Source organism: Salmo salar, chromosome ssa19, assembly GCF_905237065.1.
Source record: "Salmo salar chromosome ssa19, Ssal_v3.1, whole genome shotgun sequence".
Lineage (NCBI taxonomy): Eukaryota > Metazoa > Chordata > Actinopteri > Salmoniformes > Salmonidae > Salmo > Salmo salar.
The window spans coordinates 41,887,121-41,948,787 of NC_059460.1; the positions used below are offsets into that span (position 1 = coordinate 41,887,121).

Consider the following 61,667-nt stretch of genomic DNA (forward strand, 5'->3'; position numbering starts at 1 on the left):
CGACGATCCACAGTTCGGAGCTTCCGGCGAAGATCCACGGTCTGGTTCCTCCGGCGACACAAAAGCGGAGGGATCAGCGGGCGGAGTGGGGGCTACGCCCCGAACCGGAGCCGCCATCATGAGTAGATGCCCACCCGGACCCTCCCCTATAGGTTCAGGTTTGCGGCCGGGAGTCCGCACCTTTGGGGGGTACTGTCACACCCTGACCTGAGAGAGACGTTTTTCTCTGTTTGGTTAGGTCAGGGTGTGACATGGGGTGGGCATTCTATGTGTCATATTTCTATGTTGTTGTTTCTTCTATCGTTGTCTCTGATTGGGAATCATACTTAGGTAGCCCTTTTTCCCTCTTTCAGTGTGGGATCTTGTTTTTGTACAGCTCAGTTAGCCTGCAGAACGTGACGTTCCTTTTTCTTTGTTTGTTGTTTTGATTTCGTGTTCTGAGTTACAATAAAAATAGAAATCTGAACACGTACCACGCTGCACCTTGGTCTCCTCATTTTGACGATCGTCACAGCTAAACCGTGTACGCAACCAATAAACTGAGAGAGAGCATGGGGGGAGGAGAGTCACAGAGATGATGGAGGGAGGGGGGAGGAGGGTCACAGAGAGGATGGAGGGAGGGGGGAGGAGGGTCACAGAGAGGATGGAGGGAGGGTCAAAGAGAGGATAGAGAGAGGGGGGAGGAGGGTCACAGAGAAGGGGGAGGGAGGAGGGAGGGGGGTCACAGAGCGGATAGAGGGAGGGGGGTCACAAAGAGGAGGTGGGAGGGGGGTCACAGAGAGGATGGAGGGAGGGGGTCACAGAATGAAAAAGAATAGAAGGGTAGACTAGGAGAGAGAGTGTTTCCAGGGGTTACCAAGACAACCGTCAGTCCCTAGCAACAGTTTGCCTTGTTTAGGAACAGAACAGGAACATACAGAGTGCATCCCAAATTAAACCCTACTTACTCCCTATGGGTCCCAGTCAAAAGTAGTGCAATTTGGGATGGGTGCAATTTGGGGTGCAATTTGGGATACAACCAAAGACTTGGAACACAAGGATTCTGTAAAGCTCTAAGTTTGATGATGTCTGGTTCACAAAGCAGCACAGTACGCTCTCTACTTTACCCCCAGAACAGGACAGAGAGTGTGTGAATAGAGAGAGAGAGATCACCTACAGAGAAATTAACGTGGAGAAGAGTCCCCTAAGCAAGCTGGTCCTGGGGCTCTGTTCACAAACACAAACAGACCCCACAGAGCCCCAGGACAGCAACACAATAAGACCCAACCAAATCATGAGAAAACCAAAATATAATTACTTGACACAAAAAACTGAGCAAACTACAATGCTATTTGGCCCTAAAAAGAGAGTACACAGTGGCAAAATACCTGACCACTGTGACTGACCCAAACTTAAGGAAAGCTCTGACTATGTACAGACTCAGTGAGCATAGCCTTGCTATTGAGAAAGGCAGCCATAGGCAGACCTGGCTCTCAAGAGAAGACAGACTATGTGCACACTGCCCACAAAATGAGGTGGAAACTGAGCTGCACTTCCTAACCTCCTGCCAAATGTATGACCATATTAGAGACACATATTTCCCTCAGATTACACAGATCCACAAAGAATTCAAAAACCAATCCAATGTTGATAAACTCCCATATCTACTGGGTGAAATACCAGTGTGACATCACAGCAGCAAGATTTGTGACCTGTTGCCACAAGAAAAGGGCAACCAGTGAAGAACGAACACCATTGTAAATACAACCCATATTTATGTTTATTTATTTTCCCTTTTGTACTTTAACTATTTGCACATCATTACAACACTGTATATAGACATAATATGACATTTGAAATGTCTTTATTCTTTTGAAACTTTTGTGAGTGTAATGTTTACTGTTAATTTTTTATTGTAGATTTCACTTTTGTTTATTATCTATTTCACTTGCTTTGGCAATGTAAATATATGTTTCCCATGCCAATAAAGCCCTTAAATTGAAATTGAGAGAGAGAGAGAGAGACCGAGAGATGCTTGGCACATCCCTATACAGTTCATTACCAATACCCTATGGGACCTATTCCCTATACAGTTCATTACCAATACCCTATGGGTCCTATTCCCTATATAGTTCATTACCAATACCCTATGGGTCCTATTCCCTATATAGTTCATTACCAATACCCTATGGGTCCTATTCCCTATATAGTTCATTACCAATACCCTATGGGTCCTATTCCCTATACAGTTCATTACCAATAAATACCCTATGGGTCCTATTCCCTATATAGTTCATTACCAACACCCTATGGGTCCTATTCCCTATATAGTTCATTACCAATAAATACCCTATGGGTCCTATTCCCTATATAGTTCATTACCAATAAATACCCTATGGGTCCTATTCCCTATATAGTTCATTACCAATAAATACCCTATGGGTCCTATTCCCTATATAGTTCATTACCAACACCCTATGGGTCCTATTCCCTATATAGTTCATTACCAATACCCTATGGGACCTGGTCAAAAGAAGTGCACTACATAGGGAATAGGGTGCTATTTGTTTCACAACCACTGCACTGGACTGGCAGCGCCATGTCATTGCAGTTACTGTACAGTACCATGGAGAAAAGACTAGGTCTTGGTACATTTTAGTCATTTATCAGACGCTCTTATCCAGAGCGACTTACAGTAGTGAATGCATACATTTCATATATTCTTTATTTTTTTTTTTTTTTTTTCGTACTGGTCCCCCGTGGGAATCGAACCCACAACCCTGGCGTTGCAAACACCATGCTCTACCAACTGAGCCACACCCCCACACCCCGTACAGACATGCACGCACACACAGATACACATACAGTCGTGGCCAAAAGTTTTGAGAATGACACAAATATTAATTTCCACAAAGTTTGCTGCTTCAGTGCCTTTAGATATTTTTGTCAGATGTTACTATGGAATACTGAAGTATAATTACAAGCATTTCATAAGTGTCAAAGGCTTTTATTGACAATTACATGAAGTTGATGCAAAGAGTCAGTATTTGTAGTGTTGCCCCTTCTTTTTCAAGACCTCTGCAATCTGCCCCGGCATGCTGTCAATTAACTTCTGGGCCACATCCTGACTGATGGCAGCCCATTCTTGCATAATCAATGCTTGGAGTTTGTCCGAATTTGTGGGTTTTTGTTTGTCTACCCGCCACTTGAGGATTGACCACAAGTTCTCAATGGGATTAAGGTCTGGGGAGTTTCCTGGCCATGGACCCAAAATATCGATGTTCTGTTCCCTGAGCAACTTAGTTATCACTTTTGCCTTATGCCAATGTGCTCCATCATGCTGGAAAAGGCATTGTTCGTCACCAAACTGTTCCTGGATGGTTGGGAGAAGTTGCTCTCGGAGGATGTGTTGGTACCATTTATTCATAGCTGTGTTCTTAGGCAAAATTGTGAGTGAGCCCACTCCCTTGGCTGAGAAGCAACCCCACACATGAATGGTCTCAGGATGCTTTACTGTTGGCATGACACAGGACTGATGGTAGCGCTCACCTTGTCTTCTCTGGACAAGCTTTTTTCCAGATGCCCAAAACAATCGGAAAGGGGATTCATCAGAGAAAATGACTTTACCCTAGTCCTCAGCAGTCCAATCCCTGTACCTTTTGCAGAATATCAGTCTGTCCCTGATGTTTTTCCTGGAGAGAAGTGGCTTCTTTGCTGCCCTTCTTGACACCAAGCCATCCTCCAAAAGTCTTCGCCTCACTGTGCGTGCAGATGCACTCACACCAGCCGGCTGCCATTCCTGAGCAAGCTCTGTACTGGTGGTGCTCTGATCCTGCAGCTGAATCAACTTTAGGAGACGGTCCTGGCGCTTGCTGAACTTTCTTGGGCACCCTGAAGCCTTCTTCACAACAATTGAACCGCTCTCCTTGAAGTTCTTGATGATCCGATAAATGGTTGATTTAGGTGCAATATTACTGGCAGCAATATCCTTGCCTGTGAAGCCCTTTTTGTGCAAAGCAATGATGACGGAACGTGTTTCCTTGCAGGTAACCATGGTTGACAGAGGAAGAACAATGATTCCAAGCACTACCCTCCTTTTGAAGCTTCCAGTCTGTTATTCGGACTCAATCAGCATGACATAGTGATCTCCAGCCTTGTCCTCGTCAACACTCACACCTGTGTTAACGAGAGAATCACTGACATGATGTCAGCTGGTCCTTTTGTGGCAGGGCTGAAATGCAGTGGAAATGGGTTTTTTTGGTATTCAGTTCATTTGCATGGCAAAGAGGGACTTTGCAATTCATCTGATCACTCTTCATAACATTCTGGAGTATATGCAAATTGCCATCATACAAACTGAGGCAGCAGGCTTTGTGAAAATTAATATTTGTGTAATTCTCAAAACTTTTGGCCATGACTGTACACACACACACACACACACACACACACACACACACACACACACACACACACACACACACACACACACACACACACACACATACAGTGGGTATCATAAGTATTCACCCCCGTGGATTTCTTCACATTTTATTGTGTTACAAAGTGGTATTAAAATGTATCTAATTGTCAACGATCTACACAAAATAATTCAAACATTTCTTAAAAAGTCATGAATATTGAAAAACGAATATACCTTGATTAGATAAGTATCCCCCCCGAGCCAATACATTTTAGAAACACCTTTAGCATTGATTACAGCTGTGATTCTTTCTGGGTAAATTTCTAAGAGCTTTCCACACCTGGATTGTGCAACATTTACCCATTATTATTTTCAAAGTTCTTCAAAATCTGTCAAGGTGTCAGGGGTCATGGCTACAGAAATTGTCAAGTCTTGCCACAGATTTTCAACCAGATTTAAGTCAAAACTGTAACTTGGCCACTCAGAAACTTTCACTGTCTTCTTGGTAAACAACTCCAGTGTAGATGTGGCGTTGTGTTGTAGGTTATTGTCCTGCTGAAAGGTGAATTTGTCTCCCAGTGTCTGGTGGAAAGCAGACTAAAGCTAGTTTTCCTCTAGCATTTTGCCTGTGCTTAGCTCCATTGCATTTCTTCTTATCCTGAAAAACTCCCCAGTCTTTGCCAAAGTCAAGCATACCCATACCATGATTCAGCCACCACCATGCTTGAAAATAAGGACGCAGTTACTCAATGATGTGTTGTGTTAGATTTACCCCAAACATAAGGCTTTGTATTTAGGACAAAAAGTGAATTCCTTTGTTGTGTTTTCTTGCAGTATAACTTTAGTTCCTTATTGCATATGGGATGCATGTTTTGGAATATTGGTATTCTGTATATTTGTATTCTTCTTTTCACTCTGTCATTAAGGTCATTATTGTGTAGTCACTACAATGTTGTTGATCCATCCTCAGTTTTCCCCTATCACAGCCAATGAACTCTGTAGCGGTTTTAAAATCACCAACGGCCTCATGGTCACGTCTCTGAGCAGTTTCCTTCCTGTCCTGCAGCTCAGTTCAGAGGGACGATTGTATCTTGGATGTGTCTGGGTGGTTTAATACATCATCCACAGCAATAATTATTAACTTGACAATGCTTAAAGAGATATTCAATGTCTAATGTGTAATTGTCACCCATCTACCAATCACTGTCCTTCTTTATGAGGCTGTCGAGAAAGCTCCCTGGTCTTTGTAGTTGAATCTGGGCTTGAAATTGAAATACTTGACTGAGGGACCTTCCAGATGTTGTATGTATGGGGGACAGAGGAAGAGGTAGTCATTCAAAAATCATATGAATCCCTATTATTTCCCACCGAATGAGTCCATGTAACTTATTATGTGATTTGTTAATCCACATTTTACTCCTGAACTAATTTAGGCCTGTCTAAACAAAGGGGGTGAATACTTATTCAATGAATGTAAACATCTGTAGAGATTTCACTTTGGCATTATGGAGTATTTTGTGTAGATCAATGTCAAAAAATAAATCACAACTATATCCATTTAAATCCTACTTTGTAACACCACAAAATATGAACACAGACACACACACACACACACACACACACACACACACACACACACACACACACACACACAGGCTTGGTACAGACAGGATACACTACTAGTCATGATGCTATGTCTGACCTATCAGAGTCAGATGCCTTATAGTTAAAGCAGGAAGTTACTCATTCCCCCTGTACTCAGTGGAGGTAGACTAGTGGTTAGAGTGTAGGGACGGCAGGCAGACTAGTGGTTAGAGTGTAGGGACGGCAGGTAGCCTAGTGGTTAGAGTGTAGGGACGGCAGGTAGCCTAGTGGTTAGAGTGTAGAGGTGGCAGGTAGACTAGTGGTTAGAGTGTAGAGGTGGCAGGTAGCCTAGTGGTTAGAGTGTAGGGACGGCAGGTAGACTAGTGGTTAGAGTGTAGAGGTGGCAGGTAGCCTAGTGGTTAGAGTGTAGGGACGGCAGGTAGACTAGTGGTTAGAGTGTAGAGGCGGCAGGTAGCCTAGTGGTTAGAGTGTAGAGGTGGCAGGTAGACTAGTGGTTAGAGTGTAGAGGTGGCAGGTAGCCTAGTGGTTAGAGTGTAGGGACGGCAGGTAGACTAGTGGTTAGAGTGTAGGGACGGCAGGTAGCCAAGTGGTTAGAGTGTAGAGGTGGCAGGTAGCCTAGTGCTTAGAGTGTAGAGACGGCAGGTAGCCTAGTGGTTAGAGTGTAGGGACGGCAGGTAGACTAGTGGTTAGAGTGTAGGGACGGCAGGTAGGCAAGTGGTTAGAGTGTAGGGCGGCAGGTAGCCTAGTGGTTAGAGCGTTGGACTAGTAATCGAAAGGTTGCAAGATCGAATCCCCGAGCTGACAAGGTAAAAATCTGCCATTCTTCTCCTGAACAAAGCACTGATCCTAGGCTGTCATTGTAAATAAGAATTTGTTCTTTAACTGACTTGCCTAGTTAAATAAATAAAGAAACTGTACTCAGTGGAGGTTATCATTGTATTGGTTCCTATCTACACTGGTACTTGTGTATGCTGCTTTGTATTTTACCCACAACTTCTCTTCAGCATTTATTTTAAGCATAATTTCCATTCAGGGCTTTCATTATCCTGATGAGTATGTGTGCTTATTGCCTCCTCTGACCCGAACAAATGTTTTAGTGAACTCCTTTAGTGAGAAAACAAATGTTTTAGTGAACTCCTTTAGTGAGAAAACAAATGTTTTAGTGAACTCCTTTAGTAAGAAAACAAATGTTTTAGTGAACTCCTTTAGTGAGAAAACAAATGTTTTAGTGAACTCCTTTAGTGAGAAAACAAATGTTTTAGTGAACTCCTTTAGTAAGAAAACAAATGTTTTAGTGAACTCCTTTAGTGAGAAAACAAATGTTTTAGTGAACTCCTTTAGTGAGAAAACAAATGTTTTAGTGAACTCCTTTAGTAAGAAAACAAATGTTTTAGTGAACTCCTTTAGTGAGAAAACAAATGTTTTAGTGAACTCCTTTAGTGAGAAAACAAATGTTTTAGTGAACTCCTTTAGTAAGAAAACAAATGTTTTAGTGAACTCCTTTAGTAAGAAAACAAATGTTTTAGTGAACTCCTTTAGTGAGAAAACAAATGTTTTAGTGAACTCCTTTAGTAAGAAAACAAATGTTTTAGTGAACTCCTTTAGTGAGAAAACAAATGTTTTAGTGAACTCCTTTAGTAAGAAAACAAATGTTTTAGTGAACTCCTTTAGTGAGAAAACAAATGTTTTAGTGAACTCCTTTAGTAAGAAAACAAATGTTTTAGTGAACTCCTTTAGTAAGAAAACAAATGTTTTAGTGAACTCCTTTAGTGAGAAAACAAATGTTTTAGTGAACTCCTTTAGTAAGAAAACAAATGTTTTAGTGAACTCCTTTAGTAAGAAAACAAATGTTTTAGTGAACTCCTTTAGTGAGAAAACAAATGTTTTAGTGAACTCCTTTAGTGAGAAAACAAATGTTTTAGTGAACTCCTTTAGTAAGAAAACAAGGCATATGAGACAGCCCCTGATTGGTTGATAGTTTGGTTGGTTGATAAGTAATAATAATGATAATAATTAATTTAATTCATAAAGTGCATTTCTAACAGCCAAGGCACTAAAATAACAACAATAATAATAATAATAATAATAATAATAGTTTTACCATTTTGCCACCACTAGATGGCAGGTATGTTTCCAAGATGCAGGGAAGGTTGCTTGATTGGTAGACGTCTTTACACTTTGACTTCATCGTGATCCAATCACAGTCAACCTTCACATTGAGACGGGATAACAATATAATTTATCAATATAAGTACGCTAGTGTAATTACAATGTAGGTACACACTATTGTTACATGGTACTACAGCCGACCTGTTAGCAGCTTGCACAATATCATCAATTTAAATAATTTCACAAAGGACATTATATGATAATCTTTTTAAGTTAGCTAACACTTAAACCGACAAACTTTTTTTTTTAAACTCCAGCTCACCAGGGTTGTGTTCAATTCCAGTAAATTCAGGAATTAAACTGAAATTCCAATTCTCTTCAATGAGGAACATTTGGAAATTGAATTTGGTTTACTTTCTGAATTGACAGGAATTTAAATGTAATGGAGGCCAATCCTGCAGCTCACAGCTCTCACTTACCCCTCTACCTTGAACAGCCAGTCAGAATGTTATGAGTCCCTAGGCTAGGGTTTACACTCCTCCCTCAGTAAAACTCAATGGTTACCAAGTTACACAGAACAATGTGAACCACAACTTCATTTTTTCTTTTTTTTAACCTTTCAGTCAATTCCAAGTCTGACTGGCTGTAAAGGTTTTAGGTTATAAGCTGCAGTATTGATGAAAGAAAGTACTTTCTGTTCACGTGTATTTTCTTATAAAATAATAGGCCTAGTCTCCACAGACTTGCATCCGAGTTGAGACTATTATTTGGCCTAGTCTCCACAGACTTGCATCCTAGTTGAGACTATTATTTGGCCTAGTATCCACAGACTTGCATCCTAGTTGAGACTAATATTTGGCCTAGTCTCCACAGACTTGCATCCTAGTTGAGACTATTATTTGGCCTAGTCTCCACAGACTTGCATCCTAGTTGAGACTATTATTTGGCCTAGTCTCCACAGACTTGCATCTGAGTTGAGACTATTTTTTGGCCTAGTCTCCACAGACTTGCATCCTAGTTGAGACTATTATTTGGCCTAGTCTCCACAGACTTGCATCCTAGTTGAGACTAATATTTGGCCTAGTCTCCACAGACTTGCATCTGAGTTGAGACTATTATTTGGCCTAGTCTCCACAGACTTGCATCCTAGTTGAGACTAATATTTGGCCTAGTCTCCACAGACTTGCATCCTAGTTGAGACTATTATTTGGCCTAGTCTCCACAGACTTGCATCCTAGTTGAGACTAATATTTGGCCTAGTCTCCACAGACTTGCATCTGAGTTGAGACTATTATTTGGCCTAGTCTCCACAGACTTGCATCCTAGTTGAGACTATTATTTGGCCTAGTCTCCACAGACTTTCATCCTAGTTGAGACTAATATTTGGCCTAGTCTCCACAGACTTGCATCCTAGTTGAGACTAATATTTGGCCTAGTCTATCTAGCATAGTATAATGATTTCTACACTTCTACTAGGCCTTTGTATCATAATATCTAGTACAGCCTAAGCTACCTCTTGAGGTAGGATGGACACTAACTATCTGCCTATAGTTCTCACATGTCCCAACAAATGTATTAAATCGGCAGATATTGTAGCCTAACAATGTGGGGGCAACGTAACTTTTTTCTCACGAATCAGACTATTAAACTATTCATGTCAAGAAATGCCTTAGCCGATGATATAATCCTGTATCAGCATGACATTACACAAGTGTCCTAACAGCAATGACCGGGGTTAACTGGTCTGTTTAAGACATGTGTATATAAGAGTGGTTGCCATGATACGAATAGGCCCTATTCACTGGGCTGTTTAGAGTGTCCCTTCTCTCTCTCTCTCTCTCTCCAACAGCAGGCGCACGCCAATCCTCTCTGAGCAGTGCACCAGATCAGTTCTATAACAACCGTATAGGCCACAGGATGTTGATGCTTTGGCTATGGTTTTATAACAATAACGGGGGATGTATCGGATATGATAACATTAAAATACATTTTGTTCAGCTGAAAACGAGTTGATTGACACGATAAGCAGTAAGCCACTAGACCTAGACATATTGCTTAAATCAATGGCTTAAAGGCCTAACAGCATTAGTTCGTGCACTAGCCTTGGCCACTAGTCCTACTCCTTAGTAGGCTAATGCGTTGGTATTTGTCAGCGGGTGCTGTGCAACGAGAGCTCTCTGACAACCCTGATTAACACACATTCTAATAAGAAGCTTATCTAGTTAGCACCCAAAATGACTCAAAAGTAGCATATACAAGTAACCTTGTGAAACCTAAGCTTTCAATGACATCTGAGCCATCAAGTCATTCTTGACTTTTGACTTGTTGATTGGGCAGAACCGATTGCCATTGGTTACAGTTGTCATCATAGCTACAGACCTTCATTCAAGTACTGGATACAGGAGGATATGTCTACCATTTGGATACATAGCGGACTAGAAACTGAATTTGCCTAATTTGATTTGTATTGGGTTTATTGATCGCTAAACTGCCAGGGTAATGTCTACACTAATGTAATAAGTCAAATGATCAGTGAATGTAGATTGAAAACATTTTTTAATTCATACAAATGGCATAAAAATGTCAGGGTAGAAGGAAACATTTGAGTTGATACAAACATCCCCCCCTCTCCCTCATAATAAATACGGTAGGCCTACAAATCTGATCCACATCCACAACATTTCTTCTTTCATTTTCCACACAGTGCAAAAAAACAGGTGCATCTTCTGAGAGGTGCACCCAACAACAACAACAACAACAAACGCGCAAAGTAACCCTGTCGTTGCCGTTGACAGCTATTGTTCTTGGACACAAAGGAAGAGGCTCCTTGGATCGCAGGCGGCTCATGCCAACCAACGAATAAAGGCGCCTCAATTAAAAACAAAAGCACGTGCAAAAGAAGAGAACACAGGATTTCGACAGTGTCAACATGAAAGGCTATTCAATTCATACATCATTACAATTATTAGACTCGTAAAAAACAACATTCCCATGTGTGTGGAAACAGTGTTCGCCGTGCGTAATGGTGAGCAGTGTCAGCGGATAGGCTACTAAGAATCCATATATTTTGTGTAGGCTACAGTGTGCAATGTTCGTAGCTTGCCTTATCACATCATATTAAAGTCTTATAATATGAGAAGCATTCGTCAGCAGCTTTTTAGGTGCGGAAGGGTAGATAGTTTGTCCACTTTCCCAAAAGCAGCGGCGCTTTCCACTCCTTTCAGCCATTCTTTGCATTTCCTCACCACCGTCTCATCCACATCGCCGTCTTCTTCTTCATATTCCACGTCATCGTATTTATACTGATCATTTAGTAAAGATATTTTGACTATGGTTGTAATGTCCTCTGCGTGTTCCAGATTGGCGACGGGAATGGTCGAGCTTTTGGAACCACCTTGAGTCCGTTTGGATGGAAAGACTCGCCTGTGCCGAAAGTCTACGGACACACAACCCTTCTGCTGTTTGGCTAGCATTTGTTTTTCTAAGCTGCGCTTCTGAATAACGAGAATGGCCTCCGGTGTGAGGCTCAGAGAGAATTGAATCTTCCTTTCTTCTCCTGTCTCGTCCTTTCCTATGGAACTCCGAGAGGACTGCTTGCCCCTGTCCCGGTGCGTGGTGGATTCCACAGAATTGTACAGCGGAACGCTCTCGCACGAGTCTTGAGATTGTTTGGGTAAAGTTAGCCAGGAGCTCTTTAAACCTTCTGTCTCCTGAATCGGGAGTTTAGTTTTCTGTTGTTGGGGTTTTCGCCCCAAATTCCTCAGATTGGCCGCAGTCCAAGACTTCGAGATCTTTTCCTTCTCCGAGATCTTTTCCTCCGTCTGTTTCTTTTTCCTGAACAGCTCTCTCCCGGGAGAAGAGATTCGTTGATGGAGATTTATCGGCGGAAAAGGCATTATTGGGATTTAAAAGTGATCCGACCACAAAAGCAACGTCTTCTATTAAACAGAATAATAACTTTAAACTCTAAGACTGTAAATAAATATACTGTATTCCAATTGCATTATCCGATCAAGTAAAAATGAGGTATCTTGAATGCCGTAATGTGCAACAGCGCTATAATCCGTTTGGTAATTCAACTGGTGTGAATGTGCGGTTTGTCTGGTATTTATAAGGCTCGTCGGTGGGAGGCGTGTCCACGGTAAGAGCGGAGGAGCCGAAGCACGCGGCTAAACAAAGGCAACAACCGAATAAAAACAAGCGTGGCTTCTGCGGTGGCCTTTAGGATAGTGATGTCATTCATTCCATGTATTACTTTACATGTAACCGTGTTCTTGTTGAATGTAAAAATAACAAATACAAACTGACCAATAACATGATAGTGTTACTATTCAGGGGACTGTTATTACAGGGCTGAGGTCAATTCCAATTTACATTTCAGTAGAATGTTCACGTTTCCATTCAGTTCATCCACTGAAATTAAAATTTAAACCAAATAAATTAGATGAAAGATATAAAGAACACACACACAATATTGTTATAGCTATTTATAATTTCCCAGTGACAAATGTCCATTTACTCATGTAACCGAGTATGTCTGGTATAGATCCATCTGCCGTTTCTCTGTTCGGGAACCATTTCTAGGTCGAAACCTGATTGTCAATCGTCTAGGGATATATTAACGAATTAAGGATGAAGTGCATTGACTGTTTCGACATCAATAGTATTGAATGATTCCATTTTATTCAGAGGTATAATATTGTTTTCAGAGGCTCAAAGCGTAATCTCTCGAAGGGTGTGCTGCAATACGTTCTGTCAGAGTCTTACTTAAACCCCTGGACATATGGACATATTACCTCAATGACTTCAACTAACCTGTACCCCTGCACACTCCTTTGCACCCCAGTATCTCTACTTGCACATTCATCTTCTGCACATCTATCACTCCAGGGTTTAATTGCTATATTGTAATTATTTCACCACTACGGCATATTTATTGCCTTACCTCCCTTATCTTACCTCATTTGCACACACTGTATATATATACTTTTTTTTCTATTGTGTTATTGTTGACTGTATGTTTGTTTATTCCATGTGTAACTCTGTGTTGTTGTTTGTGTCGCTTTATCTTGGCCAGGTCGCAGTTGTAAATGAGAACTTGTTCTCAACTAGCCTACCTGGTTAAATAAAGGTTAAATAAACATTGACTCGGTAACTAACCCCTGTAAATAGCCTCGTTATTGTTATTTTATTGTCTTACTAAAAACATATTTGTTTAGTTTATTTAGTAAATATTTTCTTAACTCGTATTTTTCTTAAAACTGCATTGTTGGTTAAGGGCTGGTAAGTAAACATTTCACTGTAAGTCTACACCTGTTGTATTCGGCACTTGACAAATAACGTTTGATTTGATAGGGACCATTTTTGGTATGTAACCATTGATTCTTGACTAATATAAGTTATAAATGGCTCACGAGCATAGTTCAACTGTCATACCCCATCAGAACCCAAACAAAACATGATTAAAACTATCATTTTGATATCATGGATGGTCAGACCATGCATCCGTTGCTCTGTCTATGAATTTGAGACTGGTTACATTTCTCCATCCCTCAGCTTTTTATTCAGAACAGTGGCGGGGATTAGGATTGTTATTGTTTCAACAGCTGATTGGCCCTTTAAGTGTATGCCATTGGCTTCTCACATATATTGATCCGTAATAGCCAGTCCTACACACTGTTTTGTTTTCCATTTTGTGTGAATCATTTCTCAATTTTAAAGGTACATTGTTTGGCTATTTCTAGTAATATGTGACAGAACCGACTTTGAGCGAGAGGAGCAGTAGAGATTCAGAACACAAGCCATGATCACAATACAAGACAACTAGTCATGATTTGCCTAGTTAAATAAAAACAAATACAATACAAATAATCAATTTGCACAGAAATGTTTTTAACTGTCACAATGCCATTGTTGGATATATCACTAACCACATACAGCAGGTAAAAATCTGATGATCGTATGGGTTTAAACGTGGAAAGACAGTCTGGCTGTGGTGATGGGGTGACAAACCTGATTACTGTATTGAGTTGAGGTTTTTCTTTCTTGTCCTCCTAGTCAACTTATTCTTCTACTTCATGCACATTCACTCTCAAAGAAGCTAAACAAAACAAACAACTGTCCTTCCTCTATCCAAAAGAAAGGAAATGGTATAAACCAACGGGATATCTCACCAGATCAAGGGGTTTGGTTCAAGGGCTTTTGTTGTTGTTTGTTCTCAAAGTCATCATAATTGAATGGACAAAAACACTCACATTCACAACAACACACAAATTGGTCCTCCATCCAAAGAAAGGACATATGAATAGAGATGTAGGTTTCCTCCCTCTCCCAGATGACTCTGATAGTCACAGTGAGCCTAAAGCTTAGCTGAACCCCTGCCAAGCCAAGTCCCTGTAACTGAGTCCCAAATGGCGCCCTATTCCCTATATAGTGCACTACTTTACACCAGGGCCCATAGAGTATCCCATCGGGTTCTGGTCAAAAGTAGTGCACTATATAAGGAATAGGGTGCCATTTGGGATGCATACTGGAACTAGTGCTACTAAAAGGGGATTTATTTTTATATTAAAAGGCTGATCCATGATCACACTACTAATGAAACGTTGTAATAGAATTCCATAAGCCTGGGTATGTGCTGGGTAAACACCATAGGCATCGATCACGTACTCCCAAGATAAAATATGGTTCTACATAGAAAAATAAAAGCTTCTATACTCAGATAGATATCATCCCTAAAGAACCTATATTAAACTATGAACCTTTATGGTTCCTTATAGAACCCCAAGCAAACATTTGTTCCGAGTATATAAAGAAAGCACCTTGAGGGGGATGTTTAAAAACCTGTGTTGAGTAGAGCTACGTAAGAAGCGAACAGGATATGTCTAAGAGTACCACACGAATAACACAAAGATTGATGACACATCTTAAAGGTTTGTTGTTGTTTTTCTTAAAGAGCAATGAAGCATCTTTCCTTACCCAGAGATTTCTCTCTTTATTGTGGGTTAAGGCCACTCATTGTATTGGGCCATGGGTCTAATCCAGGAAAAGTGCCCTCCTCCCCTTTGATAATATTACCTCTGACAGGAGAGGCGTGGAGGTAGACGGACCAGGGTGTCCTGTGACACTTGTCTGAAATCCCACTGTCTCATTACCATAATGGACCATGTGATCATGGATGCTCCCGTTGGGAATACGGAGAGCGGAGGGGTACTTCCTAGCTCCTGGGGTTGTCATAGCAACCACATCCTCCTTTCAGAATCCCATCCAGAAGGCTCCAGCTTATACCGAAGTTGTTTAGATTTAGAATTAACCACAATGCTCACATGACAACAGCATTGGTCCCAAATCTGTTTCTGCCGTCTTGCCAAATATGCTTATTGTGACAATGACCATAGACGATTGTGAAGACAGCACAAACAGCTAGATATGGGACCAGGATAATATAAAAAGCTATGCGGTAGTATAGTAGGTTAATAGGTTAAGATTACATAGAGCAGAAGGACGGAGTGAATGAGCCAGAAGGTCTCAACTGCATCTGGCTGACAATTAAGAGAAACAAAGAGAGCTCATTTACAGGCAATTAGCTTTGAGCTGAAGGGGTAAGAGGGGAGATGTATGTCACACATGTTGATCTGGGTCTTCTTCAGTAGGCATCAAACGGAAGAAAACGTACTGAAATGGAGAGGGATTTGTCCAATAAGAAATGTAGTCCCCCCCCCCAGTTGCAAAGCATTTTGAAACATTTTGCTAGGGTTTACACTAATGAACACAACCCAGTGGTACAGTAGCTCCTTTCCCTTTGTTGTCCTTGGCTGAGAAAAGCCAAGAGAGGGATCTGGGTTTAATGTGGTGTGATCGTCTGTCTGTCTGTCTGTCGCCCCAGGCAGGGCACGCTGGGATACTGTAGTTAACCATTAAGAATTTAGTAACATAACACAATTTGAGTTTATCAGCCACATTACTTACACGTCACTGACTTGGACACATGGGGTGAGGAGAACCAATGTGTTTCAAGGAATCACTCACATACGCATGGTCGCACACACACACACACACACACACACGTGTGTCTTTTGCATTTTAGGAAATGAAAAATACACACGCACACTATAAAAACGTATAAGCATGACACCAACATTTAAAGGAAAACTATCTTTTGGTATTTGTTTCATTAGTCCATTGTTGACATAGTCCTAAAATGTTTTGCTTGTCAGCAATCAAGTTTTGAAGATATGTAACTTTTAAAGGACAGAAATAATCAGCGTATGATGCTGCGTTTTACATATCTTCAAAACTTGATTGCTGACAAGCAAAACATTTTAGGACTACGTCAACAATGGACTAATGAAACAAATACCAAAAGATAGTTTTTGGAAGGAATTTTCCTTTAAGGGCGAACTAAGTTGGAGCGCAGTTTCAAAATGAAAACATTTGTTGATTTTATTCATCAAAAATAGACAGTCATATTCCATTCTTCTGAAGACGGAAACTTATGTTAAAATATCAGCAAATCGTATTGTCATGAGACAAAATACAAAGTAGAAAAAGGTAAGGCATGAGTTGTATTTTCAGTTTTACAAGCATCATATTGTAAATGTCTATAGGTCTTTCCCTGCTCTGAACGAAACAAGATATAAAATTGGTCTACTTCCAGGGTAGGGGTCAATTCGAATTGAAGGCAGTCAATTCAGGAAGTAAACTTAACTTTCAATTCAAAAATTAGAAAAAAAGGGCATATTTTAATGACTTCTCAAACTGAAAAGTAAAAGCTATTTATTTTGAGAGTTGTAAAATGTTTTCATTTTAAATTCAAAATCACTTCCTGAATTGACTGCCTTCAATTCCACTTGACCCCAATCCTGTCTTTTTGTATGATATATATTAGGAAAATTATTAAATATTTGAATTTCAAGCATTCACCTCTCTCTAACCTCAAGCATAAACACACTTAAAACAACAGACCCAATCGGGGAGTCACAAACAAATAAAAAAGGTTAAATAAGCATCAATCAGGGTCAATTCAGGAAGTAAATAAATCCAATACTGAATTTCAGTCTACTTCCTGAATTGAAATGGAATTGACCCCAACCCTGAAAACCATAATATGAATAAACATTAGTTTCAGATAACTGCTAACATGATTATACAACTATTGGAAATATTAATGATTCACAGTATCAAAACAGCAATGAAAATGAAAAATACAAATACAAAATATCTATCCGTTGTCTTTGCATATTTGGGACCATTCTTGTGATTTCATAGTATTTGAACCCAGGTCTGGGAGGCCACTGTCCGTTCTCTAACTCAGACAGCTGGTGAAAACCTTTATCACTGCATCTCTGGAGAGAAAGGAGAAGACAGGGGAACAGAAGAGGAGAATAGGTGATACATGACAAATATTTCACAATCAATCCAATATCAATCTTTATGATCAATCCAACACAGTAGGTTATCTCTGTTATCTGATAGAGCAGGTTATATCTGTTGTCTGATACAGTAGGTTCTCTGTTATCAGATATAACCTACTGTATCAGACAACAGAGATAACCTACTGTATTAGACATCTTAATACAGTAGGTTATATCTGCTGTCTGATACAGTATGTTATATCTTAATACAGTAGGTTCTCTTAATACAGTAGGTTATAGCTGTTATCTGATACAGTAGGTTATATCTGTTATCTGATACAGTATGTTATATCTTAATACAGTAGGTTCTCTTAATACAGTAGGTTCTATCTGCTGCCTGATACAGTAGGTTCTATCTGTTGTCTGATACAGTAGGTTCTATCTGTTGTCTGATACAGTAGGTTCTATCTGCTGCCTGATACAGTAGGTTCTATCTGCTGCCTGATACAGTAGGTTCTATCTGCTGCCTGATACAGTAGGTTCTATCTGTTGTCTGATACAGTAGGTTCTATCTGTTGTCTGATACAGTAGGTTCTATCTGTTGTCTGATACAGTAGGTTCTATCTGTTGTCTGATACAGTAGGTTCTATCTGTTGTCTGATACAGTAGGTTATATCTGTTGTCTGATACAGTAGGTTATATCTGTTATCTGATACAGTAGGTTATATCTGTTATCTGATACAGTAGGTGTCACGTCCTGACCAGTAATAGGGGTTATTTGTTATTGTAGTTTGGTCAGGATGTGGCAGAGGGTATTTGTTTTATGTGGTTCGGGGTGGTGGTTTGTTTAGTAGGGTATTTGATTTATGTATTCCGGGAGTTTTTGGGCACTGTTATATGTTAGTGTATTTCTATGTTCTGTCTAGTCTTTTGTATTTCTATGTTTTGTTAATTGGGGTTGGACTCTCAATTGGAGGCAGGTGTTTTCTAGTTGCCTCTGATTGAGAGTCCTAGATATAGGTGTGTGTTTGTTGAGTGCTTTGTGGGAGATTGTTCTGTGTATAGCCTTGTGTTTTCTTTGTGTACGTGTTTATTTTGTTTTTTCCTTCTTTCCATAATAAAAGAAGATGAGTACACATATACCCGCTGCGTATTGGTCCACTTTCTCTGACGATGATTTGTCATTATCAGACGACGAAGACTGTTACAGTAGGTTATATCTGTTGTCTGATACAGTAGGTTATATGTTCTTAATACAGTAGGTTCTCTGTTGTCTGATACAGTAGGTTATATCTGTTGTCTTAGTACAGTAGGTTATATCATACAGTAGGTTATATCTGTTATCTTAATACAGTAGGTTATATCTGTTATCTTAATACAGTATGTTCTCTGTTGTCTGATACAGTAGGTTCTCTTAACAATTTCCCTGAACAAAAACAAAATAATGATGAAAGCAATAGTTATAATTCAGTAATTTATTTATTTTTCCTTCATTCTAGTATTTAGGGGTTTAAAGATGTTTTGTACCCACCACAGGCCTTTTACCTTTTTAATAACAATTCCCGTATATATCTCATCTAGAAAGTTACTACGACAGTATCGCTATTACATTAATCCTTTGTTGTTATTGTTGTTTTGGGCGTGGCTCATGCATATTTAATTATGTTTTGGCGGGAAAGTGATGCCCCTCCCCCCTAACACTCCAGGTATTGGAATGAGGCATCACAACCAGCAATCACCATGGCAACAGCAGAAAACGGTCCCTCCTCCATCTCTCTCTTCCACCTTCCCCCTCATTCTTTCTTTCTCTGTGTCAACTGCTCTCTCTATCCATGTGTTGCTAAGCAGACTTCACTTTCCTACCACCCTCAACAGCTACTGGAGGAGAGGTGAAGCTGAACCAGTTAAGAGGGATTAATCATAACACACACAGAGAGACAGAGAGACAGAGAGACAGAGAGACAGAGAGACAGAGAGACAGAGAGACAGAGAGACAGAGAGACAGAGACAAAGAGAGAAAGAGAGAAGAGAAAGAGAGAAAGCAAGGAGGAACAAGATGGTTGGTGGAAAAGACTGGTGACTCATTGTGATTCTCTGATTTGCAGTGAGCTCACCCCCTTCACACAAAGACACACACACTGCCCCCTACACTCCACCTCCTTCCCATCTTTCCTCTACATTGAAGGCAACACACTGCTATTTTAGCACCCGGCTTCCTAAAACACACCACATAAATAAATGATCATTTACTGAAATGATGAAACACCAGCGCAACAGACTACTTCAGGATACCCCAGATAAACTGCATCTTAAATAGCACCTTATTCCCTAGGATACCCTAAGGGCCCTGGTCAAAAGAAGTGCACTAAATAGGGAATAGGGTGCCGTTTGGGACACAACCATAGTATCCCCAGCTGTAGTTTAGAAAGTGCAGATGCAGCAGGTTTAACCAGGGACTGGGGAGAGCAGCAGGTTTAACCAGGGACTGGGGAGAGCAGCAGGTTTAACCAGGGACTGGGGAGAGCAGCAGGTTTAACCAGGGACTGGGGAGAGCAGCAGGTTTAACCAGGGACTGGGGAGAGCAGCAGGTTTAACCAGGGACTGGGGAGAACATCCCCTGAGAGGGACTATATATATATATATATATATCTATATATAGTATCAACAGAGTAAAAGACATTAGAGGATCAGCTTGGGCTTCATTAGTGGTGGGAGTGACGATGTGGCCAACACAGACCAACACCAAAGTTAGCATGACGGACCACACTGACTGGAGAGGGCAGGTAGTACTGTAGAATTAGGGGTTCATTATTGTAAATAACAATTTTGAATGGTAAATCAAATAAATCATGCATGCATTATGTTGTTCAAAGGGAAACGGCACCATACTATAGTTGGATGTGGATTAACCCTAGCTGTCATTGCAAATAGGAATTTGTTCTTAACTGCCTCACTTGGTTAAATCAAGGTAATATAAAATAAATAAGGTGAACATTAGAAGGGAATAATATAAAACATTCCATCATCTAAATATTACTCAGCCCGCGTGATAACAAATGAAAACAACACAGAGCACCAATCTAAATGAAAACAACACAGAGCACCAATCTAAATGAAAACAACACAGAGCACCAATCTAAATGAAAACAACACAGAGCACCAATCTAAATGAAAACAACACAGAGCACCAATCTAAATGAAAACAACACAGAGCACCAATTAAATGAAAACAACACAGAGCACCAATCTAAATGAAAACAACACAGAGCACCAATTAAATGAAAACAACAGCGAACACCAGTCTAAATGAAAACAACACCGAGCACCAGTCTAAATGAAAACAACACAGAGCACCAATCTAAATGAAAACGACACAGAGCACCAATCTAAATGAAAACAACACAGAGCACCAATCTAAATGAAAACAACACAGAGCACCAATCTAAATGAAAACAACACAGAGCACCAATCTAAATGAAAACAACACAGAGCACCAATCTAAATGAAAACAACACAGAGCACCAATTAAATGAAAACAACAGCGAACACCAGTCTAAATGAAAACAACAGCGAACACCAGTCTAAATGAAAACAACACAGAGCACCAATCTAAATGAAAACAACACAGAGCACCAGTCTAAATGAAAACAACACAGAGCACCAGTCTAAATGAAAACAACACAGAGCACCAGTCTAAATGAAAACAACACAGAGCACCAGTCTAAATGAAAACAACACAGAGCACCAATCTAAATGAAAACAACACAGAGCACCAATCTAAATGAAAACAACACAGAGCACCAATCTAAATGAAAACACAGAGCACCAGTCTAAATGAAAACACAGAGCACCAATCTAAATGAAAACAACACAGAGCACCAATCTAAATGAAAACAACACAGAGCACCAATCTAAATGAAAACAACACAGAGCACCAATCTAAATGAAAACAACACAGAGCACCAATTAAATGAAAACAACAGCGAACACCAGTCTAAATGAAAACAACACAGAGCACCAATTAAATGAAAACAACAGCGAACACCAGTCTAAATGAAAACAACACAGAGCACCAATTAAATGAAAACAACAGCGAACACCAGTCTAAATGAAAACAGAGATTTAAACCAAGAGGATTGGGGGACAGAATGATTTGCTGGCAGAAACCAGAAACCTGTGAGTCTCTAAGAACTGAGTTTATCAATAAAAGAATGGAAATACAGAACACAAGCCCTGAAGCGTTCTGACACGGGTCCCAACACAGCAACAACGAGCCTCCCTGTGGGCTATACGTAAAACAATCATCTATTAATTCTATCAATTCATTTCTACGCATACAGTGCGATTTACAGTTACACTTCCTCTGGTCTATACAGTACTGTACAGATTCAATATGATAGGAGGGAGGCTAACGTTCTTTGTCTCCCCTCCCCGCCACAGAAACGTGCTTGTGTGTGTCTGTGTAGTGTGAGAGAGGAGGACGGGGGTGAAAGGTGAAAAGATGCTCAAACCTTCCACTAAAAGAGAGAAACCTCTAGCTCAGGCTAAACAAGCCTTTATTCCTAAGGAGGTGTAAGGGCAGACACCAGGGCATTATGTGTAAATCTAATAGGTGGGTGGGGGAGGGGGAAGAGACTCAATTTGTCTGTGTTTAATTCTCTCCTTTACCAAGACAGAAATCACCACTAAAGTCAACTCTCAGGGGTTCAAGCAGAGTTTAGCGCTGATAATAATATGAAGGCTAGTAAAATAAAAAATAAAAACATATATTAGCATGTTTTCAAAAATCTATTTTCTAAAAGGATAATATTTTCACGTTAATATAAAACATTGGTAGAGCTGGAGCGGGAAACAACAAGCTGCCATCTGCGTGGAGAGCTCTGTGTGGTGAGGGCTTTGTCCCAAATGGCACCATGTTCCCTACATTAGTGCATTACTTTCCCATAGGCCTCTGGTCTAAAGTAGTACACTATGTAGGAAATAGGGAGCCCTTTAGGATGCATCCCTGGAGGGGATTAGCACCATATGGTGGAACCAAACAGCAGGGTGTGTAGAAGTAAATATAAACATGCTTTTTTTTTTATCAGGGATTCAGGGAGTGTTTGTGTTTAGCTCAGCAAAGCATTGTACCATTTGTAGATGGACGGCTGCTGCTCTCAAATTTAAAGTCAGTGTGTGTGTGTGTCTGTGTCTCTGGGATTGTCATTATCCCTTCACTTTGTCCACAAGGTTTGTGTGAACTAAACAACATATCTACTGGATCACCAAGGAACAGGTTATGACAGAGCCTCACATCACACAACCAATCAGTGATATCAGACTGAGAAATAAAGGGGAAGGTGGCAGCACTGACCGTTAAGTTGTTCTGTGCAGTAAAACTAGAAACAACACTGTAATCAGCAGATCTCATATTGTTGTTAGCTATATACCAAAGTACACAATATAAGTAACAGCTTTCCCCCTTGGGGTGATGGTAGGGGTCAACCCACTGGGTTCCACACATCACACCAGATGAGGGGAAGTTAGTGAGACACAGTCTTCTAACCAGGGTCCACTAAAGGTCATGGAACATAATCATCTTACCTGGCAAATGGAATGTAAGAGATGCTGTACCTGAAAGAGAGACAAAAAAACGAGATATTACACAGGTATATATTATAATACACAGGTATATATTATAATACACAGGTATATATTGTAATACACAGGTCTACTACACAGGTATATATTATAATACACAGGTCTACTACACAGGTATATATTATAATACACAGGTATATATTATAATACACAGGTATACTACACAGGTATATATTATAATACACATGTCTATATTATAATACACATGTATCCTACACAGGTATATATTATAATACACATGTATATATTATAATACACATGTATATATTATAATACACGTATACTACACAGGTATATATTATAATACACAGGTATATATTATAATACACAGGTATACTACACAGGTATAGATTATAATACACAGGTATAGAGTATAATACACAGGTATACTACACAGGTATAGATTATACTATACAGGTACACTACCATTCAAAAGTTTGGGGTCACTTACAAATGTCCTTGTTTATGAAAGAAGAGCACTTTTTTTGTCCATTAAAATAACATCAAATTTATCAGAAATACAGTGTAGACATTGTTAATGTTGTAAATGACTATTGTAGCTGGAAACGGCTGATTTTGAATGGAATATCTACACAGAGGCCCATTATCAGCAACCATCACTCCTATATTCCAATGGCACATTGTGTTAGCTAATCCAAGTTGATAATTTTAAAAGGCTAATTGATCATTAGAAAACCCTTTTGCAATTATGTTAGCACAGCTGAAAACTGTTGTTCTGTTTAAAGAAGCAATAAAACTGGCCTTCTTTAGACTAGTTGAGTATCTGGAGCATCATTATTTGTGGGTTCAATTACAGGCTCAAAATGGCCAGAAACAAAGACCTTTCTTCTGAAACTCGTCAGTTTATTCTTGTTCTGAGAAATGAAGGGTATTCCATGCGAGAAATTTTCAAGAAACTGAAGATCTTGTACAACGCTGTGTACTACTCCCTTCACAAAACAGCACAAACTGGCTCTAACCAGAATAGAAAGAGGAGTGGGAGGCCCCGGTGCACAACTGAGCAAGAGGACAAGTTTGAGAAACAGACGCCTCACAAGTCCTCAACTGGTAGCTTCATTAAATAGTACCTGCAAAACACCAGTCTCAACGTCAACAGTGAAGAGACGACTCCAGGATGCTGGCCTTCTATAGTATAGTATCAGGTAGTCTATATTATAATATACAGGTATAGTATCAGGTAGCCTATATTATAATATACAGGTACAGTGCCTTGCAAAAGTATTCACCCCCTTGACATTTTTCCTATTTTGTTGCATTACAACCTGCAATTTAAATACATTTTTATTTGGATCTCATGTAATGGACATACACAAAATAGTCCAAATTGGTGAAGTGAAATGAAAAATGTACTTGTTTCAAAAAATTCAAAAAAATTCAAAACAGAAAAGTGGTGCGTGCATAAGTATTCACCCCCTTTGCTATGAAGCCCCTAAATAAGATCTGGTGCAACCAATTACCTTCAGAAGTAAAAAAATTGTTAAATAACGTCCACCTATTTGCAATCTAAGTTCCACATGATCTCAGTATATATACACCTGTTATGAAAGGCCCCAGAGTCTGCAACACCACCAAGCAAGCGTCACCATGAAGACCAAGGAGCTTTCCAAACAGGTCATGGACAAAGTTGTGGAGAAGTACAGATCAGGGTTAGGTTATAAAAAATATCAGAAACTTTGAACATCCCACGGAGCACCATTAAATCCTTTATTAAAAAATGGAAAGAATATGGCACCACAACAAACCTGCCAAGAGAGGGCTGCCCACCAAAACTCATGGACCAGGCAAGGAGGGCATTAATCAGAGAGGCAACAAAGAGACCAAAGATAACCCTGAAGGAGCTGCAAAGCTCCACAGCAGAGATTGGAGTATCTGTCCATAGGACCACCCGGTCTGAAAAGAACTAGCCTCACTCAGGCTATCTACCTGGAGGTGTGATCGGTATTTTTAAAGATCATATTGGAAAGTATGACCAAAGGAATATAATCATCAGACCCAATATTAATGGACTCTTTCCCATGACATAAAATGAAGAGGTGGGGTCAATATGGAAACAATAGACTAACTCATCATGAAAGACCAGTTTGTCTTCCAGCTATATGAATAATAAACACAACTACAAACCTTCATCAATGTGGCTTAAGTCTTTTTTTTCCTCCAATATTAGCACAAAGATAAATACAAGTAGACAGAGATAATGACAGTCACTGCCTGCACTGAGACTATCAGAGTAATTACACCATTTTGATAGAGCACATTATTGTCCTTAAAGAGATAGTTTGAGATTTGTCCAATTAAGCCTTGTTTTTTTTCTACTTACCCAGAGTCAGATGAACTCACGGATACCATTTGCTTGTCTCTGTTTGAAGGAAGTTGAAGGTAGTTTCTGGAGCAATTGCTAACTAGCGTTAGCGCACTAATTGGAAGTCTACAGGAGTAGCGAGCATGCTAGATGCTCCTGTAGGCTAGACTTCCGGTCATTGCGCTAAACGCTAGTTCATCTGACACTGGGTAAGTAGGGGAAAAAAGGGCTTAAATTGCCAAAATCTCGAACTATCCCTTTAATAAATGATGCCTGGCCATAACAAGAGGATTACATCCTGGTTATTAAGACAAGCTGAAACTTAATGGAGTGGCCTGGGAGTGAGGGTTGAGGATTTTAAATAAATAATAATCATCATCATCATCAGGGAATTACTTTTAAGAGGCTCAACTATAATCTCTTTTGTGACGTCATGGTCAGGTTGTATACTAGTTGTAATATGACGTTTTGTTAACGTGGGCTGTTCACTGAGGGGGTGGATACTAAACTCAGCAAAAAAAGAAATGTCCTTTCACTGTCAACTGTGTTAATTTTCAGCAAACTTAACATGTGTAAATATTTGTATGAACATAACAAGATTCAACAACTGAGACATAAACTGAACAAGTTCCACAGACATGTGACTAACAGAAATGGAATAATGTGTCCCTGAACAAAGGGGGGGTCAAAATCAAAAGTAACAGTCAGTATTTGGTGTGGCCACCAACTACATTAAGTACTGCAGTGCATCTCCTCCTCATGGACTGCACCAGATTTGCCAGTTCTTGCTGTGAGATGTTACCCCACTCTTCCACCAAGGCACCTGTAAGTTCTCGGACATTTCTGGGGGGAATGGCCCTAGCCCTCACCCTCCGATCCATCAGGTCCCAGATGTGCTCAATGGGATTGAGATCTGGGCTCTTTGCTGGCCATGGCAGAACACTGACATTCCTGTCTTGCAGGAAATCACGCATAGAATGAGCAGTATGGCATTGTTATGCTGGAGGGTCATGTCAGGATGAGCCTGCAGGAAGGGTACCACATGAGGGAGGAGGATGTCTTCCCTGTAACGCACAGCGTTGAGATTGCCTGCAATGACAACAAGCTCAGTCCGATGATGCTGTGACACACTGCCCCAGACCATGACGAACCCTCCACCTCCAAATCGATCCTGCTCCAGAGTACAGGCCTCGGTGTAACGCTCATTCCTTCGACGATAAACGCGAATCCAACCATCACCTCTGGTGAGACAAAACTGTGACTCGTCAGTGAAGAGCACTTTTTTCCAGTCCTGTCTGGTCCAGTGACCGTGAGTTTGTGCCCATAGGCGACGTTGTTGCCGGTGATGTCTGGTGAGGACCTGCCTTACAACAGGCCTACAAGCCCTCAGTCCAGCCTCTCTCAGCCTGTTGCGGACAATCTGAGCACTGATGGAGGGATTGTGCGTTCCTGGTGTAACTCGGGCAGTTGTTGTTGCCATCCTGTACCTGTCCTGCAGGTGTGATATTCGGATGTACCGATCCTGTGCAGGTGTTGTTACACATGGTCTGCCATTTCGAGGACAATCAGCTGTCCGTCCTGTCTCCCTGTAGCGCTGTCTTAGGCGTCTCACAGTACGGACATTGCAATTTATTGCCCTGGCGACATCTTCAGTCCTCATGCCTCCTTGCAGCATGCCTAAGGCACGTTCACGCAGATGAGCAGGGACCCTGGACATCTTTCTTTTGGTGTTTTTCAGAGTCAGTAGAAAGGCCTCTTTAGCGTCCTAAGCTTTCATAACTGTGACCTTAATTGCCTACCGTCGGTAAGCTGTTAGTGTCTTAACGACCGTTCCACAGGTGCATGTTCATTAATTGTTTATGGTTCATTGAACAAGCATGGGAAACAGTGTTTAAACCCTTCACAATGACGATCTGTGAAGTTATTTGGATTTTTACAAATGATCTTTGAAAGACAGGGTCCTGAAAAAGGGGCGTTTCTTTTTTTGCTGAGTTTAGTTGTAATTTTACAGTGCCTTCGGAAAGTACTCAGACCCCTTTACCTTTTCCACATTTTATTACATTACAGTCTTATTCTACAACGGATGAAATAGTTTTTTCCCATCAATCTACACACAATACCGCATAATGATAAAGCAAAACCAGGTTTAGGCCATCGGGTTCTTAGTCACCTCCCTGACAAAGGTCCTTCTCCCCCGATTACTCAGTTTGGCCGGGGGGCCAGCTCTAGGAAGAGTCTTGATGGTTCCAAACTTCTTCCATATAAGAATGATGGAGGCCACTGTGTTCTTGGGGACTTTCAATGCTGCAGAAATGTTTTGGTACCCTTCTCCAGATCTGTGCTTCGACACAATCCTGTCTCGGAACTCTTCGGACAATTCCTTTGACCTCATGGCATGGTTTTGCTCTGACAAAAACCTTATTTAGACAGGTGTGTGCCTTTCCAAATCATGTCCAATTATTTGAATTTACCACAGGTGGACTCCAATCAAGTTGTAGAAACATCAAGGATGATCAATGGAAACAGGATGCACCCGAGCTCAATTTTGAGTCTCATAGCAAATGGTCTGAATAATTATGTAAATTAGGGATTTATGTTTGAAATTTTGTATACATTTGCAAAATGTTGTAAAAACCTGTTTTCACTTTGTCATTATGGGGTATTGTGATGTCATTATGGGGTATTGTGTGTAGATTGATCAGGATTTTTTATTGATTTAATCAATTTCAGAATAAGGCTGTAATTTAACAAAATGTGGAAAAGGGGAAGGGGTCTGAATACTTGTGTTTTGTTAACGTGGGCTGTTCACTGAGGGGGTATGATAGAAAGGGTATCAATACAGAATACGGTATTAGACAACCAACTAACTGAGTCATGAGAACATCCAGATAAATGATTTACCATTGGATAATATATTCTGGTACATTTGGCATCTCATCTGAGAAGTCGGCAGGAATTCCTGTTCCATTCTGACTAATAGGCCTGTTTCAGACAGTCAATGCGTAGCTGTGTTGGTCAATGGACCGAGGGGGGAATGTTACAGGAAATACACTCCCACACACAGACAGGTCTGAGTGCGTATGTGATGTACTATGTGATGTACTATGCCAAGATGTGCGTGTGTGTACGCCTGGTGGTTGCCAAGGTGATGTCTATCAGACTAGGACAGGCACCACACAGTGTGAGAGAGAGGAATGTGACATCTATCAGACTAGGACAGGTACCACAGTGAGAGAGGAAGGTGATATCAGAATAGGACAGGTACCACAGTGAGAGAGGAAGGTGATCTATCAGACTAGGACAGGTACCACAGTGAGAGAGACGATGGTGACATCTATCAGAATAGGACAGGTACCACAGTGAGAGAGGAAGGTGACATCTATCAGACTAGGACAGGTACCACAGTGAGAGAGACGATGGTGACATCTATCAGACTAGGACAGGTACCACAGTGAGAGAGACGATGGTGACATCTATAAGAATAGGACAGGTACCACAGTGAGAGAGGAAGGTGACATCTATCAGAATAGGACAGGTACCACAGTGAGAGAGGAAGGTGACATCTTTCAGAATAGGACAGGTACCACAGTGAGAGCGAGGAAGGTGACATCTTTCAGAATAGGACAGGTACCACAGTGAGAGCGAGGAAGGTGATATCTATCAGACTAGGACAGGTACCACAGTGAGAGAGACGATGGTGACATCTATCAGAATAGGACAGGTACCACAGTGAGAGAGACGATGGTGACATCTATCAGAATAGGACAGGTACCACACAGTGAGAGTGAGGAAGGTGATATCTATCAGAATAGGACAGGTACCACAGTGAAAGAGAGGGTCATATCTATCAGAATAGGACAGGTACCACAGTGAGAGCGAGGAAGGTGACATCTTTCAGAATAGGACAGGTACCACCGTGAGAGAGGAAGGTGATATCTATCAGACTAGGACAGGTACCACAGTGAGAGAGGAAGGTGATATCTATCAGAATAGGACAGGTACCACAGTGAGAGAGGAAGGTGATATCTATCAGAATAGGACAGGTACCACAGTGAGAGAGGAAGGTGATATCTATCAGAATAGGACAGGTACCACAGTGAGAGAGGAAGGTGATATCTATCAGACTAGGACAGGTACCACAGTGAGAGAGGAATGTGACATCTATCAGAATAGGACAGGTACCACAGTGAGAGAGACGATGGTGACATCTATCAGACTAGGACAGGTACCACAGTGAGAGAGGAAGGTGATATCAATCGGACTAGGACAGGTACCACAGTGAGAGAGGAAGGTGACATCTATCAGACTAGGACAGGTACAACAGTGAGAGAGGAAGGTGACATCTATCAGACTAGGACAGGTACCACAGTGAGAGAGACGATGGTGACATCTATCAGAATAGGACAGGTACCACAGTGAGAGAGACGATGGTGACATCTATCAGAATAGGACAGGTACCACACAGTGAGAGTGAGGAAGGTGATATCTATCAGAATAGGACAGGTACCACAGTGAAAGAGAGGGTCATATCTATCAGAATAGGACAGGTACCACAGTGAGAGCGAGGAAGGTGACATCTTTCAGAATAGGACAGGTACCACAGTGAGAGAGGAAGATGTTTATCAGACTAGGACAGGTACCACAGTGAGAGAGGAAGATGTTTATCAGACTAGGACGGGTACCACAGTGAGAGAGGAAGGTGATCTATCAGACTAGGATGGGTACCACAGTGAGAGAGAGGGTCATGTCTATCAGACTAGGACAGGTACCACAGTGAGAGCGAGGAAGGTGACATCTTTCAGAATAGGACAGGTACCACAGTGAGAGAAAGGAAGGTGTTTATCAGACAAGGACAGGTACCACAGTGAGAGAGAGGAAGGTGTTTATCAGACTAGGACAGGTCCCACAGTGAGAGAGAGGGTCATGTCTATCAGACTAGGACAGGTACCACCGTGAGAGAGGAAGGTGATATCTCAGTAGGTTGGAATGACAGCTAGACACACAATCAATATGCAAACATACACGCCTCTATACAAACATTCCAACATCTACATGCAAAAACATCAACAAGTGCTTTTTGCTTCCTGCTTTCCAGCACGTAAATTTCATTGACCTGCAAGTGATCCTGCCAGTCAGGTTGTATCCAGGACAGGCAGGTATAACAGTAAGATAACAGTCAGAGATCCTACCAGCCAGGTTGTATCCAGGACAGGCAGGTACAACCGCAGGATAACAGTCAGAGATCCTACCAGCCAGGTTGTATCCAGGGTCAAACACAGGCTTGGATGAGATCTTTAAAGGTCAGGGCCCTTAGCAAGGCTCACAAAATCCATTAAGACCCAAGGACCTGAACTTTGAACTACTCCCCTCTGGGTGCAGGTTATTTCTGCCCCAGCAGAAATAACAGAACTAGACAATCCTTTATACCAGGTGTGATACGACTCCTAAACAGCTGGGGTTAATGTTCCTATCTACCCAGTAAGGCCAGCAGGCTGGTCTTCTTTCATCGATATATGCTGTATGTAACTGTTAGGATTTTTTTATTGTCCATTTGTTGTCTACTGTATTTTAATGCCATTTTAATCGTGTACATGATACGGCAACAACGAACCAAGTCAGTAAAGTAAAGGCAGGTACAACAGTACGTGCACAGTGCACGTCCTAAGGGTTCACCCATGAACTGGATTCAGCATACGCACTAGCCCATTGAGCCAATCAGCTGGAGGCAAGTCAGCTCTGCTCTCATTGGACACAGAAGAGTTCAACCTTCATCAAGTGAAGTGCAGTCTGGTGATAAGTGAGCAATAGAAGACTGTGTAGGTGTGTGTTATGACATCATGCAAATGTACTAAAGGAGGAAAGGTTTACCAGCACTGACGTTGCTGATAGCGTATCTTTTGAAGAAGGTTGATAGTGATACATTTGCGGCCAAATATATTGACACCTTTCACTTTCCTTAAATAATTCCCAATTTTTTCTAAAATAAATTGAATTTGACAAACACTTCTGGTCTCTACACGTTCTTTTGGATTTTCCAAACTGCAGAATCAAATATTTTTTTGGGGGGGTTGCACAGCCTTTGGCCAAGATAACTGCCAACAAATGTTTCTTGTAGCTTGCTGCACCTTTCTACTGACAATCTGGCCCACTCTTCAGCAGCAAACTGCTGTAATTCATTAACGCTTGAGGGGTTCCCTCCACCAAAAGCTGTTTTCAGATCTTGCCAGAGCATAATTTGTAAATCGGGAGGTGCCAGAACAAAAAGTGAGCGTGAGAGGGGTGACCTGGGAGGCTCTGAGGTCATGAGAGGAGGGTGACCTAGGAAGTTCTGAGGTACTGGAACGCATGAGAAAAAAACTACGTTGCATGCATATCATCACATTTGCATATTGGCATAGAGCAGTAGAGTAAAGAGAGGCACCGACAGAAGTTGCACACATGGGGAAACATTTTAGTAGCCTAGGTTCTAGGAAAAATGTGGCCTTTCATAAAAGCATTTAATGCAATTCATCAATTTACATGACTGGAGACTTTGGCAGAATCTTTTTAAATACCTCACAAATGATCGTTATGACAGGCTACTTTGACAAACTGAGACCAATAAAAATGACCTTGTCTTGAATCCATCAATAGCCCAGGCCTAGGTGTGTGGAGACACATACAGTTGAAGTCGGAAGTTTACATACAGTTAGGTTGGAGTCATTAAAACTTGTTTTTCAATCACTCGACAAATTTCTTGTTAATAAACTATAGTTTTGGCAAGTTGGTTAGGACATCTACTTTGTGCATGACACAAGTAATATTTCCAACAATTGTTTACAGACAGATTATTTCACTTATAGTTCACTGTATCACAATTCCAGTGGGTCAGAAGTTTACATACACTAAGTTGACTATGCCTTTAAACAGCTTGGAAAATTCCAGAAAATGATGTCATGGCTTTAAAAGCTTCTGATAGGCTAATTGACACCATTTGAGTCAATTGGAGGTGTACCTGTGGATGTATTTCAAGGCCTACCTTCAAAATCAGTGCCTCTTTGCTTGACATCATGGGAAAATCAAAAGAAATCAGCCAAGACCTCTGTACAAACAATAGTACGCAAGTATAAACACCATAGGACCACGCAGTCGTCATACCGCTCAGTAAGGAGACACGTTCTGTCTCCTAGAGATTAACATACTTTGGTGCGAAAAGTGCAAATTAATCCCAGAACAACAGCAAAGGACCTTGTGGAGATGCTGGAGGAAACAGGTACAAAAGAATCTATATCCACAGTAAAACGAGTCCTATATCGATATAACCTGAAAGGCCGCTCAGCAAGGAAGAAGCCACTGCTCCAAAACCGCCATAAAAAAGCCAGACTACGGGTTGAACTGCACATGGGGACAAAGATCGTACTTTTTGGAGAAATGTCCTCTGGTCTGATGAAACAAAAATAGAACTGTTTGGCCATAATGACCATTGTTATGTTTGGAGGAAAAAGGGGGAGGCTTGCAAGCCAAAGAACACCATCCCAACCGTGAAGCACGGAGGTGGTAGCATCATGTGGGGGTGCTTTGCTGCAGGAGGGACTGGTGCACTTCACAAAATAGATGGCATCATGAGGGAGGAAAATTATGTGGATATATTGAAGCGTCTCAAGACATCAGTCAGGAAGTTAAAGCTTGGTCGCAAATGGGTCTTCCAAACGGACAATGACCCCAAGCAAAACTCTGTTTTCCCGCGATTGTATTTTAAATATTGCAAAAGGCCTGTTGTCTGCATGCGGTTTGTTTACTGACAGATTTGCAGCGCGTTCCCGACTGTAGACTATGCCTGGTTATTGGGCTACATCCACAGCTAGGCTAGAAATAAAAACATATATACACTACCGTTCAAAAAGGTTGGGGTCACTTAGAAATATCCTTGTTTTTGAAAGAAAAGCAACATTTTTCTCCATTAAAATAACATCAAATTGATCAGGAATACAGTGTAGACATTGTTAATGTTGTAAATGACTATTGTAGCTGGAAACAGCAGATTTTTTTATGGAATATCTACATAGAAGTACAGAGGCCCATTATCAGCAACCATCACTGGCTCTAAACAGAATAGAAAGAGGAGTGGGAGGCCCCGGTACACAACTGAGCAAGAGGACAAATACATTAGTGTCTAGTTTAAGAAACAGACGCCTCACAAGTCCTTAACTGGCAGCTTCATTAAACAGTACCCGCAAAACACCAGTCTCAACGTCAACAGTGAAGAGGCGACTCCAGGATGCTGGCCTTCTAGGCAGAGTTCCTCTGTCCAGCGTCTGTGTTCTTTTGCCCATCTTAATCTTTTATTTTTATTGGCCAGTCTAAGATATGGCTTTTTCTTTGCAACTCTGTCTAGAAGGCCAGCATCCTGCAGGTTTTGAGCTTCAAGTTCCTTGGCGTCCACATCACCAACAAACTAACATGGCCCAAGCACACCAAGACAGTCGTGAAGAGGGCACGACAAAACCTATTCCCCCACAGGAACTGAAAAGATTTGGCATGGGTCCTCAGATCCTCAAAAGGTTTTACAGCTGCACCATCGAAAGCATCCTGACGGGTTGCATCACTGCCTGGTATGGCAACTGCTCGGGCTCTGACCGCAAGGCACTAAAGAGGGTAGTGCGTACGGCCCAATACATCACCGGGGCCAAGCTTCCTGCCATCCAGGACCTGCAAGGTCTACACCTGTTGTATTCGGTGCATGTGACAAATAACATTTGATTTTAGATTAAAAAAAGAGAAAACCCAACCAACCCACAAACAATTTCAGGAAAAAGGCAAGGTGAGACCGCCATTATAAAATGTTGGGAATTCGGTTAGGATTCAACTCCTCCTATCATATGAACTCACATAAGAAGTTACTTTTTTTTGGAAATGCAGGAAATTCATTTTAAAACTACGAAAATCTTCTCTGCCAACAAGAAGGATGTGAACAGTTTGGGGTTTACCTGGGTTGCAAGATTGGGGTTTGTTACTATGCAGATAAATTACAATATCCATCTGGACCTTTTCCACCTAGGACATGTATGGATCCAGACCATCTCAAAAAGTACTGCAGTACCCCTGCTATTGGTCTACAACAAATTAATAAATAGTACTGCTGTACCCCTGCTATAGGTCTACAACACATTAATAAATAGTACTGCTGTACCCCTGCTATAGGTCTACAACACATTAATAAATAGTACGGCTGTACCCCTGCTATAGGTCTACATAACATTAATAAATAGTACTGCAGTACCCCTGCTATAGGTCTACAACACATTAATAAATAGTACGGCTGTACCCCTGCTATAGGTCTACAACACATTAATAAATAGTACTGCTGTACCCCTGCTATAGGTCTACAACACATTAATAAATAGTACTGCTGTACCCCTGCTATAGGCCTACAACACATTAATAAATAGTACTCTAGTACCCCTGCTATAGGACTACAACACATTAATAAATAGTACGGCTGTAACCCTGCTATAGGTCTACAACACATTAATAAATAGTACTGGAATACCCCTGCTATAGGTCTACAACACATTAATAAATAGTACTGGAATACCCCTGCTATAGGTCTACAACACATTAATAAATAGTACTGGAATACCCCTGCTATAGGACTACAACACATTAATAAATAGTACTGCTGTACCCCTGCTATAGGTCTACAACACATGAATAAATAGTACTGGAATACCCCTGCTATAGGTATACAACACATTAATAAATAGTACTGGAATACCCCTGCTATAGGTCTACAACACATTAATAAATAGTACTGGAATACCCCTGCTATAGGTCTACAACACATTAATAAATAGTACTGGAATACCCCTGCTATAGGTCTACAACACATTAATAAATAGTACTGGAATACCCCTGCTATAGGTCTACAACACATTAATAAATAGTACTGGAATACCCCTGCTATAGGACTACAACACATTAATAAATAGTACTGGAATACCCCTGCTATAGGTCTACAACACATTAATAAATAGTACTGGAATACCCCTGCTATAGGTCTACAACACATTAATAAATAGTACTGGAATACCCCTGCTATAGGTCTACAACACATTAATAAATAGTACTGCTGTACCCCTGCTATAGGTCTACAACACATTAATAAATAGTACTCTAGTACCCCTGCTATAGGACTACAACACATTAATAAATAGTACTGCTGTACCCCTGCTATAGGTCTACAACACATTAATAAATAGTACTCTAGTACCCCTGCTATAGGACTACAACACATTAATAAATAGTACTGCTGTACCCCTGCTATAGGACTACAACACATTCATAAATAGTACTCTAGTACCCCTGTTATAGGACTACAACACATTAATAAATAGTACTCTAGTACCCCTGCTATAGGACTACAACACATTAATAAATAGTACTGGAATACCCCTGCTATAGGTCTACAACACATTAATAAATAGTACTGGAATACCCCTGCTATAGGACTACAACACATTAATAAATAGTACTCTAGTACACCTGCTATAGGTCTACAACACATTAATAAATAGTACTCTAGTACCCCTGCTATAGGTCTACAACACATTAATAAATAGTACTGGAATACCCCTGCTATAGGTCTACAACACATTAATAAATAGTACTGGAATACCCCTGCTATAGGACTACAACACATGAATAAATAGTACTGGAATACCCCTGCTATAGGACTACAACACATTAATAAATAGTACTGGAATACCCCTGCTATAGGTCTACAACACATTAATAAATAGTACTGCTGTACCCCTGCTATAGGTCTACAACACATTAATAAATAGTACTGCTGTACCCCTGCCATAGGACTACAACACATTAATAAATAGTACTGCAGTAACCCTGCTATAGGTCTACAACACATTAATAAATAGTACTGGAATACCCCTGCTATAGGTCTACAACACATTAATAACTAGTACTGGAATACCCCTGCTATAGGTCTACAACACATTCATAAATAGTACTGGAATACCCCTGCTATAGGACTACAACACATTAATAAATAGTACTGGAATACCCCTGCTATAGGACTACAACACATTAATAAATAGTACGGCTGTAACCCTGCTATAGGTCTACAACACATTAATAAATAGTACTGGAATACCCCTGCTATAGGACTACAACACATTAATAAATAGTACTGGAATACCCCTGCTATAGGTCTACAACACATTAATAAATAGTACTGGAATACCCCTGCTATAGGTCTACAACACATTAATAAATAGTACTGGAATACCCCTGCTATAGGTCTACAACACATTAATAAATAGTACTGGAATACCCCTGCTATAGGACTACAACACATTAATAAATAGTACTGCTGTACCCCTGCTATAGGTCTACAACACATTAATAAATAGTACTGCTGTACCCCTGCTATAGGTCTACAACACATTAATAAATAGTACTGCTGTACCCCTGCTATAGGTCTACAACACATTAATAAATAGTACTGCTGTACCCCTGCTATAGGTCTACAACACATTAATAAATAGTACTCTAGTACCCCTGCTATAGGACTACAACACATTAATAAATAGTACTGCTGTACCCCTGCTATAGGACTACAACACATGAATAAATAGTACTGGAATACCCCTGCTATAGGACTACAACACATTAATAAATAGTACTCTAGTACCCCTGTTATAGGACTACAACACATTAATAAATAGTACTCTAGTACCCCTGCTATAGGACTACAACACATTAATAAATAGTACTGGAATACCCCTGCTATAGGACTACAACACATGAATAAATAGTACTGGAATACCCCTGCTATAGGACTACAACACATGAATAAATAGTACTGGAATACCCCTGCTATAGGTCTACAACACATGAATAAATAGTACTGGAATACCCCTGCTATAGGACTACAACACATTAATAAATAGTACTGGAATACCCCTGCTATAGGTCTACAACACATTAATAAATAGTACTGCTGTACCCCTGCTATAGGTCTACAACACATTAATAAATAGTACTGCTGTACCCCTGCTATAGATCTACAACACATTAATAAATAGTACTGCTGTACCCCTGCTATAGGACTACAACACATTCATAAATAGTACTGCCTTATTCTAAAATGGATTAATTACAAGAAAATCCTCAGCAATCTACACACAATACCCCATAATGACAAAGCAAAAACAAGTTCAGACATTTTTGCAAATGTATAAAAAAAAAACGGAAAAACCTTATTTACACAAGTATTCAGACCCTTCACTATGAGATTCGAAATTGAGCTCAGGTGCATGCTGTTTCCATTGATCATCCTAGAGATGTTTCTACAACTTGATTGGAGTCCACCTGTGGTAAATTAAATTGGTTGGACATGATTTGGAAATGTCAGAGCAAAAAACCAAGCCATGAGGTCGAAGGAATTATCTGTAGAGGTACGAGACAGGATTGTGTTGAGGCACAAATCTGGGGAAGGTTACCAAAAAATATGTGCAGCATTGAAGGTCCCCAAGAGCACAGTGGCCTCCATCATTCTTAAATGGAAGAAGTTTGGAACCACCAAGACTCTTCCTAGAGCTGGCCCCCCTGGCCAAACTGAGCAATTGGGGGAGAAGGGCCTTGGTCAAGGAGGGGACCAAGAACCCAATGGTCACTCTGACAGAGCTCTAGAGTGCCTCTGTGGAGATGGGAGAACCTTCCAGGACAACCATCTCTGCTGCACTCCACCAATCAGGCCTTTATGCTAGAGAGCCAAACGGAAGCCCCTCCTCAGTAAAAGGCGCATAACAGCCCACTTGGAGTTTGCCAAAAGTCACCTAAAGACTCTCAGACAATGAGAAACAAGATTCTCTGGTCCGATGAAAACAAGATTGAACTCTTTGACCTGAATACCAAGCATCATGTTTGGAGGAAACCTGGCACCATCCCTACGGCGAAGCATGGTGGTGGCAGCATCATGCTGTGGGGAAGTTTTTCAGTGGCAGGGACTGGGAGACTAGTCAGGATTGATGGAAAGAGCGCTCAGGACCTCAGACTGGGGTGAAGTTTCACCTTCCAACAGGACAAAGACCCTAAGCACACAGCCAAGACAATGCAGGAGTGGCTTCGAGACAGGTCTCTGAATGTCCTTGAGTGGCCCAGCCAGAGCCCGGATTTGAACCCGATCGCACATCTCTGGAGAGACCTGAAAATAGCTGTGCAGCAACGCTCCCCATCCAACCTGACAGAGCTTGAGAGGATCTGAGAAGAATGGGAGAAACTCCCCAAATACAGGTGTGCCAAGCTTGTCGCATCATACCTAAGAAGACTCAAGGCTGTAATCGCTGTCAAAGGTTCTTCAACAAAGTACTGAGTAAAAGGTCTGAATACTTATGTAAATTTGATATCAGTTTTCTTGAATATATATGAATTTTGAATAATAATAATACATCTAATTTTGAATAAATTCGCAAAAATGTCTAAAAACCTGTTTTTGCTTCGTTATCATGTGTTGATTGATGAGGGGGGAAAACTATTTAATCAATAATACAATAACGCTGTAACGTAACAAAATGTGAAAAAAGGAGTCTGAATACTTTCCCAAAGGCACTGTGTATGATGGTTTCACACGTATATTTAAATATAATTGAATGTATCTCTATGCTTTTACCTTTAGGGCTAGAATCAAGCCGTATCGCGGAAGATCCGCGTTATAGCACAATTGAAATTTAAAAGGTAAATTCCCGATCGACAAGTCGACATAAACAGATTGAATCTAGGCTTTAAATGCACTGTGAGAGGATAGTATTACTTACCATGTCATTGCTAAGAACTGTAGAATGCAGAAGATGATGGCCAGTCCCTTCTTTTGCCACTACAGAGTACAGAGACAGAACGAATCTCATGTCTTTTGTCAAACAGCTGTGTTGTAGATTTGTTATAGTGCATACGGCAGCGTTTCCCAAACTCGGTCCTGGGGACCCCAAAAGGGTACAAGTTTGGGGTTTTGCCCTAGCACTACACAGCTGATTTAAATAATCAACTCATCATCAAGCTTTGATTATTTGAATCAGCTGTGTATTGTTAGGGCAAAAAACAAAACATGCACCTCTTGGGGTTCCCAAGACTGAGTTTTGGAAACGCTGGGTTAGGGTCACAATGTAGGCTACTGAACTGTTTAGAGGCTTTCAGATACTTACCCAGAAAACTGCACAAAGAGTCAAAATGAGACAGAGCTGGAGGCAGAAAGAGAAAAACATAAGTAAACCTTCCGAATATTGATTAAATGAACGTATTATCTATTCTACTGTCATTAACGCATATTTGATTCATGTGTAATCTACTGTGAGGGATTTACTTCAGATCACCACTCAGCTTTGTGTGTTTTGACTTGCCCTAACAGCAGATCAACCTTAAAGAGTAACTGACCCTAACAAACAACTTTTCGTTTAGAAAACAGCCTATTTGACATTGATATGAGTCAAACATTTATTCTACTGCCAAAATTGACTACGAACTGTAAATAGGATAATTTTGGTCATAAAGTCAGTCTCGTCCAAAACAGAGTTTTGTGAGAATTGTAGTCATGTCCGCATTAGAACGCAAATGAAGTTTTGTTTCAATCCTGCCCACATGTCCACAGCTGGCCGCATATAAGTAATCATCAATTGTGCAACTGCACGCAACCTGATCGTAATACCTGTGGAAAATTTTGGTCAACTATGGATATCCCAATGGGGCTAGTTAGGGACCATTTGTAAATTACACAATATACATGGGACATTATGTTGAAATTCAAATATCTCCAAATTTTAACGACATAAAAACCTCAAACCAACTATACATTGTAGAAATTGATATACAAGTGTTTAAAGCATTTAATTACAAAACTAAAAAGGTGTGGAACATGAAAATACTGTGTCATTTAAAATTGTGTAATTTATAGCCCCGGAGATGGGCTATCAAAAGTCAAACTAACTTTGCCACGGTCGTACACTAGCCGGCTGAAGCGAATTGGCTAAATAATTTGGCTAACTCTTCCCACCTGCGAACACGCACGAGACACCCACATCAAACCACACCCTGAAACCAACTCACGTTTGAAATCTGACATGGCTGCTAGCATTTCTTAAATCAACCAAATCTAAAAAGGAGGACACATCGTTAAGTTGTCGTTTAAAATGTTTAGACTTTTTCAGTCATGGAAAAACTAGTGTCTGTCCTAAACTAGTGACAGACTATCCCTTAAGAACAGAAGTATCATGGAACACTGAGTAAACCAGTGTCTTAAAGGGGATATGCATCCAACACGCATCATACTGTGACACTTTGTGTTTTCAAAGTTGAAAACTTTATTTTGGGGGGGGGTGCAAAAACATACGTTTGCGCGCCTATTTTGAAAGTGGGGATGCAGCTGCTCTGTTTGCTGATATCGGCAGGCTTAGGGGCAGCTGTATAGAAAAAGAACTGACTAAACCTAAGCCTTAACTGTCGTAGTACTCATTTTACTCTTATCCAGAGTGACTTACAGTTAGTGCATTCATCTTAAGGTCGCTAGGTGAGACAAATCACTTATCATCACAGTCGTAGTAAATAAAACCTTTCCACAATAAAGCAGCTGTCAGCAAAGTCCGCCGTAGTGCGAAAAGGTGCTGTGGGATTACTTACAATGATCGTTGTATGCGGTTGTTTAACTTAACATTAGTTGACTAGGACATCTGTGTATGTCCTTTTTTTTTAATGTCAATCTCATGTCAATTTTATTATTTTATTTAACATTTATTTAAACTAGGCAAGTCAGTTAAGAACAAATTCTTATTTTACAATGACGGCCTACCTCCGGCCAAACCCCGACGACGATGGGCCAATTGTGCGCCGCCCTATGGGACTCCCAATCACGACCGGATGTGATACCGCCTGGATTCGAACCAGGGACTGTAGTATCGCCTCCTGCACTGAGATGCAGTGCCTTAGACCACTGCGCCACTCGGGAGCAGTGGAAGCAGAAGCTAGGCTATTTAATAGAAGAGTACGTGGATGTGCAGTAGGTAGTTAGTTACCAGCACAACACAGGTGGCTATCAGTCTGGTCGGTTCAAACATTCTCTTCAGCTGCTTCACGGGTCCCATCAGGAAACAGGTGCTGAAGACAGATAAAGGAAAACACACTGGTTACAACATAGAAATAATGCCAAATGTATTCTAGATTTCTATGGGTTACACTTTCAATAGACAACATACTGATCACACAGGCCCAGAGAAACAAACAACGTTTTTTATTTACAGAAAATAAACGCATGATGATAGAGACCTTTAAAGGGGCAATCTGGGATTCAAACAAACCCACCCCACCACTTTTTCAGTAAACAGTTGAGGGACGGGGCTGGAGAAATTTAACCACTCGCAAATATATAGACAGTGCAATTATTGCAAGGACTAACCATCCATGACATCAAGATTATCGTTTGAATCTTGTTTTGAAGCTAAACAGTGTTTGTTTACAATCCCATTGTTTACAAACAATGGAGTACACAATCTTATATTTGGGGTAGTGATGGAGTAAGTAAGACCGTTGAACTAAGCTCATGAGTAATTTAGAATATATTCTTCAAGAATCAAATGGCTATAGATCCCTCACTTGAGTCAATAAATAGATGTAACAATCACTGAATGCTCCTTTAAAACAGAAAATAAATGCTATTTACATAATTGACAAGCAGAACAAATGCATTCTCATTTCAACAGTATGAATAGATGTTCTGTGGCGGGCTATATAATAAGCCATCTATTATTGGCTACAGCTTGTAGGGACATTACATGGAACACAGTCACATTTAAACCCACGTACAACAATCCCAGTCATCGGTATCATTTGTTAAGCACCCGCCATTTTCATTTCCAGCTCTGATGGAACGATTGTTTGGACGCATCTGTCATCTTTATCAATTCATTACTTCCTCCCCCTTTTTCTCTGCCCCCCAGCTCTAGAGAGATGCATCCACCTGACCTACGACCCTGCTTTCACACAAAGACCCTGGAGAGATGCATCCACCTGACCTACGACCCCGCTTTCACACAAAGACCCTGGAGAGATGCATCCACCCAACCTACGAACCTGCTTTCACACAAAGACCCTGGAGAGATGCATCCACCTGACCTACCAAGACCTATGCATCCACCCAACCTACGAACCTGCTTTCACACAAAGACCCTGGAGAGATGCATCCACCCAACCTACGAACCTGCTTTCACACAAAGACCCTGGAGAGATGCATCCACCCAACCTACGAACCTGCTTTCACACAAAGACCCTGGAGAGATGCATCCACCCAACCTACGAACCTGCTTTCACACAAAGACCCTGGAGAGATGCATCCACCTGACCTACGACCCCGCTTTCACACAAAGACCCTGGAGAGATGCATCCACCCAACCTACGAACCTGCTTTCACACAAAGACCCTGGAGAGATGCATCCACCTGACCTACGACCCCGCTTTCACACAAAGACCCTGGAGAGATGCATCCACCTGACCTACGACCTGCCTGCCACCTCTCCATCTAGCCCCAGCCGACTGAGTGCGTCATCTTCATCTTGAGGGCGCTGTGTGTCAGTGTGTGTGTGTGTGTGTGTGTGTGTGTGTGTGTGTGTGTGTGTGTGTGTGTGTGTGCCCGTGCATCTGAGAGGGCTGTGTGATTGCAGAGCATCACATCCGTCTATCTGTGACTGGTGACGCAAACGGGCTCTCAGGCAGCCACGGGGTGAAGTGGAGTGATGCTGAGGTAGAGGAGGGAGGAGAGGAGAATGGAGTGAAGCTGAGGGGGGAGAAGGGGCAGGTCATGAGGCAGGTCATGAGGTGATCAGGTCAGAATGAGACAGAAGAATGCCGTCTATCTGTGACTGGTGACGCGGGCAGGAAGCCTCTGACAGCCACAGGGTGAAGAAGTGAGGAGAGGAGAGGAAGGTGGAAGAGGGGGGAGAGAAGAGGAGTGGCGGAGCTGAGGGGAAGGAGAGGAAGTGGAGCGGAGCTGAGCTGAGGGGAAGGAGAGGCAGTGGAGCGGAGCTGAGGGGAAGGAGAGGCAGTGGAGCGGAGCTGAGGGGAAGGAGAGGAAGTGGAGCGGAGCTGAGGGGAAGGAGAGGAAGTGGAGCGGAGCTGAGGGGAAGGAGAGGAAGTGGAGCGGAGCTGAGGGGAAGGAGAGGAAGTGGAGCGGAGATGAGGGGAAGGAGAGGAAGTGGAGCGGAGATGAGGGGAAGGAGAGGATGTGGAGCGGAGCTGAGGGGACGATGTGGAGCGGAGCTGAGGGGAAGGAGAGGATGTGGAGCTGAGGGGAAGGAGAGGATGTGGAGCTGAGCTGGGGGGAGGATGTGGAGCTGAGCTGAGGGGAAGGAGAGGATGTGGAGCGGAGCTGAGGAGAAGGAGAGGATGTGGAGCGGAGCTGAGGGGACGATGTGGAGCGGAGCTGAGGGGACGATGTGGAGCGGAGCTGAGGGGACGATGTGGAGCGGAGCTGAGGGGACGATGTGGAGCGGAGCTGAGGGGAAGGAGAGGATGTGGAGCTGAGCTGTGGGAAGGAGAGGATGTGGAGCTGAGGTGGAAGGAGAGGATGTGGAGCTGAGTGTGGGGAAGGAGAGGATGTGGAGCTGAGCTGTGGGGAAGGAGAGGATGTGGAGCTGAGCTGTGGGAAGGAGAGGATGTGGAGCTGAGCTGTGGGGAAGGAGAGGATGTGGAGCTGAGCTGTGGGGAAGGAGAGGATGTGGAGCGGAGCTGTGGGGAAGGAGAGGATGTGGAGCGGAGCTGTGGGGAAGGAGAGGATGTGGAGCGGAGCTGTGGGGAAGGAGAGGATGTGGAGCGGAGCTGTGGGGAAGGAGAGGATGTGGAGCGGAGCTGTGGGGAAGGAGAGGATGTGGAGCGGAGCTGTGGGGAAGGAGAGGATGTGGAGCGGAGCTGTGGGGAAGGAGAGGATGTGGAGCGGAGCTGTGGGGAAGGAGAGGATGTGGAGCGGAGCTGTGGGGAAGGAGAGGGTGTGGAGCGGAGCTGTGGGGAAGGAGAGGCTGTGGAGCGGAGCTGTGGTGAAGGAGAGGCTGTGGAGCGGAGCTGTGGGGACGATGTGGAGCGGAGCTGAGGGGAAGGAGAGGATGTGGAGCTGAGGGGAAGGAGAGGATGTGGAGCTGAGGGGAAGGAGAGGAAGTGGAGCTGAGGGGACGGGGAGGATGTGGAGCTGAGGGGACGGGGAGGATGTGGAGCTGAGGGGACGGGGAGGATGTGGAGCTGAGGGGACGGGGAGGATGTGAAGCTGAGGGGACGGGGAGGATGTGGAGCTGAGGGGACGGGGAGGATGTGGAGCTGAGGGGACGGGGAGGATGTGGAGCTGAGGGGAAGGAGAGGATGTGGAGCTGAGGGGACGGGGAGGATGTGGAGCGGAGCTGAGGATGTGGAGCGGAGCTGTGGGGAAGGAGAGGATGTGGAGCGGAGCTGTGGGGAAGGAGAGGATGTGGAGCGGAGCTGAGGGGACGATGTGGTGCGGAGTTGAGGGGAAGGAGAGGATGTGGAGCGGAACTGTGGGGAAGGAGAGAATGTGGAGCGGAGCTGAGGGGACGATGTGGAGCGGAGCTGAGGGGACGATGTGGAGCGGAGCTGAGGGGAAGGAGAGGATGTGGAGCTGAGGGGAAGGAGAGGATGTGGAGCTGAGCTGTGGGGAAGGAGAGGATGTGGAGCGGAGCTGTGGGGAAGGAGAGGATGTGGAGCTGAGCTGTGGGGAAGGAGAGGATGTGGAGCGGAGCTGAGGGGAAGGAGAGGATGTGGAGCGGAGCTGAGGGGAAGGAGAGAATGTGGAGCGGAGCTGAGGGGACGATGTGGAGCGGAGCTGAGGGGAAGGAGAGGATGTGGAGCTGAGGGGAAGGAGAGGATGTGGAGCTGAGGGGAAGGAGAGGATGTGGAGCTGACGGGACGGGGAGGATGTGGAGCTGACGGGACGGGGAGGATGTGGAGCTGAGCTGAGGGGAAGGAGAGGATGTGGAGCGGAGCTGAGGGGACGGGGAGGATGTGGAGCGGAGCTGAGGGGAAGGAGAGGATGTGGAGCGGAGCTGTGGGGAAGGAGAGGATGTGGAGCGGAGCTGTGGGGAAGGAGAGGATGTGGAGCGGAGCTGTGGGGAAGGAGAGAATGTGGAGCGGAGCTGAGGGGACGATGTGGAGCGGAGATGAGGGGAAGGAGAGGATGTGGAGCTGAGGGGAAGGAGAGGATGTGGAGCTGAGGGGAAGGAGAGGATGTGGAGCTGAGGGGAAGGAGAGGATGTGGAGCTGAGGAGACGGGGAGGATGTGGAGCTGAGGAGACGGGGAGGATGTGGAGCTGAGGAGACGGAGAGGATGTGGAGCTGAGCTGAGGGGAAGGAGAGGATGTGGAGCGGAGCTGAGGGGACGGGGAGGATGTGGAGCGGAGCTGAGGGGAAGGAGAGGATGTGGAGCGGAGCTGTGGGGAAGGAGAGGATGTGGAGCGGAGGTGTGGGGAAGGAGAGGATGTGGAGCGGAGCTGCGGGGAAGGAGAGAATGTGGAGCGGAGCTGAGGGGACGATGTGGAGTGGAGCTGAGGGGAAGGAGAGGATGTGGAGCTGAGGGGACGGGGAGGATGTGGAGCTGAGCTGAGGGAAAGGGGAGGATGTGGAGCGGAGCTGAGGGGAAGGGGAGGATGTGGAGCGGAGCTGAGGGGAAGGGGAGGATGTGGAGCGGAGCTGAGGGGAAGGGGAGGATGTGGAGCGGAGCTGAGGGGAAGGGGAGGATGTGGAGCGGAGCTGAGGGGACGGGGAGGATGTGGAGCGGAGCTGAGGGGACGGGGAGGATGTGGAGCGGAGCTGAGGGGACGGGGAGGATGTGGAGCGGAGCTGAGGGGACGGGGAGGATGTGGAGCGGAGCTGAGGGGACGGGGAGGATGTGGAGCGGAGCTGAGTGGACGGGGAGGATGTGGAGCGGAGCTGAGGGGACGGGGAGGATGTGGAGCGGAGCTGAGGGGACGGGGAGGATGTGGAGCGGAGCTGAGGGGAAGGGGAGGATGTGGAGCGGAGCTGTGGGGAAGGAGAGGATGTGGAGCGGAGCTGTGGGGAAGGAGAGGATGTGGAGCGGAGCTGTGGGGAAGGAGAGGATGTGGAGCGGAGCTGTGGGGAAGGAGAGGATGTGGAGCGGAGCTGTGGGGAAGGAGAGGATGTGGAGCGGAGCTGTGGGGAAGGAGAGGATGTGGAGCGGAGCTGAGGGGAAGGAGAGGATGTGGAGCTGAGGGGAAGGAGAGGATGTGGAGCTGAGGGGACGGGGAGGATGTGGAGCTGAGCTGAGGGGAAGGGGAGGATGTGGAGCGGAGCTGAGGCGACGGGGAGGATGTGGAGCGGAGCTGAGCTGAGGGGAAGGGGAGGATGTGGAGCGGAGCTGTGGGGAAGGGGAGGATGTGGAGCGGAGCTGTGGGGAAGGAGAGGATGTGGAGCGGAGCTGTGGGGAAGGAGAGGATGTGGAGCGGAGCTGTGGGGAAGGAGAGGATGTGGAGCGGAGCTGTGGGGAAGGAGAGGATGTGGAGCGGAGCTGTGGGGAAGGAGAGGATGTGGAGCGGAGCTGTGGGGAAGGAGAGGATGTGGAGCGGAGCTGTGGGGAAGGAGAGGATGTGGAGCGGAGCTGAGGGGAAGGAGAGGATGTGGAGCGGAGCTGAGGGGAAGGAGAGGATGTGGAGCGGAGCTGTGGGGAAGGAGAGGATGTGGAGCGGAGCTGAGGGGAAGGAGAGGATGTGGAGCGGAGCTGAGGGGAAGGGGAGGATGTGGAGCGGAGCTGAGGGGACGGGGAGGATGTGGAGCGGAGCTGGGCTGACGGGGAGGATGTGGAGCGGAGCTGAGGGGACGGGGAGGATGTGGAGCGGAGCTGAGGGGAAGTGGAAGGGCTTAAGGTGCTCAGTGGTACATTATTCTAAGGCATTTTAGTCCCATTTTAATTAATCCAGCAAGTCAGTGTGTCAAACCACATGGCCACATAGGAATCCCTGGAAAACAGTGGCATGTGTACTACTAAATAAATAGCCAACGTCCCTCAGGCAGACAAGCTTTTCCAACAGAGCCAGTTTGAGTAGTAGTAACCGTTAAAGTCACCATTACATAACCACCATATATGCTGAAGGGCTTGTGAGCCTAAATATTATACAATGTGGCACTTATGAGTTACTTATTAACCTGCATAGCTGAATATACGCCTTCATTGAAATATGACAGTCTGAGCATTTCCACTTACTGTGTGGATATACTAGACAAAAGCCCTGTCTGTGCTGCAAATGGCACCCTATTCCCTACATATCTGCCCTGGTCAAATGTAGTGCACTACATTCCATTTGGGACAAAGGCCCAGTGTAAACATGACACTACTGTTTGTGGTACAGAACAGTCACCAGGAGTTAGGAAACACAAGGCACTGTCCCCCAGTTTGTTTCACACAGCGTTGTTGCTGTGTAAACACACGAGACTTAGTTAAGCTGCAGCTGGCCCAGAACAGAGCAGCACGTCTTGCTCTTCACTGTAATCAGAGGGCTGATATAAATACTATGCATGCCAGTCGCTGTTGGTGAAGAGTTGACGAAAGACTGACTGCATCACTTCTTCTTTTTATAAGAAACATTCATGTGTTGGAAATTCTAAATGATTTACATAGTCAACTTCCACACAGCTCTGACACACACGCTTACCCCACCAGACATGCCACCAGGGGTCTTTTCACAGTCCTCAGGTCCAGAACAAATTCAAGGAAACGTACAGTATTATACAGAGCCATGAGTGCATGAACCTCCCTTCCATCTTATGTAGTGAACAGCAAACCTGGTTTATAAAAATAAATCTCTTCCCCCATGTGGCCTACTTGTTGTGTGTATGTACTGACATGTACGTGGAACTAATAGATGCACACAATTTTAGCAAGCAGAGGGGAGGAACCAGGCTCAGAGGGGGGAGGAACCAGGCTCAGAGGCGGGAGGAACCAGGCTCAGAGGGGGGAGGAACCAGGCTCAGAGGGGGAGGAACCAGGCTCAGAGGCGGGAGGAACCAGGCTCAGAGGGGGGAGGAACCAGGCTCAGAGGGGGAGGAACCAGGCTCAGAGGGGGAGGAACCAGGCTCAGAGGGGAGGAACCAGGCTCAGAGGGGAGGAACCAGGCTCAGAGGGGAGGAACCAGGCTCAGAGGGGAGGAACCAGGCGAGGAACCAGGCTCAGAGGGCAGGAACCAGGCTCAGAGGGCAGGAACCAGGCTCAGAGGGGAGGAACCAGGCGAGGAACCAGGCTCAGAGGGCAGGAACCAGGCTCAGAGGGCAGGAACCAGGCTCAGAGGGGAGGAACCAGGCTCAGAGAGGAGGAACCAGGCTCAGAAAGGAGAAACCAGGAGAAACCAGGCTCAGAAAGGACAAACCAGGCTCAGAGGGGAGGAACCAGGCTCAGAGAGGAATAACCAGGCACAGAGGTAGCACTTGCCATGCAGTAGCAGAGAGAACAGTCTATGACTAAGGTGGCAGGAGTCTTTGACAAATTCTAGGGTTTTCCTCTGACACCTCCTGGTATAGAGGTTCTGGATTGCAGGAAGCTTGGCCCCAGTGACGTACTGGGCCATACGCACTACCCTCTGTAGTGCCTTGCGGTCAGAGGCTGAGCAGTTGCCATACCAGGCAGTGATGCAACCCGTCAGGATGCTCTCGATGGTGCAGCTGTAAAACCTTTAGAGGATCTGAGGACCCATTCCAAATCTTTTCAGTTCCTGTGGGGGAATAGGTTTTGTCGTGCCCTCTTCACGACTGTCTTGGCGTGCTTGGACCATGTTAGTTTGTTGGTGATGTGGATGTCAAGGAACTTGAAGCTCTCAACCTGCTCCACTACAGCCCCATCGATGAGAACCAGGGCGTGCTCGGTCCTCCTTTTCCTGTAGTCCACAACCATCTCCTTAGTCTTGATCACGTTGAGAGGGAGGTTGTTGTCCTGGCACCATCTGGCCAGGTCTCTGACCTCCTCCCTATAGGCTATCTCATCGTTGTCTGTGATCAGGCCTACCACTGTTGTGTCATAAGCCAACTTAATGATGGTGTTGGAGTTGTGCCTGGCCATGCAGTCATGAGTGAACAGGGAGTACAGGAGGGGACTGAGCACACACCCCTGAGGGGCCCCGTGTTGAGGATCAGCGTGGTGGATGTGTTGTTACCTACTCTTGCCTCCTGGGGGCGGCCTGTCAGTAAGTCTAGGATCCAATTGCAGAGGGAGGTGTTTAGTCCCAGGGTCCTTAGCTTAGTGATGAGCTTTGAGGGCACTATGGTGTTGAATGCTGAGCTGTAGTCAATGAATAGCATTCTCACATAATAGTGTGACAATGTTAGCTAGCTTGTGTTGTAGTAGTGTGACAATGTTAGCTAGCTTGTGTTGTAGTAGTGTCACAATGTTAGCTAGCTTGTGTTGTGGTAGTGTGACAATGTTAGCTAGCTTGTGTTGTGGTAGTGTGACAATGTTAGCTAGCTTGTGTTGTGGTAGTGTGACAATGTTAGCTAGCTTGTGTTGTGGTAGTGTGACAATGGAGACGGCTGCAGCAGCTGTTATCAACTTCAAGGTGGATTTTGTTGATAATTTGTTAGCATAACCATTTTCAAGATTAACTTTCAAACTTGGTTTACAAATGAACATCATCTGGTGAGTGGCACTGGTTTTTGTTGCTGCTAGCTATCTCTAACTTTAGATCACCGGTTAGTGTGATGAATGACTCCTTGCTGACCCCAGTCCACCTGGTCGTGCTGCTGCTCCAGTTTCAACTGCTCTGCCTGCGGCTATGGAACCCTGACCTGTTCACTGGACGTGCTACCTTGTCCCAAACCTGCTGTTTTCGACTCTCTAGAGACAGCAAGAGCAGACCTGTTGCACCCTCTACAATCACTGTGATTATTATTATTTTATCCTGCTGGTCATCTATGAATATTTGAACATCTTGTCCATGTTCTGTTATAATCTCCACCCGGCACAGCCAGAAGAGGACTGGCCACCCCTCATAGCCTGGTTCCTCCCTAGGTTTCTTCCTAGGTTCTGGCCTTTCAAGGGAGTTTTTCCTAGCCACTGTGCTTCTACACCTGCATTGCTTGCTGTTTGGGGTTTTAGGCTGGGTTTCTGTATAGCACTTTGTGACATCAGCTGATTTAAGAAGGGCTTTATAAATACATTTGATTGAATGTGATAAAATATACTGCTCAAAAAAATAAAGGGAACACTTAAACAACACAATGTAACTCCAAGTCAATCACACTTCTGTGAAATCAAACTGTCCACATAGGAAGCAACACTGATTGACAATAAATTTCAAATGCTGTTGTGCAAATGGAATAGACAACAGGTGGAAATTATAGGCAATTAGTAAGACACCCCCAATAAAGGACTGGTTCTGCAGGTGGTGACCACAGACCACTTCTCAGTTCCTATGCTTCCTGGCTGATGTTTTGGTCACTTTTGAATGCTGGCGGTGCTTTCACTCTAGTGGTAGCATGAGACGGAGTCTACAACCCACACAAGTGGCTCAGGTAGTGCAGCTCATCCAGGATGGCACATCAATGCGAGCTGTGGCAAAAAGGTTTGCTGTGTCTGTCAGCGTAGTGTCTAGAGCATGGAGGCGCTACCAGGAGACAGGCCAGTACATCAGGAGACGTGGAGGAGGCCGTAGGAGGGCAACAACCCAGCAGCAGGACCGCTACCTCCGCCTTTGTGCAAGGAGGAGCAGGAGGAGCACTGCCAGAGCCCTGCAAAATGACCTCCAGCAGGCCACAAATGTGCATGTGTCTGCTCAAACGGTCAGAAACAGACTCCATGAGGGTGGTATGAGGGCCCGACGTCCAAGGGCGGGGGTTGTGCTTACAGCCCAACACCGTGCAGGACGTTTGGCATTTGCCAGAGAACACCAAGATTGGCAAATTCGCCACTGGCGCCCTGTGCTCTTCACAGATGAAAGCAGGTTCACACTGAGCACGTGACAGACGTGACAGAGTCTGGAGACGCCGTGGAGAACGTTCTGCTGCCTGCAACATCCTCCAGCATGACCGGTTTGGCGGTGGGTCAGTCATGGTGTGGGGTGGCATTTCTTTGGGGGGCCGCACAGCCCTCCATGTGCTCGCCAGAGGTAGCCTGACTGCCATTAGGTACCGAGATGAGATCCTCAGACCCCTTGTGAGACCATATGCTGGTGCGGTTGGCCCTGGGTTCCTCCTAATGCAAGACAATGCTAGACCTCATGTGGCTGGAGTGTGTCAGCAGTTCCTGCAAGAGGAAGACATTGATGCTATGGACTGGCCCGCCCGTTCCCCAGACCTGAATCCAATTGAGCACATCTGGGACATCATGTCTCGCTCCATCCACCAACGCCACGTTGCACCACAGACTGTCCAGGAGTTGGCGGATGCTTTAGTCCAGGTCTGGGAGGAGATCCCTCAGGAGACCATCCGCCACCTCATCAGGAGCATGCCCAGGCATTGTAGGGAGGTCATACAGGCACGTGGAGGCCACACACACTACTGAGCCTCATTTTGACTTGATTTAAGGACATTACATCAAAGTTGGATCAGCCTGTAGTGTGGTTTTCCACTTTAATTTTGAGTGTGACTCCAAATCCAGACCTCCATGGGTTGATAAATTGGATTTCCATTGATTATTTTTGTGTGATTTTGTTGTCAGCACATTCAACTATGTAAAGAAAAAAGTATTTAATAAGATTATTTAATTCATTCAGATCTAGGATGTGTTATTTTAGTGTTCCCTTTATTTTTTTGAGCAGTGTATATTTGCAATGGGAAGTAATAGCTGGTTTGTTAATTTCATTTTGTACATGAAATGGTTGTTCTTTTGTATTGGTATGATTTCATGGGGCCTACTGAAGTGAATGGGCTACTTATTCTTTACCATTATCTGATGCTGGGTGTGACTTCAGTCTCCTGTCTATCAGCCCTGTCTATCGGCCCTGTCTATCAGCCCTGTTTGTCTGTTTGACCAAAATTGTCTCTCCTTCAGCACCATGGAGTCCACAGGTATTACGGTCTCTGTTCAGCACCATGGAGTCCACAGGTATTACGGTCTCTGTCTGTTCAGCACCATGAGCCTGCCAGCTTTGATATGACACTGTGGTTGTAGATATTTGTGACAGTTGTGTTAGGCTACCATGGGTTATGTAAACACTGTGTGTTAAATCAGTTGTCTTAGGCTACCATGGGTTATGTAAACACAGTGTGTTTTTTGTTTTGCTGGTCGCATTATTTTATGCTGTGTGTCACATGTTGTGTCAATACCGGTTCTGTCTCTGTGTGTACGGCAGCCCGAAGCGCAGTCAGGCCTGTTTGAACTGTCGAACGCATTCAAAGACATGTTATGTCCATTTTTTTTGTTTGAGACAACGTGTTAGAGGAGTTGTGGTCCCTCTGAAGACCTAGGTCCTATAGTCATGGTTCACCACTGTGCACAAGTACACCCGCTGGACAGGACGCTATTCTGTCACAGGCCCTTACCCACAATCCATCTCCTTAATGCTGGGTTCCATTTTTTTGAGTCTTTGGTATGACTTGTATTTTGGAGAGTCACGTGTGATATATTTATCTGACAGCTCAACTCTTGATTCTTAGATAACGAACTAAACCCAACAGACCTGTTCCACCATCAGCGATTCAACCCAAAACATTACTGCACAGCATGTCCTGAACTATAGAAACCCTATACCACAATGAATCCTAGAAAGCTGCCCATTGTGTCCAAAGCAACTTACTTACAGGACAGTGAGTGCATGGGGCCACATGTTTTGTCTGTGATCCCTGTGGGAAATGAACCTAAGACCTTGGTGTTTGTTAGTGTCACGCTCTTACCTACTGAGCCACACAGGACTACTACATCAAGCTCAATAGGGAACCCGTCCACCGTGCTTCTGTTCTGTCTGAATCTTTAAAACAACTACTGCATAGTAGGGCAGACCAACCAAGTGGTCTTACTGACACCTGAACCATAGAAATAGAATCCCTAGAACAGGGACGGAACCTATGACCAGATCTCATTCTAATTCCATGACTTGGAACACCCCCTCGACAATGAACTCAATGGACACTAGGGCAGCTATTGACTGACTGCTACTGACTGACTGACTGCTACTGACTGCTACTGACTGCTACTGACTGACTGACTGCTACTGACTGACTGACTGCTACTGACTGACTGACTGCTACTGACTGACTGACTGCTACTGACTGACTGACTGACTGCTACTGCGTACATTCCAAATAGGTGATGGGACAGCAGATTAATAATTGGTCAAGTCTGGCATCCAAAGTCAAGTTAGATGGATAGGATGGAACTTCCTGTTACATTTCCTCACAATACATTTTAATTGAAAACATTTCCTTTCTCCCGATCTATTGAAATGTAATTGTAAAAAGTATATGCATTATACATTAAGTGAAGCTTAATGGAAATAGCTTTGTCTTTAGCTCTGGCAGTAACAAAAAGTATTGCTCGCAAATCATGAATGAATGAATGAATGAATGAATGAATAAGTCACCTGGAGAGTGCAGCAAGGTTTCCTAGTGTGTAGAACACAGCAAACAGCTTGGTGCCATTGGGTAAGAACAGGAGTGCAGTGCCCTGGTTGAAACACACACAACATGAAATCATTACCATGCCCACCTAGGCATCATCCTACCATCAGTCTGTATACCAGTCTGATCTGAACCAATCAGATCGTTTCAACTGTCTATAAAACCCCTGGAAGACAAGAGGAGAGGTAAGCTAGATCAATGTAACCTGGAATTAGGGTAATTGGTAAATATCAGGTAGTTCACATGTTTAAAAATGCTAATCTTTGTATTGCATTTTCAATTTGAAAAATAAATTGCACGGTTCCCTGAAATGTTACGACTACAATAATGTGACACTTTCGCCACCTAGTGGTAAAACCCCATATCAATCTCCACACTGACTTCCTGGTTCACAAAAACAGGACCCATGGCTCATTTAGGTTTATTTTTTGTTGTTGAGCATATAGGCTAGGGCTCTCTAACACTGTCCCTGGAGAGATACCCTCCTGTCCCTGGAGAGAAACCCTCCTGTAGGTTCTAACTAACACTGTCCCTGGAGAGAAACCCTCCTGTAGGTTCTAACTCCAACCCTGTTACTGGAGAGATACCCTCCTGTAGGTTCTAACTAACACTGTCCCTGGAGAGAAACATTTTACATTTACGTCATTTAGCAGACGCTCTTATCCAGAGCGACTTACAAATTGGTGCATTCACCTTAGAAACCCTCCTGTAGGTTTTAACTAACACTGTTCCTGGAGAGAAACCCTCCTGTAGGTTCTAACTCCAACCCTGTCCCTGGAGAGATACCCTCCTGTAGGTTTTAACTAACACTGTTCCTGGAGAGAAACCCTTCTGTAGGTTCTAACTAACACTGTCCCTGGAGAGACACCCTCCTGTAGGTTCTAACCAACACTGTCCCTGGAGAGAAACCCTCCTGTAGGTTCTAACTAACACTGTCCCTGGAGAGATACCCTCCTGTAGGTTCTAACTAACACTGTCCCTGGAGAGAAACCCTCCTGTAGGTTCTAACTCCAACCCTGTTCCTGGAGAGATACCCTCCTGTAGGTTTTAACTCCAACCCTGTTTCTGGAGAGCTACCGTCCTGTAGGTTTTAACTCCAACCCTGTTCCTGGACAGCTACCATCTTGTAGGTTTTCACTCCAAACCTGTTCCTGGACAGCTACCATCTTGTAGGTTTTCACTCCAACCCTGTTCCTGGACAGCTACCATCTTGTAGGTTTTAACTCCAACCCTGTTCCTGGACAGCTACCATCTTGTAGGTACACTCCAACCCTGATCCTGGACAGCTTCTATCTTATAGGTACACTCCAACCCTGTTCAGCTACCATCTTGTAGGTACACTCCAACCCTGTTCCTGGACAGCTACCATCTTGTAGGTACACTCCAACCCTGTTCCTGGACAGCTACCATCTTGTAGGTACACTCCAACCCTGTTCCTGGAGAGATACCATCCAACTGGGGTTGGAGTGAAACCCTACAGGACGGTAGCGCTCCAGTAACAGGGTTTGGAGAGCCGTGATATAGGCTATTAGATAAAGGGTGTCTCCTTGTGGAAGAAACCATGGTGTTCAACACCAACCTTACCTCATGTGATCCAGCTCCTTATGAAGGCATGTAAAGAGTAATGGAGAATAAAAAAAATACAGGATTAATGTTTTAACACATTCCCCAACTAGGCCTAAGTAGGATCGATGATGAATGAGGATATTTTTTTTTTTGTCTTATGTCCACACAACTTCACTTAAACCTGCAGGTTTAATGAATGCTTCATAACCTGTTACAAGCATGTATGAGCCTTTATTTATTTTTTAAATGGCGTTATCCAAAATGGAACATTCTGTTGACTCATGATTTGAGGTCTTCCGTTATGAATGGCTCTCACCAGTGTTAAGAACATGGTGTAAATAATCAGTATGCAGAGCTGTTATCAGTACAACTGTTCTGTCGGCAGGCCAGCCCATAACCACACTAACAGAGGAGACAACTGTTCTGTCAGCAGGCCAGCCCATAACCACACTAACAGAGGAGACAACTGTTCTGTCAGCAGGCCAGCCCATAACCACACTAACAGAGGAGACAACTGTTCTGTCGGCAGGCCAGCCCATAACCACACTAACAGAGGAGACAACTGTTCTGTACCCATCACTGGTATCATATTGTGTTCGATTGTAGTTTAGAGCCATCACTGATCTATTGTAGTGTACAGCCATCACCGGTATCATGCTGTGGACAGAGACTCATTCATTGAGGTCTATGGCAGAAGGGAATATACTGTACACTGTAGATGAGGACATGACTCTTATGAGAAAGTGCTTTGTCGATGGAAACAGCTGTGGGCATTGGAAGGGAAGGCGGAATGTGCAAACAAATATTACAACAGATAGAGAGGTAATAAGTCCTTCCTATACACTACATGTGGACACCTGCTCGTCCAACATCTCATTCCAAAACGATAGGCATTAATATGGAGATGGTCCCCCTTTGATGCTATAACAGCCTACACTCTTCTGGGAAGGTTTTCCACTAGATGCTGGAACATTGCTGTGGGGACTTGCTTCTATTCAGCCACAACAGCATTAGTAAGGTTGGGCACTGATGTTGGGCGATTAGGCCTGGCTCGCAGTCTGCGTTCCAATTCATGCCAAAAGGTCAAGTTCTTCCACACCGATCTCGACAAACCATTTCTGTACGGACCTTGCTTTATGCACAGGGTCACGGTCATGCTGAAACAAGAAAGGGTCTTCCCCAAACTGTTGCCACAAAGTTGGAAGCACAGAATCGTCTATAATGTCATTGAATGCTGTAGTGTTAAGATTTCCCTTCACTGGATCTAAGGGGCCCGAACCATGAAAAACAGCCCCAGACCATTATTCCTCCTCCACCAAACTTTATAGTTGGCACTATGCATTGGGGAAGGTAGCGTTCTCCTGGCATCCGCAAAATCCAGATTAGTCCGTCGGACTGCCAGATGGTGAAGTGTGATTCATCACTCCAGCCAACGCTTGGCATTGCGAATGGTGATCTTAAGACTGTGTGCGGCTGCCTGGCCATGGAAACCCATTTCATGAAGCTCCCGACAAACAGTTATTGTGCTGACGTTGCTTCCAGAAGCAGTTTGGAACTCGGTACTGAGTGTTGCAACCGGGGACATACAACTTTTACACACCATGCGCTTCAGCACTTGGTGGTCCTGTTCTGTGAGCTTGTGTGGCCTACCACTTTCCGGCTGAGCCGTTGTTGCTCCTAGACCTTTCCACTTCACAATAACAGCACTTACAGTTGACCGGGGCAGCTCTAACATGGCAGAAATTTCACGAACTGACTTGTTGGAAAGGTGGCATCCTATGACGGTGCCACGTTGAAAGTCACTGAGCTCTTCAGTAAGGCCATTCTACTGTCAATGTTTGTCTATGGAGATTGCATGGTCGTGTGCTTGATTTTATTAACCTGTAAGCAATGGGTGTGGCTGAAGTAGCCAAATCCACTAATTTGAAGGGGTGTTCACACACTTTTGTATATATAGTGTATAACAAGAGTTGCTTTACTGAAATGTCAACAACGCATAAACTCTCATGAAACTGTCTGAGTGGTCCAGACAGTGCTGGTACCACACAGTAAAAAATAAATAAGGAGTATGCCGAAATAGACACAGGTAAAGGGTATAATGCCCAAATAGGCCAGGGCCCGTATTCAGTCTCTCAAATTAGTGCTGATCTAGGATCAGTGTCACCTTCTAAAGTACATGAACAGTGTGGGACTTGTTCCTAGATTAGCAGCACTCGTATAGATGTAACAGTATAGCTTCCGTCCCTCTCCTCGCCTCAACCTGGGCTTGAACCAGGGACCCTCTGCACACATCAACAACTGACACCCTCGAAGCATCGTTACACATCGCGCCACAAAAGCCGCGGCCCTTGTAGCGCAAGGGGAACAACCACTTCAGGTCTCAGAGCGAGTGACGTCACCCGATTGAAACACTATTAGCGTGCACCACCGCTAACTAACTAGCCATTTCACATCGGCTACATAGAGTGTATGGGAACTCCCAAGTATAGAGCTAAAACAGCGGGATAGAAGTAGAGTCAACTTTAGTGACCTGTCAAAACAATCTCATGAAGACTGACAGTCTGTTTCAGGGGCTAGGACCAAACAGGAAGTACAAGGCATCATGCTGAGATCATTTCTTAATAGCCTAGAGGCCCTTGCCTGTCTCAGAGTACTATTGATCTCAGATCACTTTTGCCTTTTACATTATAAGTAATAAGATTATGTGGACAGTGGAGACCTGGTTCTATCCCATATGTAGAGCACAGCCCAGGTAAAAAGTAGTGCCCTATATTCGGGAAAAGGGAGTCATTTCAGACTCACAATAATGCTGAAATAGGGCGAAATCTCACCAGTATGGAGCACAGGATGCCTGAAACGAAGCATATGACGAACCACTTCAGCCGGGTGCTGTAGCTGAGGGTCGAGGCATCCAGGACCTGAGGAGAGAACAATGGCAGGATGTCACAAGACAGACGCGCAACGACCCAACGCACGCACAGACCCAGGGTCTCTCTTCCTACTGATGGTTCTACCATGCTGACCAGTGGCAAAGGAGAGAGAAAAATATAAAAGTTAGACCTATTTGAACACACAAGAACAACAGAAGTAATATAACTTATATTTAGAACTTCTATGACAGCAGCACAAATCAATCTGCTTCTGATGCCACATGACAGGAAAAGGAAAGCCATGGTTGTACTGTAAATCAGCTGAGCAGCACTGAACTGTTTTGAACCAATACACTGTTTAAGTGTACATTGCTAGTCAGGGAAATTAACACAAGTGAATTCATTCGATAAATGCGGTGTTCTTGTGGGACAAAACCATGGTGTCCTTACGAAGGCATGTAAAGAGCAGTGATGCATACAAATACACACGATTAATGATGAGACATTGTTAGCAATCACAGCCATACAATTACATATATAATCAATGTATAGGATCTCAAAGCTCGCTCGTTTTTTGAACTCCTGAGCTGCATCGGTGCATGTCCTGCTTTACTCCTAATAGCATGTGTGTGTGTCGTGAACAACAGCGTCGGCAACAACAGTACACTCGGTGGTTCGCCTACAAAATAACACTCCATTGTCAAAGTCCTGCAATAAGAGCTGAGAGGCTAATAGTTGTGTAAACTCTACATAGTTGTGTTCTGTGGGTGTCACGGACTAGGCTGATACCCAATCCATAGGTTAGGCTGTGTAGTGCATATTTATTTTATTTAACCTTTATTTATTATGGGTAGGGGGTTCATATAAGTATGCCTCCAATGCAATTGTCAATTCAAATACATCCTCAGTGTGATTTCAACTGACTTTTACAAAAAAAATCCCCCCCAAATGAAGTAACTGTCTTTTGTTGAATTTACTTAAACCTTCCAACCTTGTTTAGCGTTACCTAGTCCAACTGGGGCATGTTTTCACAAATGTTATCCGTTTTCATCAGTTTCAATTGAGGACTTTTTGTTTGTTTGTTTTTGACGATAAAACCGCCGAGTCACGACACACTGGTCTAGCTCCCAAACTACTTCAGCACTGGCGACACATATATGAGGTGTATCAACGACAAGAAGGTACAAAGTGTATGGCTGAAATAGTCGTGACGAACAACGTTGAAATGATGCATTTGACGTGATTAACGGAAATGCAGTCACTCTAAAATAAATAAATACAATAAATCACCACTTGACTCGCCAAGGTTTTGCTTTGGCAAGCTATCCGGGATCCTTGCGACGTCCCTATCCCAAAGTTGAAATGTACACAGGGTTAGGGTTAATTCAGTAAAGGTCATGGGGGTAGGGGTTAAGTTTAGGGTAGGGACAACCCAAGGTTTCATCATAACACTGACTGATAAAGTAACGACGTTCTTGCCGTGTTTACCTGCGCCGTGAGACCCGTTTCCTCGTTGTCTTCTCGCCCCCCTATCATACTACGAAGCTTGTCCATCGTTGATAATAACTATTTATGTGGATTATTATTTGGTTTGTAGCTAAATGAGCTAGCTAGACAGCTAAACTAAAATGCAGAGCTAGATTATCGAGCTGACTTCCTCAGACTTCACGGATGGGCGTATCTATGTAATACTACGTATACTACCCAGGCAGCGACACGAGTTAAAAACTACATGGTCATTTCCATGAAGAAAATGTGTGGTATTCTTTACAAGTATTTTTGTTTTAGTGGAAGAAGTTTAAAATGTTTTACTTAAGCCAATTAGTTACATTTAATCAAAGTTACATTTAGTAAAATAATATATTATTTTTTTGATAGACTACTCTATCGACCTTATTACTTTAGATTGTTGGGCAGTTAGAGTGCATTATTTAATCACAAATAACTACACTCAGACTACTAAACTTGTATACACTTTCCTACTATAACACCATGGTATATGCAAAATGTAATAACAATGTACAGAAGACAAGGAGGCATTGTTGAAGTAGTGCTCTGATTTCAGATTTGAATATCAGAGAATTAGACCAAGGTGTCATACTCTTTACCTTTTTTTTTTTTTTTTAATCTACAACACCTTGTTGAGAAAAGTGGTCCAGGTAGCTGATTTGTGTCAAAAGTCACATTGGTTACTCGTTATTTAATGCTTAGAATGTGCTCCTCATTGTTATAATTTGAAAGTTCAGAAAAGTTTAATGGTAGTTAACTGTGGAAAGTTAGCTAAACTAGGGTGTGTTTGTAAATTCAGAGCTTTGTCAGATTGTCAGTTTTTACATTTCGCTCTAGGAGAATTCAGAGCACACATTGGATGGGTCGGGTTGATCCGAGCTTTCTGACCTCACAACTGCACCCAAGCTAACTGGCTAAAGTTGGCTAGCTTGCTAGCTACTTCCAGACACAAATGAGAGAACACCTCACTCTGACCATTTTACTCGCCCTAGCAGAGTTGATCAGGCTGTTTTCATGTTATCTAGAGCATTGGTGACTGTAACTGTGCTGCTGGCAACAACTACGTTTTTGTTCTGTTTCCTGTTGATTGGTAGTAGATAGTTCTGTTCTTCAGATTTGAATAGCAGAGAAGTAGACCAAGGTGTCATACCCTTTAAGTTTTTATGTCCACGTTGTTGGGAAAAGTGGTCAAAGTAGCTGATTTGTGTTAAAAGTCACAATGTTTACATATTGTCTCATGCTTAGAATGAGTTCCTCCATTATTATACACAGAGCAAAAATGTAAACGCAACATCAAAGATTTTACTGAGTTACAGTTCATATAAGGAAATCAGTCAATTCATTTATTTTAATTAGGCCCTAATTTATGGATTTCACATGACTGGGAATACAGATATGCATCTGTTGGTCATAGATACCTTTAAAAAAAAAAGTTGTGGTGTGGATCAGGAAAAACAGTCAGTGTCTGGTGGACCACCAATTGCCTGCACATCTCCTTCGCATAGAGTTGATCAGGCTGTTGATTGTGGCCTGTGGAATGTTGCCCCACTTCTCTTCAATGGCTGTGCGAAGTTTCTGGATTTTGGCAGGAATTGGAACACGCTGTCGTACACGTCGATCCAGAGCATCCCAAACATGCTCAACGGGTGACATGTCTGGTGAGTATGGAGGCCATGGAAGAACTGGGACATTTTAAGCTTCCAGGAATT

The 61,667-nt window shown here is 43.4% G+C and overlaps 2 protein-coding genes across 2 annotated transcripts; both read right to left on the reverse strand.

Moving 5' to 3' along the window:
- Nucleotides 1–10,652: 10,652 nt before the first annotated feature.
- On the reverse strand, nt 10,653–12,996 carry prr18 (proline rich 18). The gene has a single exon (XM_014158024.2). The coding sequence runs from the start codon at nt 12,007–12,009 to the stop codon at nt 11,260–11,262; it is 750 nt and encodes a 249-aa protein (XP_014013499.1). The 5' UTR covers nt 12,010–12,996; the 3' UTR covers nt 10,653–11,259.
- A 3,533-nt stretch (nt 12,997–16,529) lies between these two features.
- Nucleotides 16,530–60,149, reverse strand: sft2d1 (SFT2 domain containing 1). The gene is made up of 8 exons (XM_014158025.2): nt 59,938–60,149; nt 58,411–58,497; nt 53,977–54,059; nt 41,485–41,566; nt 39,625–39,660; nt 39,241–39,299; nt 23,050–23,079; nt 16,530–17,457 (listed from the first exon to the last, which is right to left on the reverse strand). The coding sequence occupies exons 1-8, from the start codon at nt 60,001–60,003 to the stop codon at nt 17,418–17,420; spliced, it is 483 nt and encodes a 160-aa protein (XP_014013500.1). The 5' UTR covers nt 60,004–60,149; the 3' UTR covers nt 16,530–17,417.
- Between the last annotated feature and the right edge of the window lie 1,518 nt (nt 60,150–61,667).

Excerpts from the sequence above, each read along its gene's own strand:
- sft2d1 (XM_014158025.2), bottom strand. The coding sequence starts at position 60,003 with ATGGACAAGCTTCGTAGTATGATAGGGGGGCGAGAAGACAACGAGGAA. Across the intron at positions 58,498-59,937 it reads AAACGGGTCTCACGGCGCAG|GTCCTGGATGCCTCGACCCT; the intron begins GTAAACACGGCA and ends TTCTCTCCTCAG. Across the intron at positions 39,300-39,624 it reads CTCTTTGTGCAGTTTTCTGG|TGGCAAAAGAAGGGACTGGC; the intron begins GTAAGTATCTGA and ends TGTACTCTGTAG.
- prr18 (XM_014158024.2), bottom strand. The coding sequence starts at position 12,009 with ATGCCTTTTCCGCCGATAAATCTCCATCAACGAATCTCTTCTCCCGGG.